The sequence below is a fragment of the Lytechinus variegatus genome, chromosome 4 (assembly GCF_018143015.1).
Source record: "Lytechinus variegatus isolate NC3 chromosome 4, Lvar_3.0, whole genome shotgun sequence".
Classification (NCBI taxonomy): Eukaryota; Metazoa; Echinodermata; class Echinoidea; order Temnopleuroida; family Toxopneustidae; genus Lytechinus; species Lytechinus variegatus.
In genome coordinates, this window is record NC_054743.1 from 8,768,400 (window position 1) to 8,829,347 (window position 60,948).

Sequence of the window (60,948 nt, forward strand, 5' to 3'; positions counted from 1 at the left end):
TATCAATAACGTTATACTTAAAACTATAATTCAATATATTGTTGATCCTCTTGCTTACATTTTCAATTTGTCTTTACTTCATGGACAAGTTCCTGACTCCATGAAAATTGCAAAAGTCATTCCCATTTATAAGAAAGGAGATAGACTGAATATTAACAATTATCGACCTATCTCCCTACTACCATGTCTTTCTAAAATTCTGGAGAAACTCATATATACTCGAACGATTAAATTTTTGAATGATAACAACGTTTTTTCAAATTTCCAGTTTGGTTTTAGAGAAAAGCACAGTACAATTCACGCCTTATTATCCTTTGTTGAAAAAGTTGCTCATGCTGTCGATAAATCTTCACACATGGTCGGTATTTTCCTGGATTTCTCCAAGGCCTTCGACACTATTAATCATGACATCCTACTTCATAAATTATGGCATTATGGCATACGTGGGAAGGCCTTGGAGTGGTTCAGGAATTACCTCTCTAACAGAAAACAATTTGTTTTTCTTAATGACCATTCCTCCAATTTGTGTAATATTAATTGTGGTGTGCCACAAGGAAGTATTCTGGGACCCCTCTTGTTCATTTTATATATAAATGATTTTTGCAGAGCATCTGATATTTTATCTTTCATTATCTTTGCTGATGACACAAATCTATTCTTCTCTCACAATGATCCGCTTACACTTGTTAACATAATAAACTCCGAATAAACTAATATTTTGAATTGGATCAGAGCTAACAAATTATCAATTAACCTTCAAAAAACTAAATATATTTTATTCAGTAATACCATAGATTCCTTACCTTTTGACATTTTTATTGAAGATTTCCGATTGGAAAGTGTTACCTCAATTAAATTTTTGGGAGTTCATGTAGATAACAAACTCTCCTGGAAATGCCATATTGATAAAATTTGCAAAACAATATCCCGAAATATAGGCATCATAAATAGGTTGAAAACGTTTATTCCTGTTACTTCTCTACTTACATTATATTCTTCTCTTATACTACCATACATCAACTATGGGATCCTTGTTTGGGGCAATACCCATCAAAGTTTACTTAACAAAATATTATTATTACAAAAAAAAGCCCTTCGTATTATTTCATTCTCGTACCCCCGTTCTCACACTGATCCGCTTTTCCTTGATTACAAAATTTTAAAGGTTCAAGACTTATACCAATTTCAGCTTGGGCAGTTTATGTTTATGTATAAAAATAGTATGGTTCCTTTAGCATTTAATCATTTGTTTTCTCAAAATAACAATTTTCATAGGTATCCTACCAGGCAAGCCGATAACTTTCATCTGCCTATCTTAAGAACTCGTTTTGCGCAAAATACTTTTATTTTCACCGCCCCCAAATTTTGGAATTCACTCCATAAAGATGTTCAACAGGCCCCCTCTATCCACTCCTTTAAGAGAAAACTAAAAATAATTCTTTTACTGTCTTATCAAAGTAATTAATTAGTTTGTATATTTTTAGTACTATCTAAGCATTGCTATTTTTGATTTTTTGATTTTATTGTTTACTTCTGCAATTACATCATTCTGCAATTACATCTATTGAGTCACACTCTCGTTGATCCACGTTTGTACTCTCGGTCTTGCCCCCCCCCCTTTTATCTCTCTCTTTTTCTGACCCTCTCTCTCCATATTATCTGTGTCTGTCTGTCTGTCTGTCTGTGTGTGTGTGTGTGCATCCATCTCTCTCCCTCCCCCTCCCTACTTATCTTTGCCCTTTCTCTCTCCCTCTCGCTCCACTTTCAGTACTTTATTCCTTCTCTCTTCCCTCTATTCTTTATCATGTCTGTTTTCTTTTTAGTTTTTAGTATCGTCCTGTATCTCTGTCATCTTTTTATCATTTCTCGCTATCACTCACCATCTTGTTATTATTTCCAATATTCTATTTTAACTTATTGTATTTAGTCCTGCGAATGAGCCCCATTTCTCAAATGTTTGATATACTTTCTTAGGGGATCCACGCTCTACAAGCAATGCTTTTTAGCGGATCCCCTCATTTCCATATCAGATTCTGTTAAAACTATTTTACAAATATTTTGTAACTTGTAATTGATTTGTAATCATTGTTATCACATTTCATTTGTTTCTGTCTATATTTATAATGTATGTTTGATTTGTATTTGCTTGTAATGTTGATAATGGAAATGGAAAATAAACTTGAACTTGAACTTGAACTTGAATGAGCCACAACCCTCCAAGCTAATAGCCACAAGTTGTTCCCTCTGCCACTACCGTCATGATTGTACGTCAACTTGATAATTCCTCGCTCGTTCCCAATGTCGTAACAGATTTTTTTTTAAATTTAAGAATACTTTACTATCAATACGATTGCCAAGATTTATCTGATATGATCTGATAAGATCACTACGATTACACCACGATTAAGTACGACGTTTACGTCGTGGTTCGTGACAGTGATGGGAACTGGGCATAAAGAATTATGGTTAACATAATGCTCGATGCGCCCGATCAGAGTAGCCGTGCTCAAGACGGGGTAATAGTACACTCTAAAAAATGAAGTGCTAATTCAGCTCTTAAAGAGCGTGTATAGTGACTGCACTTTTGAGTGATGATTTTTCTCGTACAAATTTGAACTAGACAAATCAGCACTCCGAAGTGCAGTCACTATACACGCTCTTAAAGAGCTGAATTAGCACTTCATTTTTTAGAGTGTATGCAGCGCTTAGAAACATTTGTATTAAGCGCTATATAAATGTTTTTTTTATTATTATTATTGTTATTATTATTGACATTCTGGTACACTTATACAATTTTCTTTTATTATGGGGGGGGGGGGTAATTACGTTGGCCTGAATAAAGAAAATGACATTATTTTTGAAACTGGCCAAACATGAGACGAGGATACAAATTAGCAAATGTACCTCTTAAGTAACGCCAACAAAATCAAAATAAGTTAAGATTAAGTTAGGCAAAGTAGTATAGGCGACATTAACTACATGCTCTTTCTGTCATTTTCACGCCCGATTACATCATGTTTGCAGCTCCCATATTTAGTGCTAAGGGATTTTTTGTATTCAGTATTTCGAAATGGTGCGAGATATTAATCTGAACCTTGTGATTCTTGAAAGTAGTGTATTATTATATTTACATTGATTTTATAGGAGCAATCATGGTATGGGTCATGCATAGTAGAAGAAGATAAATATTGATAATTCAATAAACATAATTTGATTGTGATTGCATATTCTATCAATGTTTAACCTCGTTCATCTGATGATAGATTAAAATCATGATAAATGTAGTTTCTGGTCAACTATCACAGCAATCAGAAGTATATTTCAAGAGTAAACTGAGCTGTTAAAGTTACATGCGAGTCGCACTCTTTTGTTGTCGTTTCTCTCTCCCTTTCCTCTCTCTATTTTTATCGCTTTCACTCACTTTCCCTCTCTTTTCCCCTCCCTCCCTTTATCTTTCCACACCACCTTTTTTGCATCCACTCATCTTTATTTCAAAAACGATCTTTTCAAAGTAGATCAGACATTCAATTCCGAATATCGGGTACAATATCCTTTTATAATGACAATCAAAGTTATCATCTCTGTCCCCCCCCCCCCCCAACTTTGCGTTATGGGCAGGAGAGTACACTGTTAGAAAATTTCTACTTAAAGGGATGGTCTGGGCTGAAAATATTTATATCTAAAAAAATACAATAAAAGTCACAAAGCAAAATGCTGAAAATTTCATCAAAATCGGATAACAAATAACGAAGTTACTGAATTTTCAAGTTTATCAGTATTTTGTGAAACAGTTATATGTACATCGTCATGAATATTCATTAGGTGGGCTGATGATGTCACATCCCCATTTTCCCTTTTCTTAAGTTTTTACATGAAAGTTTATTTTTTCATACATGTGTAAATAAGGTGTTTCATTAGGATTAAAAGAACAAGTGGGGATAAGACGTCATCTGCCCACCTAATGAATATTCATAAAGACATGCCTCGAACTGTTTCGCCGAAATAACGCAAATCATTAAAACTCCAATTTTGATCAAATTTTCAGCATTTTGCTTTGTGAATTTTACTCTATTTATTGAGATATAAATATCTCTAGACTGGACCATCCCTTCAACAGAATTAAAATTCCTGCAGCAAATCTCGAGAACACCTGTAATCTTACTGTACTGTGTAGTCTACGGCGCATTTGTGTAAGATTACAGAAAATTGGTATTTGAAGTATGTAAACTTACAAATTTTATTGTAATAAACATGTTTCCCACTGTTTTAAAACAGACCTGTTTGTACAAAAATTGTAGAAAATCGTTCCTGTTAAAACAATTTACAGATTGATTTGGTTATTTCTTTCTGTAAAATATCTGGGGTTTTTTTAAACATATTTTTCTTCTGTTAAACCTTCTGTATTCTAACAGTGTATATAGGCCTATCCTCCCTGAGAGAACCCTATCAGAATGTTGATTTGAACAAATATCATAGAAACAACCCGACAAGCATAGTGTTGAAAACGTCTTGAAATCTGGCAATAATAGGTTATTGAAGTTCTTAGAAATTTCATCTTCCAAATGTTGAACTTCACAACTTCAAAAGTGCACTTCTTCTTATGTTTTCAATTATTTGATATTTCATCTTTCCAAGATCTTAATAAGTAGATTTATTGGATCGCCGTAGAATCATAGATAACTATGATGACGATTTTACATTTTCCACGAGGAATCAACACATACTTTGGTTGGGTTGTACACTTTCGAAAGGAAATTTTGTTCTTTCTTAATGTCGTAGACCATTTATATGAGCTGAATCATAATTGTTCTAATAAAAAAGGGTCTAAAAACGACGCGACGGCAAAAATTAAATTTGCATATTCTATGCATTAAGCATGACATACATGGTAAAGGTAGAAATATCCATTTCATTTCTAAAGGCATTGTTTCAAAATAAAACTTACCTTTTACACCGTAGAGAATGCTGGTAGCTATGAGAATTGCTTAGGAATACGAACACGAACACGGCGAATCTACCAGGAGTGATTCAATAAATATAATGTCATGTATATTTGTATAACAGTTCAAAATTCAAAATCGTTGTTGGTGAGGTACGTGCGCGACGAAATAATGTATGTACGTCATTTACGACCTGGGTGGAGGGAGGGGTCGGTTACAAATTGCAATGTGTTAATATAATTTCTGACTGTATTAGTCAATCGAGAAAAGAGGGAACGTTTATCTGAGCTGCTAAAATTTATCACTTTTTCGCATTTTTTTTTTTTTGGGGGGGGGGGCATTAATATTTTCAAAAGTCTGTGTGTGAGCGAGTGGGTGACGAAAAAATGTATATATTTTTTTTGTGTGTATTTTGTACCGCTTTGTATTTGTGGTAATTTTAGATCTGTAAGTTGACTTCGTTTACATTTGTACTATTATATATAAATATTCAAAGGATCCGTTGCTGGTGTAGCGCCATGAGTGTCTCTAAACGGTGTGTGCTTTAAATAAGACACAACCATTTGTATTACTATTATCATTTCTCAGGGAACAGCTTGGCGAGAGTAATAAGCTTGGAATTTGATGCAGAGGTTTTAGGTCCTAGCCCTGGTCATGCAAATTGGATGATGGCGTTAAAGTTCGGTCCCTGACGTAAATAATCATCTGATTGGTAACGTCTGACAAAATAATACGCCTATCCACACGCGCGCACACACAGACTGTTTAAAAGGGTCATTTCACACACATCATCCCCCCCCACACACACACACACCCACACACACATCCTCACATAAAACAATCATGTTTAACACTGCTTGCGAAATGGAAGGATCAATCATAGCAAAAGGGTGTTGGATAAAAAAAATGTTTTGTTTCTTGACCCAATCACGACCTCAGTGATCATTTTTGGCCATTTATTGGCCATGTTGGCCCAAAATGACAATTTTCAATATCTTGGTATTTCACTACATGTATATTAGAAAAGTGTTGATCAAAATGATTATTACAGGCGTATTCCGAATGGTCAATAGGCCTATAGGCGTATCCTAAAATACATTTACTCCTCGGTTTCTGGGTTTTAAATCTGCTTCTACGGACATGATTAAAATTCATACTAATTTTTTGGTAGTATATAATTGATTTGTAAAAATTAATAAGTATGAAAATTGATGAAATGTCATGTGGGAGAAAATAAACGTTTACTTGAATAACGATGTGTTGATCATACCAACAGGCAGGCTTGTGAATGACGTTTTTAATAGGGGGTCCTGGATTGCACAGTTTAACAAGCCCCCAAAAGACATTCAATCCAAAATGAACCGACTTTGAGTCAGGAAAGTTTGACAAGCAAACAAAAAAGAAGGGGTTTCACTAATAAATGAAGATTATTTTGGTTAAATTACTACATTTCAGCATGGACCTGCCTGATTTCCAGGGGTTAGGGCATGCTAAGTTTGCTAACAGACCAAATAAGCCTTGCTCACAACCCATCTTAATATTCCATAATTAAAATAATGCAGTTGGTTCCTAATATTACAGTATAGTTGCCTCTAATCCTGCAAATTGGTGAGCATGTATAGTTATTTTTGTCTTTTTGAACATAAAAATGTGTAATGCCATCATTTTTTAATGTGAAAATGTTAATCGTTATCAGTATGTGCTATTTGACTTATCTCTCTCACAATCAGTGGATATCAAGTACAATGGATTTGGTCAAAACTATATTCTCCATTTCTGTTCTTTGGACCAACTTGATCACTTAGGTTCAACTTTGTATTGATCAGCATGGAAATGGTACGTATAATACTGCCGTTTTTATGGGCAAATGCTAATCTACCTGTTTACTGCAAAATTTGTGGTAATTCCTAATACTTTAGTAATAGCAGATGTTTGTAGAAACGTGTGCCATTTTGGTCACTTTGTGGCCACAGTTAACAATTATATCATTTAAAGGACAAGTCCACCTCAACAAAAATTTTATTTGAATAAAAACAGAAAAATCCAACAAACATAACACTGAAAGTTTCGCTTAATTTCACAAAATAGTTATGCATATGTACTGGTCGTTATGCAAATGAGGAGACTGATGACATCATCCACTCACTATTTCTTTTGTATTCTATTATATGAAATGTATATTCAAATTTTTCTCCTCATTGTCGATTGAAACAACTATGATTCCTCCCTGAACATGTGGAATTAGCATTGTTTAATACTATGATGGTTCAGTCAGTTGGTCCATATTGTCAAATTTGTGAAAAATGAAATATTGTATAATTCAAAAAATTAAAAGTAAAAAAATAGTGATTGAGGGACATCATCGACTGTCTCATTTGCATGTAATTGAGTTGTGCGTATCACTGTTTTTTTTTTTTAAATAAGCGAAAGTTTAAAATTTCATAACTTTCTTATTTTACATCCGATTTTGATGAAATTTTCAGCGTTATGTTGGTTTGATTTTTTTTATTTATTCAAATCAACTTTTTCCTGTGGTAGATTTGGCCTTTAACAGTTCAATGTATGCTAAGAACTATTATCAGTTTGGACAAGGCATCCAACTCGGCTCAAAGGTGCTCTATTAAAGCCGGACTAATAATAATAGCAGGGGCAGCTGGGAGAACAGTTTTTCGAACTGAATAGGCTAAACTAGGTAAATATGCCGTTATTATTATTATTTATTTTGTATTATCAATACAACATGTACAAGCAAAAGCTGTAACACTATATTTTAAAAGAATTTTGACCATTCCATTCACTTCGGCCTCCTTGGCGATTTGCACAATGTGTACACAAATTTCGAATTAGTGAGCAGTAAATTCAAATATTTTTGTAGATACAATGGATTTGAAAATAATAAAAATATGTCCTGATATTAATGTTAGTTTTAGTGACCCTTTCCATTGCTGGAAAGTATTTTTGTCAATGTGTATTATACGTGCGTGAAAAGACACTCCGAATCATTGCAAAGTGTTTGATGATTCTAATGCAATCATGAAAATCGTATATGAAAAATCTTTATAGTTTGTCTGCCTCTGTTAATTGTTCTACACACAGAGGATGGGGTTTTCAAACTTGTTAATGCTCTTAAAACCAACTTTCACCCCCCTGCTCCCTCTCTCTCTCGATCTCGCTCCCCCCCCCCCCCTCTCTCTAGCTCTTGCTCTTGCACCCCAATGTCTTCTCCCACGCACACACACATATCATCATCACACACAAATACACACACTTCTTTGTATTGTATACCTGGATGCAAATTGAGTTACAGATATCATATCAAAGGATTGTATAATGTGAAATTAAAGAGACATTGCTATATATTATATATTCAAGATGGAGACACTATAGAAAGTAAAGGAAGTAAATTCTGTATTGTATACCTGAATATAAAAAGAGTTTACAGTTCTACATCAAAGCATTGTAATAAAGTAAAATCAAAGAGATATGGCTATATTATGATAATTTATATTAAAAATGAAGACATGATAGAGGGTAAAAGAAAAAACTTTTGCACGCAGCAACGTGATATTTGAAAAGATCAATATTTGTTTGGAATAGTTGCAAATTTATCGATGACCATGATATCATGAACTGGACATATTATCAAATCACAGACTTTCTACATGCCTGACATTCTAACAAATAGAATATATGAAACTAGTAGTTTATAACAATTAATAATATACGATCATAACATGTACAGAGAACGACAACAATTTTCCTGAAGTAGCGTTTTTAATGAAAATCGAATGAATACTGTTTTAAAGCTCTTTATGAATATTATGTATCTTAATATGTAAATTGATTGAGATCAAAGGATTGAAGTATCAACATTAAGGGAACTAATATATTGGAAATAAGGACATAATAGATGGTAAAAGAAACACCATTTGTACGCAGTAACGTCGAAATACAACAGAAGAATACAACAGAAGCGGATAAAACAAATCCATGTATAGTTTTTGATTTGACATAAAGGCATCTACATGTCATCGAAAAAGATTGAATTTCTATTTTTAGAACAAAGAACTCAGAATCTGCTTCAGGAAAGGCAACACTGTTTACTTTAAAAACATATATTAATTGTGTAATTTATAAATAATATTCAATCAATAATGCCACCTTTAAATCATCTATATTAATAAACCAATCAAAAGATTTCTAGACAAAATATTAAGAACAGATATTTCAAGTACGTAAACATGATAAAGCACGGACCATATTAAAGGACAACATATCTGGGCGACTTCATGCCTTTGTTGTATTTTTTATCTCTTTTTTTATCAAAAAGATAAGAGATTGTCAGAATGTCCTGTAAGACAAGGCAAGGAATCGCCAATCAGATATGCAAAGGGACCACCTTCCTTGAAAATAAGAATAATCGTATTTTTTTTACACATGACGTTTCATGTATACACAAATACATGAATATTTTACCCCCTACACGCCACTCAGTGTACATGATTTATTCTATAATCAGGCCAGGTTGAATTATTTTCCAATGTTAAGAAATAAATATTGCATACGTCACTATTTGAAACCGTGATAATCAGATCAGTTTACATAAACCCTCAGAACAACATCGTTTTTAAGAACAAGAATGAGGGTTTTTGAACTCTCACAAAATGATTTTTGCTTCTAAATTTGATATGGTAGCAACGGAATATTGCCCTTTTAACTTGATCATATGAGACAGAAACAAGACTAATGTAGGAAATAAAACTAAACTGTTTTTCCCCTCTCTTTTCCATAAACGAATACCTAACAGAATTGACTAAAAATACCGAATTGCAAGAAAGCCTTCTACACACATGGGGCGGACCTCTGCTTCAGATAATAAATCCCCTCATCTCTTTGCACAGGTGAGGTGACATTGTTTTATACAAGCTTTGGTGGTCATGAAAAAAGATGTTATTTTACCATTCTTATTGTTGATCTATTCTTAATTTGTTATTATATTTGATTTTTATTTTAATCCAATTCATATCATATCGTATCATATTCATATCATATCGTGGAGCGTTGTGGCCCAGTGGATTAGTCTTCGGACTTTGAAACAGAGGGTCGTGGGTTCGAATCCCAGCCATGGCGTAATTTCCTTCAGCAAGAAACTGATCCACGATGTGCTGCACTCGACCCAGGTGAGGTAAATGGGTACCGGTAGGAAGTAATTCCTTAAGAAGCTGTGTGCGCTATGAACGCCTAGCTTAGCCGGGTAATATAGGAGCGCCTTGAGCACCTAACAAGGTGGAAATGTGCGCAATATAAATATCCTATATTATTATTATTATTATATCCGTGATGAAAAAGAAGTGAAATTCTTGTTAATCTCTTGAAATAAAATTTAATGTCTTACCAAGAAACTTACTTACAGTAAGTTCCTTATAGTAAGTTAATAAAGTTTACTGTATGATAAGGTAAATGATTGAAAACATTAGAGATATGATTAAAGAAGATTTGTCAACATTTCGATCACTTCCAGAAATAGATGAATTTTCAGAGGAAAGATTGTTATTTTCTTCCATATTAATAGGTTTTGTAATTGGTGCAATTTTAGTCGGTGTGTGAGGCTTAAGTGTTGTACTAATTTCTGGTTCTTGATTCGGTCCTGGGGGAAATCTGAATTGGTTACATGACTTTTGCTTAATGGTAACAATTTCTTTGACATCATGAGAACAACAATATACCGGAACATCTGTATTCAGCATCCAGAATCGTCGTCTGTAAACTATCTGCGAATCACTTTGTTCCTCCCCAACCTGAAAATAAGGTATCTTGTCTTCTTCCTGAAAGCAAGTGAGTGTCGAGTCGCCACTTCCACGCTCAGAGTGACAGTGTATCTCATGTCTATCATGAAAAATTTCACTTGGCAGTAAGAAGCAGATCGCTGGGCCCGGCGGAATTACTATCATGACAGCTCTTTTCATGACATGAGACTCCGTCGTATCCCCCTGGACAATGAGTATAGCAATGTATGTCCCCTGATCTTCAACGGAAACCTGTGCAATATTAATTTCTATTGACATTTCTTGATCATTTTCAACAAATGCCACGTCGAATCTTTCTGCCTGATCTGTTGACATCAGCCCTTCCGGGACGAAAACTCCATCAATGAAGAATGGGATGTCTTTCCCCTCCAAATGTAGACTGTAGGATTTGGCTGCAAATGGATCTGTTTTTCTGCAGGCAAAAGGAACGATCCCATTTGAACCAGCTGTAAGAGTTACCGGTGAATGCTCTGTGTTTACGGGGAGTGCTACGGCACACTTGTCAAGAAGTAACAGTACAGACAGCCAACGGATAATCGAAATGTTTGTCGAATTCCAGCCAACCAATAGCTTCTGAAGAGGTAGAAAATATAAAAATAAATTATAATGATTTAAATTATCAAAAATTATCGTTCATGATGGGGAAAATATAACGTTCTTGTATTATTCATTATCCTGCGTATACATAATTCTTGTTTTGTTGTGAGGGATACTGTGATTCCCTTTTGAACAGATGGTTGACCCACGCACATTTTTACAACTATATTTAACCCAATAATAGTGTGCAGGATATATGCGAATAGTTGAACATAAAATAATGAATAATACAGGTTGGGATTTTTTTTTAATCGGCACAGTCTCAACTGACCTGCCTTAGTACATAAGCACTTATTTTTGTGGTCGGGACTTATTTCATAGATTGTCTCTATTGAGAGAAAAATGTTTTTAATTGATAATAATATCTATGTGCATTATTAGCTGTATGCCTAATCATGCCTCAAAACTCACTTAATTCAGCAGATGTGTAGAACTAAACTTGATTCGATCAACTATTCCCATATGAATGTATTTAAACAGAAATGTTAATCACCATCAGTCATTCTTCCATAGTGTCTGTACTCCCACAAGCAGCAGCCAACTATTTACCAATAAAAAAAAATTCCAGGACAGAAAAAAAACTATTTCCAATGAGAATAAGATTGGGAGGTCTTTCTCCGACAGCTGGAGATTTTAGCATTTGGCCCATATATGGTGTGGTTATTTTGAAAGCAAAATAATACTTGATCTTAGTATGTTCACCTTGAGTACTTTGGTCAAGAAACTCCGGATATACAATAGCATACAGACCATCAAAATGTATATCGTATTCCCGCCAACTGAGCGCTTCTAGAGAGACAGAATAGATCATAAAAACAACAGAGCTGTCTTGATTATGTGTTTCAAACTATCTGTATATAATGAGGAAATTATTAACTGTCTCTAGTTATAGAGTCTACGTGCCTTATACCTAGTATAGATTAACTATTTGGTCAATTATCAATAATTATCAACCTGAATATGATATACGATTGTCATTTTATGATTTAACAAAATCGTTAAAGATTGAATTCAAAGTTTTTCAGTGCAATCTTGGATATTAATCGATCTCCTGGTATTTAATTCTTGGTGCACATCCACGAATTCACAAAGTTGATATGTTTAGAGAATTTAAGTAAACTTTTTTAACGGTTATATTATAATCTGTCATGCTTTCTTTTTAGCTTCATGTGCCCTGTTTACGTGATATTTACCCCAAAGACGTGGTGAAGCTGATTCAGTTCCACTTGTATCATCTGTTTTGAAGTGAAATCGATTTTTTTCTGTGAAGCAACAACGAATGAATATATATCAACAGTTCATGCAAATATATATATATATATATATAATTGTTGATAATTTATTGATATAAATAGTTATATCATTATCAAGTCTATGTAACTGTTTCTGACTATTGTATTACTATCATTGTTTTCACATCATTACAGATGGTTTAGTAGTTATTGTTACTAATATTGTCATCATTATCATTAGAACTGTCATTATTGTTATCGATATTATTACATTTTACTGTTCTGCTATATGATCATTAGTTTTATCAAAATCAATATAACAGTTGTACTATTATCTTCATTTTCATCATAATCGTCGTCATCATTGTTTTCAGCATCATAATCGAGTAGGCCTACACGGGTATTGTATTTTTAGGATAAATATGCCATCCATTCACTTATTGAATATTTATATTAAAGTGTTTAGATTTTTATCGGAACCTTTTGAAATTCTAGTTTTCTGTTTCATCTTAGTCTGATTATTTTTATTCGATTCATACCAATTTCAGCCCATAAGTCCCATAATATTAATTTACTAGAATGATTGCATTATGACCATGCAAATTTATCTGATTTTTTATAGGACAAGTCACCCTTTAGTTAACCAAAAGTTTACTTGAATAAGAAGAGAAAAATCTAACAAGCAAAACACTGAAAATTTCTTCAAAGTCGGATGAAAAAAAAAGAAAGTTGTGACATTTCAAAGTTTGGCTTAAATTTCACAAAATAGTATTATGCACATCTTGGTCGATATGCAATTGGGAGACTGATGACGTCATCCACTCACTAATTATCTTGTATTCCATTATAAGAAATATGAAATATTCTAATTTTCTTCTCATTGTCAAGTGAGACAACGATTGATTCCTCCATGAACATGTGGAATTAGCATTGCTTCAGACAATATGATTCAGTCAAGTTTGTCCCTATTGTCAAATTTGTAAAAAATGAAATATTGTATAATTCAGACAATAAAAAACAAAATAAATAGTAAGTGAGGGGCATCATTGACTGTCTTATTTGCATGTCACTGAGTTGTGCAGATAACTGTTTTGTGAAAAATAAGTTAAAGTTTAAAATGTCATTACTTTCTTATTTTACATCTGGTTTTGATGAAATTTTCATCGTTTTGGCTAGTTTGATTTTCTCTATTAATTCAAATCACCATTTTCCTGTGATGGAATTGACCCTTAAATAAATCTTTCGTTGTTTGCATATTACTAGACCCTAGCCTTGAAACATTTTATTCCAGGATTATAATTTTTAATCTGAAATTCTATGTTATGACTCGATAGAGTACTAAACACAGATAACGTAGGAAAATTAATGATTATGACATATACTTACATCACGGATTCTGGTCTTTTGGTAGATCAGATCTTTGGAAGTAGACCTTTGCTTGATTAGTGATGTCTGGACAGAAAAAAGGGTGTCGCTCGTTAATTACATGTACAAGAAAATGATAAAATGTGCGAAAATATCTTGACAGGATAGCCAATGAAAACCGAGATGGTTTATTTCAAAATGAGGTCATTGCCTAAGTAACTGATGACACAGTTCACTTATAACGTAACACGTACAAACTTTATACGTCAAACAAGAATCGAGTAAAAAAAAAAAGAATTAGTTTGGTGGACAATGGCCCCCAAGCCCCCTTCCATCTGTACGCCAGTGTAAAAGTCTGTTTACCTCGAGATCGTAAGGTCCATTCAACACCGGAAGTACAATACAAATATTTTCTTCCTCATTTTCTTCGTCCTTCGAGCATACCATGCGAATACAAAGGAAACAAGAGAAACGCAATTATCATTTAATTATTTTTAACATGTACAAACTACTTCAACTAGCTGTTGAGGACTAAAGATAAAAAGATAAATCGTAAAGCATGTAAAGAACTGAAAATACAAATTAAAAAAAAATAGACAGAATATTATTTACAGAAAAGGTGATAAAAAGAACAATTTTATTTACAAAGGTGATAAACATTTAATTTAAAGAATCAGTTCTCTTTAACTTCTTTCGTTAAACTTTTGATGGTTTAGTGACAGACAACATATAATTGTGATAGCCCAATATAAGGCTTTTTGTGTCCAAAATATAAGTATTTCTATCCGACCTTTTTCATGTCAATAAACATATCCAAATGGAATTATCCCTTTACAGCTATTGTTCATGAGAGTTGGGGAATGTCTAATTAATTAAACAAATAAGAACATTAAATCATATTCATTTATAATAAGGAAGTAGATATGGAATCAATAATTGCAAAAGTCTATTTACCTTGAGATCGCTAGGTTCATTCAACATCAAAAATGCATTCAGAACATTTGTGTCATTTTCTTCATCCTTTGAACATACATGCGAATAAAAATGAAACAGGAGATACATATTATTACATATATACAGTTCCTAGATTGAACAGTAGAAATTATTTTTATTTAAAGTTCAAATAAAGAAACTGACACAATGCTTTTTCAACCTTACCTGAAATCTTAATATCTCTGACAAAGCTGACATTGTCATCAAAAGTTGGTCGGATTGATTGTATTTTCCTGACTGAAATATTGAAGTGAGAGAGAAATTAACATAATAAAATTATCTGCAAAAATGTTTGATAAATAACGCTACGAAATTAAACCTGATGATTTTCGTTTAAAATCGTCAAAACGTATTGTGCCAAAGACATGAAAGAAGTATCAGAATTGTGACCCAAAAAGTGAATGAATAGGGCATATCTATCTATGGATCACTTATCTGCGTATATTTTTATTATCAATGATTATTGCATGTTTCAATTTGGGTGTTTTAGAGAGTAATAGTCTCGTTATAAAAAAATAAAAATCTTTTTATTAAAAAAAGAGAAAATGAAAAAAAGACACCTTATAACATTATAATAAATGGAATGATTTGTAATTGTTTTAAATCCAATATAAACCTTCATCTCTGTCAAGCTCAACGTCACATCAATTATATCTGTGAAAAGGAACTAAAGAATTCTACCAACCTAAATGAAATGATATGAATATCGTAGAAAATGCCGTAGTACTAATGAGGGAAATAATTCTGATTCATATTTTCTTGTTTTAACAAACTTATTTTTGAGAATCTTCTTAAAACTTTTTTTAATTATCAGAATAATTATGTTACTTAATTATTATCAATATTCATTTCTTACTAATAACAAAATATTTTCTTAGGACACACACTTACGGTGTAAAAGAAGGAAGGAGATATGAGTTCGAAAAAATAGTCATCTTCGGTCATAGATTCCTCTTCTACAGCTTTAAAACATGTTGTTAACCTTTCCACCGCCATCTAAAAGAAAGCACAGGAAACAGGACATAGTTAGACCCATCGAAAGAATATGTCCTCTCACAGTAGTGTTTATGCTTTAACTACCTTATCCTTTACAGCATTGTAATAAACCGAATTTCTCGGATTTGATGCTGTTTTAATTTATCCTTTCTTGTTTCTATTTTCATGTAATTTTGTATTGGATTTGCATATTTTGTATTGCATTTGATTCTTCATCTTTCATTCTCAACAATACACGTCGTCTACTCAGCTGTTGTTACTTTGTAACATTATAAAACCATTTACATCCCGTTAACCACAGGCGTAAATATCGAGGTATTGGTGGGATACCCCCCCCCCATCCCATTTTTCGCAGAAGGGGTGGCATGTACAATCACCCCGCACTTTTAGGGCAGAAACGATTTTTTTTTAATCATCAAATTATTAATAGTACTGTAAATGCGTGGATTGATTTATTTTAAATGCGGTAAAATTGTTTAAATTTGCCCAAGTTTGCTTTTTTTTAAATGAAAAGCTAATCTTACAAGATTTTGGTCACGACAAATCACCATTTTTAGCATTATGCAAATGTTATTTGCCGGCCGCGGCACCTATGCCTGTGAGCAAGGCATTTAATCTACAATGCTCTTTTATCCTGCTTTCAAATAAATGGAAATGCTATATGCATTATTGGTAACTAGGTGTGAAATTTTAAAAAAAAAAAAAAAAAATAAAAAATAATGAGACTATGATTAGAATATGGGATGAATGTGGGGGTCTTAATATCATCCTTTCATCTTTGTGGAAGCGGGGGGGGGGGGGTCGTTTGTAAAAAATGTAGGCATAGACTATATACTTCAAGTAAAGTTTTTTAGGAGTTACTGATGCCATTGACCAACATTGACCAAATGGAACACATAAGAGGCAAGTTATCACAGAAATATTTCCCACACACTTAACAATATCATCCGGTTATAGGAGACTTTAGATCATATTAATTCCATAAAAATCTATCAAATATTTCAAATGTGAACATTGTTCAAAATTTTGAACGTTGTATCTCCCAATATAATCTTAAGGAATCATCAATATCTTTCCTATCATGCAATATTTTCATTTTAATTTGCATTGTGTGCTATTTCGACGTTTTTCGAAGCTTATAATGTGTCCTGCGATGGCCTATAATCATTTCATATTCCTGATAATAATGATCACATTTATTTTCGTTTTTATCTCATCTTTAACAAGTGTGCAAATGAATGAGAATATGGACTGTTTGATACTTATTTGCTCTTTATTTTCGTTTTTCTACTATTCCAATGTTTTATTTATTGATAATTTGCCTTTATAATCCATTATTGTAATAAATGTATGTGCACATCATTTTATTTTAAACGACTAAATCAACTTTTATCAAGGCTCGATCTCTACGCTAACCCGCTACATTTCTCCATAACTACACACTCCTCGAATAATGATTTTTGGTCACCAATCTGTCTTCAAACTATTAAAAATTTGCTTGCTCGCATTTTGATATTAAATGTAATTCGTTACTTCATATCATGATAGATTCATTTCAATTAAATCACATCAAAAAATCATTAATAGGCCGTTAAGAAAATGGTAGTGTATACACATAATACAAAATACGTATATAAATATTCATTGCCCGTGATGAGCCACTAGTAATTACACACCACTTTGAAAAAGTTTTGAACACCATTTAGTCTTCGAAGTACTGAATATTCGCTCGCTCGCATATTGCTATTCACTGTAATTCATTACTTTATATCACAACAAATCCATTACAATATATAAAATCGGAAAAAAAGTTATAGGTCTTTAACTGAAAGATGGTAGTATTATGGCCACGGTTTCATACCCCGTATATACACTGTATATCAGCTTTAGACTGCAAGGTGCATGGTTTGTAATGAATACATTCCTAAATCTAATCAAATCAAATCACTGTGAGACATTGGGTAATAAAACTCAAAACAGTAATCAGACTATAAAACATGGATATCACTGCATAACCATTTCTTTTTTCCCTTTGCTTTTGAAAAAAAAAACAAGCGCATAGGATTAAAAAAACGAGCACTGATGATTATCTTCCTTGCTCACGGGCAAACGTTCCGTGGCCGGGGATCGAATCAAATGTCTAGTCAGGCGACCACTCGGCCAAGGCAATCCAGTCGGAGAAAATATAAGATATTGGAGTGCAGGGGCCCGTTTCCCAACACATGGTTATCCACCAACCACGGAGTTAGTTGCAATCTTACTAAACCGGTTTCTCGAAAGGCTTCCTAACGAGAATACCTTGATAGCGATACTATCGGTAAAAAGAGCAGATAAAACGTAGCCTTAGTAAAAACAATAGCATAATTTTCAAAAAGAAAAATTATGACAAAATTGCAAATATTGTGATGAATTGGGAAATACATCTTTTCAAAATAATAACACTGGTAAATTATGCATCATACATATTTAGGCCATGAAGACTGGAGTAATCAATTGCTGAGAGAATTGAATCATAAATAATTCATTTCATGACTAAAAAATCACATATGGACGTTGAGATGGGTACCCCCGGTATATTCAATTTTAATAGTTTACGAAAATAACCTAACGGTTTTCTTTGTTAAATGATGATAATTATACGGTATTTTATGATTCCAAACATCATTTAAATATAGTTTAACATAAACTTTTTAAATATTTGATACCGAAACATACGATTCGACGAATTCTATGCATAATTTAGAGATAAAAATTTATCCAAATGTTAATAGGGGTCTGAAAACGACGAATACGAGTTCAGTTATGGGTGGCCTGACGTGGTAGAATCTTTATCGATTTAATTATTTTACTATTTCAAAATGAATGGTTTTGTGGTGTTTTACCAACAGTTTTTTACATTTTTTTTGCATTACAATTATCATTGAAGGCATCATCCTACTTGTTTTGTGATGTAATTTCAACCTCTATGATTGATTACGTAAGATTATAATTTTCAAATTTCTACACACTTTTGCATGCACGGCATAGTCTACTCACGTGATGCCACTTCGTTACTAAGAAAGAAGTTGTGACAGGTTCGGATGTGTCATAAATATTTAGTGAGGTTGTTGTACCTGATCTTGGTAAAGAGGGCTTCGTGAAATGGTTAGCGGACAAGTAGCTCACTATCTCCGATTTAGTCAAGAAGTTAGACTTATGACGGTGTTGAGAAACGTGCCCCAGAAGATTACATGGGCTTGAAGTAAAGGGGGAAATATGTCTAGTTCTGTATTGCCATGATATATCGTCGAAATAAATCATTAATCAAATTGCGGATCAAGCCAGTTCCCCTATTTTTGCTCAATACTAACTAGCTCTCTCACACATTTTCTTTTCTGTGCATTTGGTTAAGATTCTTCTCCCAAATCCCCTAAATTGGGGGAACTTTTTCAAATTTTTCAAAAGTGGAGCGTTGTGGCCCAGTGGATAAGTCTTCTGACTTTGAAACAGAGGGTCGTAGGTTCGAATCCCAGCCATGGCGTTATTTCCTTCAGCAAGAAATTTATCCACGTTGTGCTGCACTCGACCCAGGTGAGGTGAATGGGTACCCGGCAGGATTAATTCCTTGAATGCATGAGCGCTGAAAGGCAGCTCGAGCTAAAGCCAGGGTAATAATAATAATAATCGCGCCTCGGAATAGAATATTTCTAGATAGATGGCGCTATATAAATGCCTATTATTATTATCATTAAATTCATTATAAAGACTTTTCGTCTCGTCGTGTAGGTTGGACTAAAGTCGATACGACATATTTGTCAAATTTGAGGGATACAGGTTTGCCATGGTAAAGGCGTACTATTTTTTCTTCGGTTCCATCCGTAAATATCTTAACATTGCCATGATTATGATGATGATAAAATCTTACCTCAATGAGATCCGGTGTCAACGTGACATCAGTCAAACACCCATACTTTATGGAAATCCATTCGAATGGTTATGAAAGGGGGAGGGGAGAGACAGAGAAAATGGGAATTCATTGATCTGGTTTTAAGAGCATTTAATGATACAACTTTCGATGTGACGATTCTTGCAAGACACCTTCCCTTTTCCACATTCCTCCAAACTTGGAGGGGCAGATAAAAGAATGTTATGTTTAAAAACATAACTATGAACATGTTATTTTTTTCATCCGGGAACATTTCCTCCACCTACATGTATCTGTTTCTGACAATTTTCTGAAAGGAATCGATTTAATCAATAACAATTAACATAAGAAAATTCCTACAAAAGAAAAATGATGGTCATCATATGTGCATATGCCACAATCTATCACTAGTCTGCAGGCACATATTTTCTTAATTCGTTTAATGCATAATGCCGAGTTTTTGTAGTAGTGAGAATAGAACTATGGTTGCCTGACACAAAAGGGTTTGGAGTCTATTTTTCACTCTATTATCATAAAATTGGCGATCCGTCAAATTTGAGTCTGTGCTTGCAGACTATCAATATCATTTTCATACTTGTCTTAATGATTCATCATAAAGTTGGCTGATGTTCGACTGTTAAGTATTAGGGATGATAACAAAAGCCATCTCATCACCTGAAATATTTGGTGATATGCCCCCCCCCCCCATGATCGACACCGGGAGAAAACTTGTATCTTCCTGAACTAGAGGATATTGCATGGAATTTAAATATGAAGAGAATTAGAAGTGGTACTTACATAAATTTAAAAAGCACATCCTTTGTGAAATAAGATGCGCTGTTCTGTATATTAACACACAGGTCAGTGACACGATAAGAATTCAGAAAAGATCCTTCTCTTTCAAAGCTACTCATTATTAAAAGGCGCACTAACCTGCTGTTCAAAACCGTAAGTCACCAACTTATAGTGGTATTCTCCTTTCGTGAGGGTTCCATCTTCTGCATTTTCCAGCGTGGATCGTAATGCAAATAGCATCATCTAGAAAATATTAGAAAATGAAGAATTCATTTATTATTTACTGGATATTCATTTTTTCCTTAGACAAGGGCACTCATATCCGCAAATCAGTTATTGTTTGTACAACAGCCGCATCTGAAATGAATCTGACAGTTGTTTTCCCAGGGTTCGTTATTCCGAACTTTTTAATAATGAGAAGATTTAATATTCCGAAAATTCAGCATTTCGAAGTTAATATAATCTGATGGTTTCTTAAAAAGAAATTAGGTTCGATAGTCCGAAAATGAAGGAAGGTGTTTTTTGGGGGTTTTTTTACTTAAATGAGTTATTTTCGCACGTATCGAACCTTCGTGAGATAAATGAACTTTCGGGATAAAAAAATCTCTTTTTCTTTTAATATGAATAAACTATCGAAACAATGAGACGTCGAAATAATGCCACAAATATTTGAAATCGCGGCCCTTTTTCATTTTGGTAATAATTAACGTGTTGGTTTGGTGTTTCAGAACATAGACCCTACAACAAATGAACTTTCAAATTACCAGCATGTTCCATTATGGTCCCATGAACTATGCTGCTTTCAAGAATTAAAGATTCTATAGATGTGGTATTACAGAAAGTTAAAGGATTAGTTTCTCTTTTAATATTTAATTAGTGGTATTGTTTTTTTAAAAGCACCGTTTGTCATATGTGAAGATTTCACAATGAGTTTGGACTATCCGATTGCAAAAGAATATTGTGTGTGCAACAATGTACTATTCTCCCCAGTGGCGGACCGTGCGTGACTCGAAGGAGACAAATGATTGGAGGGGCACTGTAAGTCTTTGTGATCAATGCTGTGCCCTCCAATGCGTTGTCTCCTCCGGGTCACGGTCCGCAACTGGTTGTCCATGATTATTTTTGAATAAATTACCAATATTATTTTTTCCATGCCAAGTCTTTATCCTAGAACCAATAATTAGCCTTGGTTCAAACGTTGTCACTTCATTTTTTTTTGGTGTGGGTGCTCACTTCAGTGAACGAAATATCGTGGATTCAAAAGCATCAGATTTGAATTATTTATTCTTGTAAAATAAATAAAGAAATTAATCGTGTCGATCACTTACCTCCTTGTCTACTTGTTCCATATTTTCTAGTTCTAGTTCTGGTCCTTCCGGCATTCTTTTTGGGGAGGCACATGAAATTGAAAAAGAAACACAAGGGGCTGTTATCAATGTTGTTTGGTTCAATGGTGCTGTCTAATTGTATAACCTTGCTTATTTCATCCTAATTTTATCATTCAGAACAATAAATTTTGATGATTTAAAAAGAGGGCGAGCAATTGCTTATTTAAACTTGTACTTTAAAATAAAACATGTACGGCACAGGAACATCAAGATTCCATCATTCTTGATCAAAAGGACTTCACAAATTGAATAGATTGTATAGGGTTGCCTAATACAGTTGAGTATGTTGAACACTGATCGCTGAGTGTCACCCTTCTCCCCCCCCCCCCCCGGCCCGGCAGATCGCCGCCCATGCATTATGTAGTGTTAAATCTAAAATACCCTTCGTGGAAAGTATTTGACCTGCTTTTGATTTTAACATCCAATATTAATTTGCTAAATACTGATAGCCGCACTAAAAGCAAAGAGTTTGCTGATACTATGTTCTCATACAGTTTATTCCCAGTAATCACCAAGCCTACACGCATATCATATTAATCTGCTACTATAATAGATAATATTTTTACAAATGCAATCCAATTTGAATATGATAGTGGGCTACTATATTCTGACATTTCAGATCATTTCCCAATATTTTATGTTGCAAAAAAGTTTAATAATAATTCAACTTCAAGGGAACCGCGCCTGAAAAGAATGATAAATGATGCTGGGATCGATTGCTTAAAAAAGAAATTGAGCTGTCTAGACTGGAAACCAATCTATGCATCCAATGATGTCAACCATGCCTATGATCTCTTTTACTCAATTTTTTATGATGCCTATAATGAATGTCTTCCTACTGTTAACAGTAAAAAAAAAAAACACGATTCCACAAACCATGGATTTCTTCTGGCATCTTGAAATCTATAAACAAAAAAAATCCTATATAAAAATTTTCACAGATACTCTGGACCAGAAAAGATTAAAAAAAGGAAAGAAGAAAAATACAAAAGCTATAAAAACTGTTTGGCAAAAGTAATTCGGTTTGCAAAAAGAGAATATTATAATAAAAAATTTAACACCTTAAGAGGTAACATGAAGAAAACATGGCAAGAAATTAATAACATATTGGGGAAAAAAAGCTCAAATTTCTCTACCAACCAAAATGTTTTACAATAATGAATCTTTTGATACCAATCAAATGAAATCTAATTATTTCAACAGATATTTTGCAAATTTGGGCAAAAATCTTGCTCAAGTCATCCCCGACTCCCACACAGATTTCATGTCTTTTTTAGGAAACAACAATATTCATTCAATGTTTTTTAAACCAACCAATATAAATGAAATACTAAAGATCTGCTCCTCCTTGAAATCAACGTTTTCCTGTGGCTCTGATGATATTATCCCATCTATTGTGAAAAAATGTATTTATCAATGTGTCCATCCACTGTGCCATATATATAATATGTCTCTTGAATATGGTGAAGTTCCTAATGCATTTAAAATAGCTAAAATTGTTCCAATTTTCAAAAAGGGTGATCGTAAAGACATTGTTAACTATAGACCAATTTCTGTTTTACCCATCTTCTCAAAGATACTAGAAAAAAATCTTTTTGAACGTTTGTACAGCTTTTAATTTATTTTTATTAATCTCACAACAATTTGGTTTTCGTAAAAGATATTCAACGTACATGCCAATATTTCACATGTATGATCGTATAATGCAAGAAGTAGATAAGGGTAATCTCACCATTGGTATATTTTTGGATCTCTCGAAAGCATTTGACACCGTTGACCATGACATACTTCTTTAAAAAAATGAAACATTATGGGATAAGAGGTCTCGCTCTTGATTGGTTTGACAATTATTTATCGAATCGCATGCAGTATGTTGTGGTCAACGGTGTCAAGTCAACTTTCAGTCATGTATCACACGGCGTTCCGCAAGGGTCCGTCCTCGGCCCCTTGCTTTTCCTTCTGTATATCAATGACCTCGTTAATTGTTCCTCAATTCTTAATTTCATACTCTTTGCTGATGATACCAGTATTACTCTTTCTCAAAAAATATTATTCCTCTCATTAAGACCATAAATATTGAACTTCGTAAAGTCGTTGTCTGGCTTCAATGCAATAAACTGTCACTGAACCTTGAAAAAACTAAATTTGTACTATTTAAAACACAAACTAAAAAAATGGTAATGACATTCCTCCAGTTATTATGGATGGCAAGATTATTTCCCAGGTATCAAATATAAATTTTTTAGGTATCAAGATCAATTAATTTCTATCCTAGAAACCTTATATTGATGAATTATGCACTCGTTTATCGTAATTTATTTTACCCAGACATGTCTTAATTTCACTTTATAATATATTGGTTTTACCACATCTCACTTATTGCTGTATGCTATGGGGGAATGGATTCAAAACACATTTACATAGATTATTTCTTATTCAAAAAAGGTTAATCAGAACAGTTTGTAATGCTCATTTCAATAGTCACACAAACAAGTTATTTCTTGATTGTAAAATATTGAAAATTTCTGACTTGGTTCTTATGTATACTTATATATTTATGTACAATTACCATTCAAATCTCTTGCCAAATATTTTTAATAATCTCTTTAACACAAATGCCTCTTTCCATTCATACTTTACGCGTCATTCAGCAGATCTTCACCAATATCTTCCAAAAACTAAAATTACCCAAAACTCTCTACGTTGTAGAGGAATTAAGCTGTGGAATGATTTAAATAATGATATTAAACAAAGTAAAACCCTAAATAAGTTTTAAAAACTCTTGAAAGTTGAATTTTTTGCTCAGTATAAAAACTCCTCCCAATAGCTCACTGTAGGTCACTATGATTTATAATTATTACTCCTAGTTTGCTTGTTTGTTTATTTCCCCTATGTTAGCCCATTGTTTTTTTTTCTTTTTTTTTATTGTATTTCAATGTTATTTGTTTTTCACTCTTTATGTATGTATTATATTAATTGTATTTGATTGTACCATGGTGGTGCCCCACCCACAAGTTTTTTTTTAACTAAAACTTCTAGGGGCTCCCAATCCCATGTTTTTACCTACTTTGTATATACCTGTATTTTTATGATTGATTGATTGAAATAAATTTTGAATTTTTGAATTGAATTCAACGCAACTCTTTCTACAAATGGCCCCTGCAGCAATTATAAACATGAACATAATTCTATTAGATATCTTGGTTAAAGCACTTACAATTTTCTGAAAGTACCATTTTCAAGTACAAAAAATTATTCTCGCTTAATTCTTTCTACGTGTCCGTGTCTACCCATTTTGTTCTTCCACAACCACCTCTGTTTCTTTTTTTTCTACCCCATTTTTCGATCTTTTAGTCATAAACCATTATTATTTGGGGGGGGGGGTAAAATGCGTTAATAGATAAAATTTGAAATAAATGAAAAAGAGCTAAAGAACGCTGGAGCAATTTCCAACACCAATGTGCCTGAGGCGTAGGTCCACCCCAACAGAAAGTTAAAAAAGAGAATCTTTAAAAATTGAAATATTTGATTTTATTTGATTTATTGTTTTTTCTGCATCCATAACATTCGTATAATATATTTTTCATATCATAATTAACATAATATGTTAGCATTTTTGGCATGAATCATAAATAAAGAGTACTAAAAAGATTATTCCAGACAAAAGTGATTGACTATATGATATTCATAATTTGCAGGAGAAGGATTATCATCATAAGCAGATTGCTTGAAAAAATGACAATCCCAAACTTATACTAATTAATTAATAAATTTATGAAGCAGAATGGGCATATATTTTCAAATACGAAACATGAATTCATGCAATATTTAGTATGAAGATGAAGATGATAAAGCTGAGGGTGACGGTGATATGATGATGATGATGATGAAGGCCATGGGGATGATGGTGGTCGTGATGAAGATATTGGTAATAACTAAATCGAAGGAGGAATAATTTCACGATAAAAAGGATACGACACGGAAATTTTACTTCAAATATTCTGATAATAACATAGATTTAACGTTTGCCTTAAATGAGTGAAGAGACGAAGATTGTTTTACAGGCTCTGGTAGAGAGTTCCACAAATCTGGACCATGGTGTCTTATGGATCTATGCGCAATAAGCAATTTGGGGTTGATTAAATGGAAATTTGAAAAAGTTACGGGTAGGGTATGAATAAATAGATGTATTCAGAGTATAAAAATTGTGGAATGAAGGTGGGAGCATGTTATTTACGTACTTAAACATAAGTAGTAAACTTTGAAGAGTATTTATGTCAAATGCTGTTAGAGTCTTTAGTTTATGGAATAATGGATATTGTACAATTCAAACAGTAAAAAAAAAATAGTCAGTAGGGGACATCATCGACTCTCTCATTTGCATGTTGCTGAGTTGTACAGAAATCTGTTTTTGTGCAAAATAAGTGAAACTTTAAAATGTCATAACTTTCCGATTTTCGGCATTATGCTCACTTAATTTGTCTATTTTGATTCAAATCATTATTTTGTCTGGGATGGACTTGACCTATGATGTGGGGGTATAATTCTTACGCTAACATTCTTCATCTGTATATCATTATTATTATCATTATCATCATCATCATCATCATGTTTTCTTTTCCAATTTTCACTTTTGTTTCCGATGAAGAAGCGTATATGTTAAACAAAAAACATGTAAGTCATGCAAAGATATCCATGTAACTACAGGAAAATCGAGAGGTTAAACCTAAAATACTCACTTCGGTTGCTAATCAAGGTGTCACTACAGAAAAATTCTTCTCCTAGATACCTCCCTCTTCGCACCACCAAATTGCGTTGAACTGAATCTTTTGTGTTTTCCCCAGTTATCCATGTTATCCATCGAGCTGAATTATGTAAATATGAAACACCCCCTTTGCCCGCCTGAAATCAACAACCTCATGATCTCATGACAAATATGATATCATGTTTTCAGCAAAGGGAGTTTCCATACACGTTTTTCACAATATTTGTTTAACAGTATTAACTGTTCAGTACATATCGTTAAAATATTTGTTCTGTCATCAGGATATCTTGGCCATCACCCAACACCAACCAAAGGGCAAGAAATATATTTTTATTGCTAAGTTGTGTTATCTTTAAAAAAAATATTTGACAAATGAAACCTAATAATATTTATATCGTAATGAATTTGATAATGATTAACTAGTGCTGTAAAGATAAGGTTGGTGTTCAGCCATCAGGACATAAGTCCATGTCACGTAAGCCAAAATCAGGGGCGCGGAACCGGGCGACTGAGGGCTACAGTCCCCCACCAATTTTTACCAAAAATTCGTGTAAAAAAACGTAAAAATTACCATCTGATTGTGATTTTCGTATGGCCAGTCACCCCCCCAACTTTTAAAACCGTTCCGCGCCCCCTGATATAACATGATTTCTGGAGGAACTGCATTCAATTGTTCTAAAGTATAAATATTGCATTATTCTAAATGTTATGAATGAAAAGGATTATTCGAAGGCGTAAGGATTGGAAAAAATGTATAGATAAACGATGGATAGGGTGGAAAATTCAATTGAACAAGTAGCAAAATTCATGTGCTATACTTGAAAAAAACAATACACTAAGTCTATTACGAGAAATAATGATATAAATGTTTTGAAGTCGAGGGCAATAATCACATGACCAAAGTCTTTTATACACCATTTCTTTTTCTTTATTTTGAGCTATATTTTAATTTTTCCTGTATACAATGGATGTGAACCATAATGGAGAAATGGGGGGGGGGTGTCGTGATCGCCCAGTTAGGTAATCTATTCTAAACTATACTCTGGAAAATTGGGGTAAACTAACTGTCTTTCAAATAAATTTGCATCTTTGTTTGATAATATATGAGAGCAAACCAAAGTTATGTAAACCTGGTAGTGTTGCATGCTATGAAATATCTCTGTGACATCATGTTTTAGAATGAATTTAACGATATTTCAAACTTAAGAGATTTGATTTAAACCAAAAAACATCATTAACAACACGAGTGAGAATAATAAGCGACCCTTAAAATGACAAGTTACAATATTCGATTTAGTTTAGGAGCATAAGCTAAAGGGGTGGAGGATAATCAAAATTTTATCTAAATCATGCCCTATACATTTAAACAAAGTCTGATAGTCAAATTACAATGATGATAAACAAATATTAGAGTAAAGTCTTCTAAAACTACAATCGAATTTCCCATTATAATTGTATGTTTCTTTCAAATCGAAGAAAAATTATTTACATTTAATTAAATTGATTAAATTGACATAATTTCAAAAATCGGATTAAGTTTATTTATAGATGATTTAAGAAAGGAAAAAAAGACAGTAACTCTTTATATAGGCAAAATAGTCAACAGGTAAGCGGTGAAATGCATACACCAGTGTCCTGAAAAGGTTTGTAGTTTCCATTTTTTTTTCGATTTTTAAAGCTTGAACATTGAATGATGAACATTATGATAAGCCTACTGGGAGGATAGGTTTATTTTTATGTATTTATAGCTCATGGAATTCTGTTCATTCTTTAGCAAGTATACGCCTACTGAATTTATTTAAGCGTATGAAACTTTTATTTTATAGTCTTCCAGTTTGCAAAATTTGAGTTATTGAAGCTTAATTACAAAAATGAGATTAATCGTATTCATTCATAATAAATTTAGATCAATTTGGATTTGATGAGTAAACTTATTGTTTTAAGAAATCAATATTACATGTACGACTTAACAGCAATCGAACTATTTATATAAATTTCTAATTTTTACATTGTAAAAGAGAACTGTTGCTCGGCTGGCGCCATGAGCGTCTACTGACGGTGTGTGTGCTCTACAAATATACATGTATTATTATTATTTATTATGGCATTGTGAGTTTCCTTGCTATATGGAGGCTTACTCATAGTATTGTGTTCATGGGAATCGGGATGGGGTGATGGTACATGATTTTGTTAACTTGAAAAAGAAATATGTACGAAATTAATACAAAAATACGTTTAAAAAGACATTCGAAACACTCGCTTGAAAATAATATTAAACATAAATAGTTGACAATTTTTCGGTGAGCTTATAGTGCGCAGAATTCTGTTCTATAATTTGGCGCGCAGAAAATTGATGACCACCCCCCCCCCCCCCCCCGAAATATGGAAGGACGTCTCTGATGGTAAGAATTTATTGAATGATCAAGGATTTTTGTAGGGATAGGATAAGGGGCAAGATAATTCTACCCCCCCCCTTTCGTCCCTCTCATTCTCTCTCTCTCCCTCTATTTTATATCGTACTCTCCCTACAATTCACCAACCTGTTTTTCTTGATATCATTTCCTTCGATGCTTACTTCATCGATCTCGCTCTCATCCCAAGAAGAAAAACAAGAACAAGAAGAACAAAACCGAGCAGGAGTTAAATGAAGATGAGAAATACAAGAGATTAAAGATTACTTCAAGTACGAAATATAAGATTTCATTTGCAAAAATAATAAACAAAACATACTACATTTTCATTCCTGATACCAATGCATTATTTTATTATTACTAATTTTAACATAGAATAGACACCATTCAACAATTCCTACCAAGCATTATATTTTCCATATAAATATATAAAAAGAAATGTATCTTAGAATTTCAAATTTCATTTTTACATGATCCTCCTTTTTCATAATGATTTGTTTAAAAAAAATGGGCATTACAATATAGTTATTTCAATCCAATTCCAAGAAAATATTTAAAATAACTAGCTGAAATACCAGCCCACCAGGAAATGATCTTATTGAAAGTTAATAAATTAGGCTATTACACGGTACACGGGCTATAATTCTTAAGTGATAATAAACTTATTACTCAACGTGAATGTAATTTTCACTGGCCTACATATCAAATCATATTTCAACCACCCCCAATTGTAGTTCAAGGAGTTCAGTTACTTTGCTGGAGCTTAATTTATTTGCTTTGCAGAGTGTGTGCAATTCAGAAGGTAAGACAGTTGAACTATAAGGAAAATGGGGGAGGGGTAATATATACCGCTCATCCTCGATAATGACTGTGTATTATGAGAAAGTGTACACACGTCACAGAACAGATCATGTTTCCTATATAAGCCTTGATCGGACAGATCCTCTAATTGGCAGAATATAAATTCGACGGATTAATTGTATCATAACTACGAATTTTCATATGACATGTGAAACCAGAAACATCGTCACATTTGGAAATCTTCTAACTATGAATATTTCACAAAATTAATACCCCGGGGTAATAAAGTATGAAGTTATATAAATCAATATGAATGTGTAGACTTTCGATAGAAGCATCGCCATCCTATTCGAGTATATAAGTTAAAATATAGAGATGTTCTTTTAGAGTCGAACATTCTATAAACAAATCACTAAAATAGGATTGGTTATTATGATCAAGTGCAACTGTTTTTCTAGTCGTATTTAACTATTTTCTAGTCGTGTTTTACTAGAACAGAGTTATTTCTGAATATATATCAAACATAAGACTATAGGCATATAAAGTCACATATAGTATAGTAATGCCAAAATGATTATATTCATTGATTAAGAACGATTTTCAAATAAGAGAGAAAAAAACGTTATCAATAACAAAGGCCATACACCAATTATCAAAAGTTAATCAAATACTTTAATCATCGTGACTTTGTCGTCATCGTGGTAAGACAGGCTATGTCAATGGCGGTGGCTTCTTGCTAGTTGTAGTAACAGAATGTTAGCTTGATGTTTTCACCGCTAGCAGTCACGCCAAGATATGGGTGTTCACCAGACTGGATATCAGCATTAGAAGAATCCTCGTTATCCCAGTAGAACCATTCTGAGACCACTGTCTTACCAGCCACCTGTGGGCAAGTATTAAAACGTAATTCCTGATATTCAATCATGGTCTGGCTTGTAATGTATACATCAAGCCCTAAGAAATTAACTAATTAAAAGAAAACATCCTGTTTAATCTTAGATGTCAATCTGATCATGGTGATGATTGGTTTCACTATTAATCCCCCATTTAACACCTGCCAAATTCTTGAATGTCACTGTAACGTCAAGGGAAGCAGTACACTTTATATTAATGTGTTATGTCTAAGAAAATAAACTAAATTAAGAAATAATATAGGGTATTTATATCGCGCACATATCCACCTTGTTAGGTGCTCAAGGCGCTCCTATATTACCCGGCTAAGCTAGGCGTTAATAGCGCACACAGCTTTTTAAGGAATTACTTCCTACCGGTACCCATTTACCTCACCTGGGTTGAGTGCAGCACATTGTGGATCAATTTCTTGCTGAATGAAATTACGCCATGGCTGGGATGTCTGTTGATTGGACCAATATTTGTTTTTACGAAGATTAAGTCAAGAATAGTATTCAGGTTAATCAAATCTTCAATTGCGTCGTGTCATGTGAGTCACGACGAGAAAATAAAATATCTTCGACAAGCGAGTTTTCAGATTTGTATGATGATCAGCACGTTGATTTGTCATTTGTATAGGTATGCAAAAGTGAATTTTCGAGTATGCGACTTATGAAATTGAATTTTTAGCAAATGTCGCGCGAGCGAAAATGTATTGGTAATGGTGGACTTATCATACATGTAGGTAGGTTTATGTAAGTCTATTTCTTAAATGTTCATGGCGAATCATTCAATAAAACTAACCTGCTGACAAGTATCTCCCACTGCAAAGAGATAAAAGTTATCTGTGGTCGGAAGGTTGATAGCCTGTGAGACAACACCGTCATCTCGGCAGCAAAACTTGTACTTTGTGTCATTGGTGTATTCCCCATCGGGCAAAGTGCCACTATGAGTATTGATATTGCTGCTATCTTCATCATCCCAGTAAATGTAACCTTCCTGGAAACCTATTACAGGATGATACATGTAAGTATGAAATTCAGATCGATTAACATGATTAAAGCATGGAGGTACCTCCATGATTACAAGGCATTTACATTCATTATGTGAAAGCATGGAGGTTCTACCTCCATGATGAAAGTTACTGCTTCATGAATACCAACCTTTTGTTATCATTCTGACGGATCATAGCCCTGGGAAGCGGGGGTGCGGGGGAACACCCCCAGGTATTTTAAAAGATATGTAAAAATGTGCAAATGTAGCCAAACCGACCTTCATTTCCTCGCGATTCTTTTTTATCTTTTCAAATTTCCAGGGATCAATTTGATATCCATTTTGTATTGAAAACCCTTTTTTTTTCTTTTTCAAATTCACTTCAGCATCCCCACTTAAAGCATCGTTCTCAGGGCCCTGTGACGGGTCGTTTCTACGTAGGGGCAGTACGTTTGCAATGGGCGGAAATCTTAACTAAGGGATCGAACAGGAATACATTAAATTTATGAAAATATAAAAGATTATCATTAAATATGTTAACACAATTTCGGGGAGGTGGGGGGATCGGGAGTTAACTCCCATTTTACTTTCTACTGCGTACGGACATCAGTAGGGCTACTAGGATCGGAAATCTAATCAAATTACGAAGATTTGCTCGCAATCATGCATTAAAGAGGAAAAATGATGACGAAACGGAAAGGAAGGAAGAAGCAAATATCCAAAGAACTAAAAAAAAGAAAATGAGCAGGGTAAAAGAAAGGAAACAGATTGATCAGAAAGTTTTTGCATCAGTGGCGTACCTAGGATTTTCCAAAGGGTAGGGGGGCAAATTCGTCCGCCAAAAGTTTTGACAAGCAAAAAAGAGGTCTTCAACCACAAATATAGGATTTTGTACCAGAAAAAATTGACAAGCAAAAAAAATCATCTATTGTTATATATAAGAAGAATTGTAAGAGCAATTACATTCATTTAGTTATCTTCTCTTTAAAGATATTCAAAGAATAGATAAAGAACTCTTATTAAGCAGGCCTCTGCCTATTTAAAGGCAAATGATGTTTTAATAGAGATTGCTTTACAATAGACTTGTATTGGTAGTGTAAATGAACAATAGGTTTAGCTTTTTTGTTGACATTGTTTATTTCAATGAGGTCATTCAAGAGCGTTTCAAATGTAAACTGCTCTAGAAATGGGCAGAATGTTCTTAATGACAAAATGTAAACAATACTAGAACCTTCCATAATAGTGAATACTAGAAGCCTCTAGAATATTGAATGCTAAAAGTTTCTAGAATAGTTGAAATGTGTATATATATATTATATTACATTGTTATTATTAAGGTCGCAGTTTCTTCAAGGATCATCATATCGTACCAGATCACTTCATCAGATCATATCAGAGCTAAGAGTTTCACGCCAGACTTTATGTCAGAGCAGACTTTATTTCCACCTGGAATATTTATCTTCAGTAGAATTATTTGCCCGCCATCAATGAACTGTTCGCAGTTATTTTTAGAGAGGAATTCTCAGTTCTCATCGAGATCATCAACCTGTTTTAATGAACGCTTTTCAACCCATGGATTGCTAAAAATTGACTGTAAATCATCATTAACATCGTCTTCACGGACATTGCAACTCATTACAGTGACTCATGTCATTCATCGTGCTTCAACATCGGTTTCATCTTTCGCCAACCAACTTTCATCGTGCTTCAACATCGGTTTCATCGTTCGCAAACCAACCAACTGTGGAGGTGCCGTGGCCGAGTGGTCTAAGGCGCCTGGCTATACATGGAAGGTCCGAAGTTCGATCCCCGGCTATGGCACCTATGCCCATGAGCAAGGCATTTAATCTGCAATGCTCTTTTATCCTGCTTTCAAATAAATGGAAATGCTGTATGCATTATTGGTAATTAGGTGTGCACTTGTTAAAAAAAAAAAATTGGAGTAAATTCTGGATTTTACTTTGGACTTTTATCTGGATACTATCATTTGGAATACCGTAATTGCCGTAATAGACGTACGCTCCATATTTATTCATGATTTATTTATGATTCTCAATGTCTAATCAATTTCATGTAATAAAAGAAAAGGAAATTCAATTTCAACCCTCAAATTTTACTTGTTATTTGTTGCAGTATAGTAACATCCAGGTGCGTACGCAAGGGGGGGGGGTAAGGGGTTCAAACCCCCCCTTTTGTTTCCTTTTTTCCTCGGGCAAGCGCCTGATAACTCCTTGGTCTGGTTACGGACAGTTCCCCTACCCAGTAATGTATATGACAGCAATAATGAACAGAATCTCATGTTTCCGACGAAAAACACAGAAAAAATTTCCGCTTGCTACGCTCGCTCCATTTTATTATATCTTTTATTTCCGCATGTCGCCGACATGATCACGGTATCGCCATTAACAAGGCCATACATGATTATCATGATGTATACTTATGAATACAAGTGAACCAAGACAAAGACATACGTTTTCTTACAAAATATGTTTTACCAATATGAAAACCAAAATGACGGAAAACGCTAAAATGTCGGTTAGCTCGCTCCGCTCACTCGTAATAATTTATGAAATTCCATAAGTATCTAGTCTCCTGTTCAAGGCCGTATTATGAGTGTTACGAATAGAAGGACATGTAGCATCGACTAATACTTGATTTACTAACAAACTGTTGACAAGAAATGTATGTTTTGACGGGAAAACGCGAAAATTTCGGCTCGCTCGTAATCATTTATGAAATTTCTTAAGTTTCTAGTCTCTTGATCAAGGCCATATCATGAGACTTACGAGCAGAAGGACATGTATCATCAACTAATATGTAATTATTACCAACAAACTATTGAGAAGAATTGTATGTTTTGACGGAAAAACGCAAACATTTCGGCTCGCTCGCTCCGCTCGCTCGTAATTATTCATGACATTTCTCAAGTTTCTAGTGTTCTGATCAAGGCCATATCATGAGTGCTACGATCCGAAGGACATGTAGCATCGACTATGATACCAACAAACTATTGACAAAAAGGTTATGTTTTCAACGCAAAAACGAGAACATTTCTGCTCGCTCGCGGGTCATGACCGCACTGTTACATACCCCATCCCCACTTAAATGTTATTGTCTTATTTGCAGCGCTGAAAAAAAAAATCATCACCTCCCCCCCCCCCCCGCTCAGCACTTTTTAGGGACTGGGCGGGAGATTTAAAAAAAAATCAGCTCAAAAACCCCCACCCCTTTCAAAATCCTGCGTACGCGCCTGGTAACATCATTTTCAATATGATTAATATTATTTCACCTCAAGATCAAGTTCATTGATTGGGAATATGGGTCTATCATCATCAGATTCAAAGAAGCTACCCATCCATTGACGGTTCGCAAATTCATATATCAATCACATGATTACCTGATGGACACGCCCATTTCTTGTAGATGCAGTAGTCTCCTGCTGGCCAGCGAGAGCTACCGGAAGTAGAGGTCTTCATGCAGAATTCATGTTCCATGCTGCTGCTTTGTTGATAACCAGCCAAGTGAAGAGGGTCACTCCACAAGTTGAGTGGATGTGTGTCCTCAGTATCATGCCTTCTACGTCCTTCAACCCAGCCAGCTGGGCACCCAGTCAGAGGTTTAGGAAGACCGTAGGTACCAGATGGCCAGGCACTTTTAAGTTGGTAGTAGCAGAAAATCAGCCTTATTCCCGAAAGTGAAACACCTTTTAATATAATAAAGAATAAAATTATGATGGAAAGTCTCAACTTTCTTTGAAAGCATCCATGTTTATGAGGATCAAAACTTAGGATCGAAACAATAGTAGTTAGTGACGATGAAGCTTTTTCTTTACCAATGCGAGTTTTCGGGTATGCTATGGTCGTCTCCTGTGCCCCGTAACCAACACAAAGCTTATCAATGATCGTAGAACATTTTTTTCTACGATTGATTGCACTGAATATAATGCACAATCAATCATGAAAATCAAGCATACGATCAATCGGTAACATTCATGTTACGGGACCCAGGTGTACATACTTGATATTACTAAATCGATTGAATAGCATTAGAAAATGCATTTATCAGATGAGTTATTCTTAAGTTACAATCTAAAAACATAGAATGAGCATCAACAGGGTGACACTCAGGTCTGGTGACACTACAAAAATATAAGAGTGTAGACATATACGTAATATATATATATCAAAGCTGGATCAAAGCAATACCTTTGATCCGGCTGAGGCATGGCGGCTGTCATTGTTCAAAACCCACCTTCACCCGACAAAGGAAATTATAATTGGCAGAGTGTCGAAAATATGTCTATCTGACGGTCAATCGGATCGGGGTCGCCCTAGCCACTAACTCGTCTTTGATGTGTAGTGGTTAAGGCACCGGCGTTTTACACTTGGTTCCCGGGTTCGATTCCTGGCAGAGGCATTTTCTCGGCATTGCCATTTTTTCAAAAGGTCAGATCTGGGGAACTTTGATTTAAGATACGCCTAACATTGTTTTCTTTATCCATTTCTTTCAAAATATACGTATATATATATATATATATATATATATATATATATATATATATACACACACACACACACACAACAAGTCCCCTCTAAATCAAATTACTGTAACTTTTGAACGGAATAATTTTGAGATATGATATTTCGTAGGTGTTCTTTTACACTCATTAAGCAACTCCTGTGGAAAAATGAGATTGATCGGTCGAGTTGTGCATGAGTAAATAAAAATTGAATTAAAAATTACTATTTTTGAAAGTCAAAAGAGTCGTTTTTCAGATTTGTGTCAATACAAAGTTGGGCAAGGGCTGTTTTGGGGTGAATTTTAAGGTGTTAATGCTGTTTTACTAGCCAATCCACACACAATTTTGATATCGTCTGTTTATGGTTGAGTGAGCACAATGTATTGTGACGTATCAACGTAGGGGTTTATGGTAGTATCCTCTACAACTTGTTAAAACATGTATAAAATTGGAAAATGTTGGTGGCTCCCCCGATTACTCGCCCCTCCCCCATTTTATAATTCTGGATCCACCAGTGATTTGTCCATAAATCCAACTAATCCTGAGAAATTGTTAGGAAAAGAATACGTTAATGGAGTATAAAGAGTATTCATTCCCAGGTTTTCGAATGTGCTCGCTGAACCGTGAAAATGTTTAGAGTTCGGAAAGTGTGTGGTGCTAGAAATGATGGATGATAAGAACAACAGCAATTACATGTAAGTCACATCTGGAACCGAATTTGCCTTCATTATTCATTTATTACCCTTCAAAATGAGTCTGTGACATTGAAATGCACGTTTTCTCACTTTGATGCGTGCTCACTCATCCATAAATTAACAAATCGATTCCATTTTTGCACAGAAATCTGCCTATAGGTTAATGATAAACATCACTGCCAAATGACATTGCTAAATAAAGTATATGTATGTACACAATTTCTATGAGAGAGGAAGTCAAGATTTCTTAACAAATGTGAAATTAGGGTTTGTTTCATCGACGTTTTTGTTACTTCTGCCAACAGTTATTTTACGAAACTTCGCACATGGCTTCAGAGTAACGCACACCAAAATAACCATTCGATACCAGATACTACACAGAGTGGGGCCAAGGCCTTAAACCTTCTTTTCATTTGCATGATTTTCGAATATTGTGTGCTCACTGATGCATAAGATATCGGGATTTTCATAAAAATCAGATCAAATGAACTAGGCAAAGAGGTTTGTGATCTAACATGAAAGCATTATGCCATATGCCAAAAATATAGTTGAAAAGGGCTCAGAAATTGAATTGTCAAACGCACCTGGATAGGGAGTGTTGGAACCGGAACTTTCACCGTCTGCATTCATGTAATCTTCATTGTCCCAATGGAACCACTCACTTGTTACATCCATGCCAATAACCTGTTTATATTTCAAATTCCGATCGTGATTCGAATATTAATGAAAGTAAACACAAAATTATTTTGAAATTGCAAGTCAAATCAGAATGAGGAGCTGAGAGGCTTTTGTTACAAGTTGGTGGACCGGGGACAGCATCGAAGTGTCGTGGCTCTGGACAACAACATTATTTGTAATTGTTTGTCAGGTGCAAATCTTCTGATGATCTGCTATCCCGATCCACCAACTTTCGACAAAAGCCTCTCAGCCTTCCATTCTGATTTCATTTGCTCTTTACACACTAAGAAACAGGGATTCGAATTTGAACCTTTGGGTTGGTACAACAGCAGCACCCAAAAGACACAAATGGGTGCCACTAGGTTTTTCTTTGGCAGTTAGATATATTAAAGCCCCAGTCACATATAGACCCCTGACCATCCCGGACGACCACGGATCTGATCCGGGATAGTCCGGGAAGAGAACCATGTTGGTGCCTTGGGCATCCTTGGTGGTCCGTGGTGGGCTGTGTTGGTCCTTGAGGCAAACACGGCAGTTTTTGACTGTCAAAAACATCCGGTGTCATGCGTGGACTGCCGGGTAGATAAGCAATCCGGGATGGTCCGTGTTGCTGACGTTTTGGTCCGGGTAGCTTGTGTGTTGGTCCGTGTTGCTAACGTGAAGATCCGTGTAGCTGACGTGTTGGTCCGTGTAGCTGACGTGTTGGTTCGTGTACACCCTTGTGAAGATGCCGTCATCAATGCTCGTCGACACTTAATCCGGGGCAAAACGATCCCGGACCTCCCCGGATCATGCCGGCTTTGCCGTGTTGATCCGTGAGGATCCGTGTCTATATGTGACGGGGGCTTAATAGGGTGTAGAGATGAACAATTTAATAAAGATTCACATTTGAACCTTTATCAAAGTCGATTATTATGAACCTTATAAAGTGAAAATTTGTCCCGTGCAAATGATAATGAACGGGCACACGTTTGGGCCCTTTTCCACTTACAGGGCAAGACTGCATCCCCAGAGGTTGATACCAGTGTTCCATTTTGGGTGCAAACATTCTTAGTGTGTAGATTACTCAATGATAACCTGGTCCTCTAAAAACATCATACGTCATATCGAGGCTAGATAACTAGAAACTGAACGATAGTGACGCGTCGGATTTTTATGCATCGATGTTGTAAACATTTAAAAAATATTAAAGAAAGAAATTTGATTAATTAAATCCGGAAGGGTAATTCAAACTGACAACCTGGTCAATTTTGTTAATCTATTCATTTCATCCAGCCCAAGAAGAAAAATAAAAGATGGAAATGGAAATGCTCAAATTCAACAGTGTGAAGATATTTCCACACTCTGGACACCAGGACAGGGTGATTGCAGCGTATTCACAATGATAGTCGGCTGTGTAAATATGTCGTTCACACATTGTTTACCACACTGTGAGCACTGAGCACAGTGTAGCCTGTTGGACGCTGTTCTTTCCAGTCGGGTTGTGTTATTCAGGTACCATATTGACACAGATATGTCAATTTTTTAAGGAATAGAGGGGGTTTATGAATACTACAATAAATGAAAATTACAAATATTTTGACTCACCCGCTGACAAGTAGACCCAGCCTTTATGGCGAAAAGATAGAAATTGTTTCCTGTTGGAAGAGAAATGGCCTGCCAAGTATCACCGTCATTTCGGCAGCAGAACTTGTACAATGAGTTATTGTCGTATATGCCATCGGGCAGAGTCCCACTCTTGGTATTCATGTTATTGGTGTCTTCATCATCCCATAAAATGAATTTTTCCTGGAATCCTAAAAAAGTCAATTTGAAAATGGGTTGATTAGTACGCTCTAAGAAAGTGTCTCTGACCAAAATAAGTGTGCATTCAAATATGCAACATTCCTCTCCGCACAATTATTCATGGCAATTTCAATTATGTGTCTAGACAACGAGGTTTATATATATACATACTATCTATAAAATACAATATAATTTATATAGCGCTCTCCACAATGATTGTATCACAGCGCTATACAAATGAGTAAATATAGAAATGTGAAAGAAGACAACAGTACATACGTAAGCAACAAGTAAATCATAAGTATTAAAAAATAATGTCTTTAATGACCGCCGAAAGGCTCCAAGAGATGAGGATTCGCGTGAAGGTTTATTTTCAAGAGATTGACTTTTTTTAAACAGCCTCCTCTGATAACATTCTGAAATTAAATGAAGTTCCAACGTGAATATCTTGATTAGGAATAGATTCATGTGTAATTGGAATTCTGCTTGCTAAATACAAATGTTCGCAAAGCATTTGTTAAAGTTTCCCTTTTTGGGAACAAAACTTTCACTTTCTGTTTGAAATGTATTTTTATTACTCTGAGTACATGGTAATAAGGATGTCAGTACCTCCTAGGTGCATTACCGGAATTTGTTTCAATTTTCAATAATTTTTCGAACAAAATTTTTCATTCCTAATCTCAAAAACTAAAATTATTTCTCAGTTTTCTATATTTTGCCATCTATGTCTCATCTTTCCCCAAAACTTTTCACGTTAATTTGTGTGATTTTCTTTTTAAAATCCAGATACCACTCTTCAAGTGACTACTTACTCAGTCATGCCTGAATATGGAATCATCTTATATAAGCTTTACAATGATTCGTCTGTTGTATTTGTGATCAATATATGATAAATCACCGATAATTCTCGGTTTCGGGTTTTTTATGTTGGGTGTACTTTTTTTTCCGTGTTTCGTTTATTTTCTGTGTGGGGGTGTGTGTCTGAGAGAGGGGTGTCGTAAATAGATACCTATCCTTAATGACTTTTTGCTTCAATCTAGACCTATGCTACCAAATTATAGGTCAAATCATAGGTTCAGAAAAACAAAATTACCTGATGGACAAGACCCATATTTGTAGATGCAGTACTCCCCTGCTGGCCAGCTGGAGCTACCAGAAGTAAAAGTCTTCATGCAGAATTGATGCTCCATGTTGCTTCTACCTTGATAACCGGCCAGATTAATCGGGACACTCCACATGTTGATTGGATTTGTGTCTTCAGTATCATGCCCTCTACGCCCATCAACCCAGCCAGATGGACACCCAGTCAGAGGTTTAGGAAGACCGTAGGTACCAGATGGCCAAGTCTGCGCATAGCAATGGCACACCATCAGCATCAAGAGGAAGTAGATACAAGCAGCCATGATCCACTTCTTTGATGTTGTGCTGTTTAAAAGATAAAAAAAATCGGACTGAAAATAATTCAACAAGATGATGATAATAATAATAATAAAAGTAATAATTGAACACCAAAGCTTATGGTGAAGCTTGACATGAAAAGAAATTTAACTCGACAGCGAAGCACCTTTGTTATACTTTGATATCTGAACACGGAGAAATGCTGATGGGAAGCTGCTGAAGACCTTTTTCGCAAGAAAGTACGATAAGTTGCAGGAAGACTCCCAGTGGTATGTTAGTGAACTGCAAATGATAGAAAGGCCTCTATTTATCTATTTTGAAAAGTGGTTCAGACATTGATTTGTACATATCGGCCATGCATTTTTAACTGACCAATAAGGAAAGCAAACGTACCACTCGTCAAAAAGGGCAGTAACCAATCTGGAAAGCGGAAATGGGCGGGAAATGAAAGTACTGGTTCTGTCCCTCCAATCAGGTGATCGAACATGAATGACGTAACCTCCTATTTCACTCAAAGGTAAGGTCATATTTTAGTATAGTGACAAAGCCTCACAAAGGGGAGGAAGGCTGGTGTTTATTATTATAATTTGTATATGTATTCAGTGAAATGCAACACTTTCCTCTATTGAAGTTAATTTTGGCAGAAATCCAGAAAGTATTGATGGCTTAGGATTTTCTTTTTGTGTTGCTATTTTCATTGAGTTTGTTTATTTTAAACGGAGAAATTTGATTAAAAGCAATGGTAGGCGTAGCTCAAATCAATATCAAAGTTCCCTTAAGCTTTATCCTTCCTTTTGAAAATGTTTGGGAGGCCGAAGCTATTTGCCAAATATGTTACACAGGTATAATTTCTCGCATTGTAATGAATTCATGCATTTGCTTTGCAGCAGCTGAGGCAAGGTGGCTTGTCACTGCTCGAAACTGATCTACACTCGGCAAAATAAATTCGTGAGGTTGAAAATCTGTTCATCTGATGGTAAATCAAAATGAGTTCGCTTTTTACATGTGCACTGTCACTAAATAAAATAAAAATAGTGGCAAGTCATGAAAATATCATTGATATCAATTAAAAACAATGAAGGCCCTAAAATTGATCCCTGGGGTACGTCAGTATCGATTGATTTAAATCAGGAAAAAAATGAATTAATAATTGAATGCATTTCTTTCTATTACGAAGACAAGGGGACAAGTCATGAAAATATCATTGATGTGAATTAAAAAAATAATGGCCCTAAAATTGATCCCTGAGCCACGTCAGTATCGATTGATTTGAAGTCAGAAAGAACGAATTTATGATAGTAAATTCCTTTCTATTACTAAGATACGATTTAAATAATTACAAACAACTACCTCTGAGACCATATTGCTGTATTTTCTTTAAAAAAATAATAATGAGATAGTGAATCAAAGGCCTTAGAAAAATCGTTAGAAATCCTATTACACTTTTGTTTTCATTTATTTCAGATATTTTTCTATCCTATATATCAACAATGACCATCTGAGTGGAAAAGCACTGCCCCTGATAGAACGATCCATTTTTAATAAAAATCGGTAATAACGATTAAAACTGTTTTTCAACACTATTGACTTTCTAAATATCAGAAATACAATGTATAATAATTTTTCGCTTCAGATCTAAAAATTCAAAAAATATTTTTGTTTTCATGAAATCATTTGTCTGTATTTCTTTCAAATGTAAAAACAAACACAAGTAGAAAAAAACAAGAACGAAAATGTTTATTATTCCATATATTACAAATACATGCTCAATACTAATAATTCAATGTCCAAATTAACTGACACCTTGACACAGAGCGATGATAGAGAGCAATGCAAAAACTAAATAAAAAAAAACACTATTCAAAACCAAACTAAACTAGAAATACAGCTCCTCAAAAATATCAAATATCTAATAATAAACATCAATCTACCCAGTTTCTTTGATCTTTTATTTAAATATCAGAGTCATATAACACACACCCTAGTTTGTATTTTTTATCAAATGAGACAAAAAAACGAAAAATGGAATCTCCAATATTTGATTACATTGGTTTGATAGCTCTGAATAAAAAACAATGGAAATAAAGAGGAGAACTTCAAAGAGTTTCCTTTTTTGGTTTTGTTTTCATTTTGTTCTTAAAAATACAAGAGTTAGGCCTTCGATATGCATACATAACTGTAGGTAGGACTCAAAGTTAAGTGTCAAATCTACAGAAGCATGAGGTTTGGTTTTTTGAGGAGAATAAATTGCAACACCATCATGACTATCATGACTATAGAAATGCTTTAATTTGGTGAAATTGGGCGTGATGAATTGAATTGTACGCTAATAAATCCCTATTTGTGTCTAAATTATAGATTTCATCCTACATTGTGCTGTGTTTCTTTTTCTTTCCCCTTTTTTTAGGGGGGGGGGGGCACTTACCCACTGGATCCAAGCCTACTCCCATTAACGGTTGAACCAAGTGGGTATTGGATCAACTTTCATTTGGATAAGACTGGCATTTGGACCAACTGGAAATGAAGGTAGACGAACTGGCTATTCTATGAAGTGACTATTAAACGAAATGGTATTTAGACGAAGTGGCTATTAGGAAATATTACTCTAAGACGGAGTGGCTTTTGGACGAAGTGGCTTGACTAACTGGCTCTTGGAAGAAACGACTATTGAACGAAAAGATATTGGGCCAAACAGCAATAGACAACATGGTCATATAGAGGAAATACCATTGGAGGAAAATCACACACACATCCTCACACACACACGCCCTCACACACAATAACACACACACCCCTACACACACACACACACCCTCACATACTACCCCTGACCAAACGAGTCTTTATTCTCACTGAGGAGAAATGCCCAGGGTGTTTTCCTTCTTTGAGAAACATAATAATAATGACATTAGACTTTTCATCTATTTTGATTTGACGTCGTTATCGTGACAACGCAGTGCCCGACACATTCGATTTTGGCGTTATGGTCTCATACCCACTACCATAATAACCAACCTTTACTCCATCCGATGTCTCCCCGCCAATATGAACCAACAAATTTTACAATTTTGCCCCCTGCCACAAGTTCCTAGATCGCACCTGTTAGTGATGACACCATATACGTGAATATCTTGAGTAGGTTCCAACCCATCTAGCAGATCGATTGATCGATTGATGTGGCGCTGCAATCTGAACCATATGGATGAAAAACAAGATACATAGAATGTTCCTTATTCTCATGATTGTGCTAAAGATATTGGACACCTTCAAGGTCGTATTTCGCTTTATCATTATTAATGTCTTGAATAATGATATATGTCTATCTTGATTTCGATTCATATAAATGCACAGAATGTTCCCTTTTCAGGTAAGAATATCTGGAACTTTTCCTTAGTTAGATATTAAATGAATGTTATATCTTGTTCATGAGTAAAGGACATACGCTTAGGATGGTTTCAGATAAGATATCGGCAACTTTCTAGCTAGAGTTACAAATTTCATTATTAATTTCCTTAATAAGATATCTTGTTTGTGACTAAAAAGAATACTTAGGATGTTCCCTTTTTAGCAGGGATGGGGAGCGAAGTTGAAAGTGAAGGGGGGGGGGTGGAGCACAGGGAAAAATGGAAGATTCTCTTTTGAAAAGCAAAGCTAAAATGACTTATTTAGTGTGGTGTAATGAGCCCCCGAAAATAAGGGGGCCTGAATATGACGTATGACGTAATATCACGTAAAGCTGCGAATGAGCCAAACAAATTTGACATTTTTAAGACGAAAAACCAATTTTGTGATAGATTTTGACATAATATTCAGAAAAAAATAAAATATCACTCTTTACCCTTTCCATTTATTCATTTTCTCTTTTTTCTTATTTCGAAAGTTTTTTTGGGCGTTTGGGCGGGGGGGGGGGGCTCCTGAGTTCCCCATCTGTACACATCTGCTTATCTACCTTACTCACAAGACTCATGAAAATTAAGGCACGTTTTTTTTTACAAATTTTCCCTCTTTATAAGTGGCAACTTTTTGCAATGAGAATATTTTTTTCAAAGGGATATTCATTAACACAAAAAACGGGTCCTTCTCAGGTAAAAAGGACACAGAACACGTTCGTGAGGAGCGCTTTTCTTGAACAATGCCTCTTGCCTATAATACACACACTGTTAAAAAAAACCCTGATTTTACAGAAAAATAAAAGAAGATTTTGCAGAAAGCAATACCAGAATCATTCTTTAAATTCATGAAACAGAAATTTTTCTGCAATTTAACAGAACAGGTCTGTTAGAAAAAGGGGAAAAGAGTGTTTTATTTAAGGAAATTTGTAAGATTACACACACCAAATACCAATTTCCTGTAAGATTACGCAATCTGGTAAGATTACAGGTGTTCTCGAGACTCTGCTGCAGGAACTTCTTTTAGTTTAAGGATAAATTTTCTAACAGTGCAGGGATTATTCAGGGATAAATGTCTTTATGTCTAGAAGGGACTTATATTGTTTATTTACTCGTTTTGCTCTTCAGTGATTGCAAACATCTGGATTAATGTTGAAAGTATGGCTCAAGTTCAATACACATGGTCCCTGACATTCGCTCTTACAGAGCGAATACAAGGAACAAGTTTTCATCAGGTGTTAATGAAAAGAGTCCTGCTGGTAACTGCCTTGTTTCACTTTGCGCACTCATGTTGCAATCTTGCACATTCGTACAATTGAATTCAACAATCGCAATAATTTGTTTTTTCTCTAACCTTCAAACAAGATAAAATAAGAATGGATAACATCTATATTATTATTATATAATGATAATAAGTAACATTGGTGCAATATGGAAATGTTGAATTAAAGAAAATAACATGCAAACAATTGTCATTATGATCCCCCAAAATCAATTCAGCATGCAAATAGTTAACCATTTGATAAAAGAATTCCTATCACATTCTATGCAAATTATTCACTGCTCTGAATATTCATTGTACAAAACTGAATCGAAAGTTTACCAAACAAGTTATTCATGTGATTATTCATAATCTAGGACAACTTCATGACAGTTTAATCAATGCTTTATCAAGGTGATGCTCACTGCTTTTGATCTGCTCTGAAGCGCCTTGAGCATCTAATCAAGATGGAAAGTGCGCTATATAAGTCTTATGTATTATTATTATGATGATGAATATCAAATTTAGTAAGCATTTTTAAAAGATGGCAACACCTTTCATCATTTTTAAATGTATCAAGTCTTTAAATGTATTATTTCATAGTTTCTGAAAAATATTTTGGTTCTCGATCGGGAACTGAGGGTAACCCATGTTACAATACATTTGGAACCCAAATCTCTGATATATTTCTTAGGAAACGTATATCTGAATTTCACTTTTATATAATAGAAGACATTCTGTACACCACATAGGCAATGTATTTTCTCAAATTACTTTTATTCAATTCAAGGTTTGGAGAATTTGTGCTTATTGAACAGGGAGGGTGCTCAGAACAACTGAAAACTGGGGTGCTGAAGTAAATTTGACAAGCAAAAAAAAAATGGTTCAACCACGGAGCCATTGACTTTTCCCGATAGTCTATTGGTTTGTTACATGTGCGAAAATATCTAAATCTCTCCTCAAACGTGGAGGGGGGGGGGCACAATTGAGTCTTCGATTGCATACTGTTTTCAATTAAGATTGTAAAAGCGTCATTAAGTAATTATATCATTGACGCTAGTTATTTTTCTGTCTTTGATAGTCAATACTTGGACAGATCCTATAACAAAACATGTACACTGTGAACAAATGAAGTGCTAATTTAGCAGTGCTTGTATAATGACGTCACTGTAAGTGCCAAATCAAATTAGCACTTCATTTTGTACAGTGTACAAATCAAATATTGAATTAAAAAAAATACATACGAGTTCAAAGAACAATAAAACACATTAGTATTAACCGCTATGTTATATTTTAGGGCCGGATAATTTTTAATAATGCTTCGAAGGTTGTCTTTATAACTGAAAAAATAAATGATATCATCATATTTCAAAATATTCATAAACTTGCATAATAAAATAATTATAAATAAATAAAGAATTTTCACTAATGATACACAATATGTATGCAGGGTTTTGCATTATCCATAATAATGAAAACGACTGTTTTAAAGAATCTTTTGTAAATAAGATCATGAAGTGGTCAATTTGGCAGCCATTTTGTCTATGCAAATTAGGTAGTCAAAACATGATAAATCAGCTTGGGGACCGGTCTGATCTAGTCTGCTGGGCAAACCCTTCACTCGAAATAAGGGTCTGAATGTGCAGCCTACTCATGCCTTGTGTACTGAAGGCTCTCTCGCTCCTGTATTGGAACAGCAAGTTTTGTATGTGCTAGTCTTTGCGTGGAGGCACACTTGTTGATCAAAGTTCCAATCAGGGTCTGTGCCTGCAGACTAGGTCTGATCAGATTCAGCACATTTTAATTATGGGCAATAGACCGATTCTCAACTTTTGCCCCAAAATGCCTTAAGAAGTTTACACAGGCCTTTTTTTCTAAAATAGGCCCAGTCTATGAGATCATTCAGAATCTCAATTCTCTTATCTGACTAGGGAAATCCCCATGATCTTACTAGCTCCATCAAATTGCAACCTTGTGCATTTTCAGAAGGTCTGATCAGATTCAGCACATTTGAATTATGGGCAATAGACCGGTTCTCAACTTTTGCCCCAAAATGCCTTAAGACGTTTACACAGGCCTCTTTTTTCTAAAATAGGCCCAGTCTATGCGATCATTCAGAATCTCAATTCTTTTATCTGACCAGGGAAATCCTCATGATCTTACTAGCCCCATCAAATCGCATCATTGAGCATGTTCGGAAGGGCTATTTCCTTCCAAGTTTGATATTCAATGATGGAGACAACAGATCGTGTTTCATGCCAAACTCCAAAAATATTGCATTCTTGGTATCAATTGATAAAGCTATTAATTAACTGTACACTGTAAAAACTGTGATGTTAACTGATACCAGTTGGTGTTAATAGAGGACCACACCCTGAGGTGTTAAAATTACACCCAAGAAATTAAACGTAACACCAATGAGTGTAAATGTAACAACAAAAGGTGCTGTAATGACACCTATAGGTGTAAAACTAACACCACCAATTTAACACCGGTGTAAAATAATGGTGTGGTCTTCTATGTACACCGGTTAACACCGCATTTTTTGCTGTGTACCCTTTTAAAATAAAAACCAAAGAAAATTTTTAATGGTAAGCGCATTAACAGATTAAATTAAATATATTAATGAATTAAATTGTACTTATCCATCCTTTATATTTCCTTTAAGTTGTTGGACTGAATCCCCTATTAATCATACAAAAGCTTCATTTATATATTTCCAACCCCTCTGAACATGCCAATGTTTTGAATTTGATGTGTCCTTATGGATCAGGAAAATGTCCTTGCTCAGACACCGGATGGTAATATGATGGTTGACATGATATAGATAATTATATGTTCCAAACTTGGAATGGACTGAAATACACCACTGGTACGTTACATGCAGAAAATGTGTATTCAAACCAGCTGATGCGAGACAAATTTTCAATTCAATTTATTTATTAAACCATCATCACATACAATTACATCAATACATACAAAAATAAATAATCATACAAATACTAAATATAACAATAACATGATGGTTTGGTGACCCCGGAGAAAGCAGAGCTTATAAAAAGGGGCCACCGAGTTAAAAAAAAATGTACACTGAAAATATATACAACGAATAATAATTAAACTAGGTACACCGATGCAACAGCCGAAAAAAAAAAGAAAAAAAAAAGAAGGTGGGGGGAGGGGGGGATTATCAATGAGATAACAACAAATTAACCGAAAGTTTTTTAAGTACGTGTTAATAATGATTTTCTGGCAAATTAAATTTTCATAAAAGTTAGAACATGAAATGAGCTTTATATTCCTGTATATTTAATTGAGAATACTACCATATTTTAAAATTAATTCAGACAAACGTCAGAGGAACATATTGCTGTTTTTTGTGGGGGGGTGGGGACGCGATATATGGAGGCTCAGTGTTGCTTTTTATGCGAGTCGGGATGGGATAATGGTTCATCATGGATCTCCATAGTATGAAGAGGCGTCGATCACGGAGGGAGGCAGGGGGCGATCTCTCCATGGAAATATTGGAGGCAAGCATATCGATTTTCCACCCATAAGACAATTTGAAATAAAATGTGATAAATCAAGGCAAAAATGTTTTTAAAAACATTGGAAAATACTAGCTTGAAAATATTATCAAACACACATTGACAATTTTTCGACGAGCTTAGCGCGCAAAATTCTGTTCTACAATTTGGCGGGCAGAGATTTGATGACCACCCCCCCCCCTCCCTGAAATATGAAAGGACGCATCTGGGACCCGTTGCATAAAACTTTTTACCTGAGAAAACTCAGGTTGTTTTTACCGGAGTTTTTGCTGTGTGTTAAAGTCAATGGCAGAAATCCAACTAACCTTAGTTTTCAGTTTTTACCAGAGTTTTCTCAGGGAAATTTTTTTTTGCAACAGGCCCCAGATGGTAAGAATTTGTTGATAGATCAAGGAATTGTGTATGGATGAAATAAGGGGCAAGATGATTTTACCTCCCCCACCCCTTCGTCCCTCTAATTTTCTTGCTCTCTCCCCTTTCTCTCGCACTCTTCCTATAACTAAATTTCAATTCATCAACCTGTTTTCCTTGATATCATTTATTTCGATGCTTACTTCATCGATCTCGCTCTCATCACATTAAGAAAAACAAGAACAAGAAGAACAAAACCGAGCAGGAGGAAAATAGATTTCAAGAAAGAAATTTAAGATTACTTCAAGTACAGATTTCATTTGCACAAACAATAAACAAAACATATTACATTTCCATTCCTGATACCAATGCATTATTTTATTATTACTAATTTTAACATAGAATAGACACCCTTCAACCATTCCTACAAAGCGTTGTATTTTTTCATTTAGTATATAAAGAAATGTATCTGAGAATTGCAAATGTCATTTTTACATGATCTTCCATTTTCATAATGATAGTTGTAAAAAAATGGGCATTACTATCTCATTATTAAATATTTAAAATCACAAGCTAAAATATTAGCCCACCAGGAAAATGATCTTATTGAACATTAACAGTGAATTAGGCTATTATACGGTACTCGGGCTATAATTCTTAAGTGATGAATAAAATTAATCAACTGCTCAACGTCAATGTAATTTTCAATGGCCTACATATCAATTCATATTTCAACCACCCCATTTGCATAAATTGTAGTTCAAGGAGTTCAGTTCAGTTACTTTGTTGGAGCTTAATTTATTTGCTTTAAAAATGAGTGTGTGCAATTCAGAAGGTAAGACAATCCAACTATAAGGAAAATGGGGAGGGGATTAATACCACTCATCCTTGATAATGACTATGTATTATGTCACAGAACAGATCATGTTTCCTATAAGAAGTGTTTTACACAATGTAAGCCTTGATCAGACAGACTCTCGAAATGGCAGATTATAAATTCGACGGCTTAATGGTATATCATAACTACGAATTTCTATATGCATGTGAAACCAGAAACATCGTCACATTTGAAAATCTTCTATGAACATTTCATAACATTAATACCCCGGGGTAATAAATTATGAAGTTATATAAATTAAGATGAATGTGTACAATTTTCGATAGAAGCATCGCCATCCTATTTGAGTATTTAAGTTAGGATATAAAGATGTACTTTTAGAGTCGGACACTCGAAAACCAAATCAGTAAAAAAGGACTAGTTAATATGATCAACTGGGTGCAACTGTTATTCTAGTCGTATTTAACTATTTTCTAGTCGTGTTTTACTAGAACAGAGTTATTTCTGACTATATATCAGAAGTGTGACCAGACATATATAGTCACATATAGTATGGCAATGCCAAAATGATTATATTCCTTGATTAAGAACGATTTTCAAATAAGAGAGAAAAAACGTTATCAATAACAAAGGCTAACACCAATTATCAAAAGTTAATCAAAAACTTTCATCATCGTCATTTTGTCGTCATCTTGGTAAAACAGACTCAGGTTCTGTGCCAATATCGGTGGCTTCTTGCTAGTTGTAGTAACAGAAGGTTAGCTTGATGTTTTCACCGCTAGCAGTCACACCAAGATATGGGTGTTCACCAGACTGGCTATCAGTATTAGCGGAATCCTCGTTATCCCAGTAGAACCATTCTGAGACCACTGTCTTACCAGCCACCTGGGAGCAAGTATTAAAACGTAATGTCATAATCTCGTGATCAACGATAATAGAATATTCAATTCGTGGTCTGGTTTGTAATGTATACATCTAGCTTTAAATCAACTAAATAAAATAAGTTTAATCTTAATGTTTATCCCCTTCCAAATTTTATCATGATGAAGATTGGTTGCCCTATTTATCCCAGAATAAAATAATACCTGCCAAATACTTGAATGCAGTACACTTTATATCAATGTCTTATGTCTAAAAAATAAACTGAATTAAGAAATGTGTGTTGATCGGGCCAATAATTTATTCCCAAGATCAAGTCAAAAGTAGTATTCAGGTTAATTAGTCTTCAATAGCGTCGCGTCACCCGATTTACAATGAGAAAGTGAAGACCTTCGACAAGCAAGTTTTCAGATTGGTGTGATGATTTGTAATTTGTATAGGTCTGCAAAATTTAGTATACTATCCTGATGAAATTTTTAATATAAAAGTCGCATGAGTTACAATGGATAGGACATGGTGGGTTGATCTGAGTTTATTTTTTTTGGTAAATGGAGAAAGTTCTCAATAACACTTACCTGCTGACAAGTATCTCCCACTGCAAAGAGATAAAAGTTATCTGTGGTAGGGAGGGTGATGGCCTGTGAGACAACACCGTCATCTCGGCAACAGAACTTGTACTTTGTGTTATTGTCGTATTCCCCATCGGGCAAAGTGCCACTCTGAGTATTGATATTGCTGCTATCTTCATCGTCCCAGTAAATGTAACCTTCCTGGAAACCTGTAGAAGAGGATGACAGGTATGATATAGAGATCGATGAAAGGCACTTACATCATAACAATTACTGTTACATGAGCACCATAATAATAAACTTTTGTTGCTGACAGACTGATATAAGCGTTATTTCTACGGAGGGGCAGTACATTTGCAAATTGACAAGGCCATGGGCTGAATTTTTTTAGGGGAACCAGAATTAATAACATTTTTGAAAGCATAAGCAAGAGAGAATGTCAAAAATTATCGTACAAATTTGTTTTTAAAAATTATGGGAGCCGGGTGGGAGGTGACAACCTTCTAAACCGTCCGCTGCGTACGGTCACCCCAGGATCAAGTTCATCGATTGGGAATACGAGTCTATAATCATCCGATTCAGAGAAGCTACCCATTGACGGTTTGCAAATTCATATATCAATCACATGATTACCTGATGGACACGCCCATTTCTTGTAGATGCAGTAGTCTCCTGCGGGCCAGTTAATACTCCCGGAAGTAGAGGTCTTCATGCAGAATTGATGCTCCATGGTGCTGCTTTGTTGAGAACCAGCCAAGTGAAGAGGGTCACTCCACAAGTTGAGTGGATGTGTGTCCTCAGTATCATGCCTTCTACGTCCTTCAACCCAGCCAGCTGGGCACCCAGTCAGAGGTTTAGGAAGTCCGTAGGTACCAGATGGCCAGGTCTGGGTACTTGCAGGTTGGTAGTAGCAGAAATTCAGCTTTATTCCCCCAAATACAACACCTTTCAAATTAAAGAATATTTATGATAATCACAACTTTCTTTGAGAGCACCAATCTTTTAGATGATGATATTTACCAATAACATTTTTTTTAAATCGTTTTGGTATAATGGCTCTTTACATTTTGAAAAGGTGTTTTCAGGTGCAGGTACTCGTTGTAGTTATGTTCTTGGAAGACGCGTGATGATAAATAATAATAATAATATAGGGTATTTATATTGCGCACATATCCACCTTCTTAGGTGCTCAATGCGCTTCTATATTACCCGGCTAAGCTAGGCGTTCACAGCGCACACAGCTTTCTAAGGAATTCCTTCCTACCGGTACCCATTTACCTCACCTGGGTAAATAAGACTAATGTAGATGGTTATTTTATTTATTTTTTGTTTTTGACCTTTCGGTCATGCTATATCTACTGGAAAGAACACAGTGTCTCGCAACGAGTGCCATAATATATTCAGAGTGTGAACAATGTGAAATCAATTCACATTACTAAATTTGAGCATTTCAACAGTGTGAATAATATGTTCACATAAATAAATGTGTGAACACACTGTGATCACACTATGTGACACTGTTTTCTTTCCAGCAGCGGATGCCCCCTGGTCAACAAACTTGATATAACTAAATTATATGAATATTAAAAGAAAACGAATTTATCACATGAGTTTTTTTTAAGCTACGATCTAAAACGTAGAATGAACATCAACAGTTGTGCAACCACAAAATATAAGAGTGTGTACTGTACATATTCCCACCTTGCAGCGAATTTCAAACATATATGTTTCGACGATTGATCACCATGATTATGACCGAGGTAGATGATTGAAGGACTCTACCGATTGAAAAAAATAATTTAGACTCTTATTGCATTTGGTATAATACGAAAAATTATTCAAATTATAAAAAGATGAGCTTAATTGTGTTGAATAACATTTTTTACATATAAATAAATCGTGTTGATCCTTTCTCCTCTCTAATCCTATAGACTTGAGCCCTCCGCCCAACTTTCACCAAAGTGATGAACTTTTAAAGAAGAAAAAATAGAAAAAAAAAGACATAAAAAGCGTGACGAACATACAATAATATTTTTTTCTCCAATTTTGACCTTCTATAACAAACATTCATCAGTCTATGAATGTAAATATTTCCGAAAACAAAATACTTGGAAAAGAAATTCAATTGTCAAACATACCTGGATAGGGAGTGTTGGTACCAGAACTTTCATCGTCTGCATTACTGGAATCCTCATTATCCCAATAAAAATACTCCAGAGTAACAGCCATACCATTAACCTGTATTTCAAAATCAAATTGTGATATGAATGATAACTGAAAAAAAATCTAGTCAAAAGGGGTTCGTGGTACAGCTATGAAACATGAAACAAATGTATAACTAGATGTCTGATTCGTCATGAAGACGATATTAAGTATTCTATCAGGAGTAATGAGTTCTTGTATTTCGATGTGATCATGATGACCATATAACTTAGAACAGAGTTAGAGTAGTCTCCAGTCTTCGCTAAAACATATCGAAAGCTTTGTAATAAGATATATAAGATGTAAAGATGTAAAAGATATATCCCATAGAGAGTACACGTTAAATTATTTCAAACATGAAAAATCTCCATAAATTGCTAATGTGCACTGATGGCATCTAAAAAAAAGAAGCATCGTATCGAATGGAATGGCATAAAAAGACATCCTGCGCTCACCCATACCTTTGAAATGCTTTAAATAACCTGAATAAAAACCATGACCTGTCAATTTATGACCTAGATTTGATATGACATTTTGTGTAAATGATATCAATATGATTATTTATATTTCTTTATGATGATATGACCAACAATTAATGAGGTACTTTTACAAAATGGCGCCTAGACCACTCAATGATATTTTGATCCTCTAAAACATCGTACGTCATATCGAGGCTAGATTGTATAGTGACATGAAATTGAAGATTAACACATTCGATTTTGAATTATCAACGTTAACCCGATCATAAAAATAATAAAGAAAGGAATTTGACAAAATCAACAGGTGATATGCCGATTCCAACAGACAACCTAGTAAAAAAAATAAAGAATTCCACTTTTGAAAGGATACAAATTACTCATCCATTTGCAGCAACATATAAAAGATAGAAGATTGTCTAATACAGATATACGTTAGTTAAAGAGATCATGTTCATGTCGGTTTTTAATCTCCATTCCACAGACAGCAAGACCTCTGAAAAACCGCTGTAAGAAGACCATAAAACTTGCTTGCACTTTCAAGGGTTCATCAATGAACTTTCAAAGATCTCTGAGGTCTTTCATGGTTCCTGATTGATCTTTCAGTGGTCTTCATGGTCTCCAAAATATTTGAAACGGTTCAAAACAGTCTTTCAAAAGATTGGTCTTTTGATTGCCTTTCAGCAGTCTCTTGAACTTTCAAAGATCTTATCAGTCTTTCCATGATCTCTTGATAGTCTCTCAAAATTTTTGCGGAAATCTCTGAAAGACTCATGAGAGATCATTAAAAGATCATTGAAAGAACCACCCCCCCCCAAAAAAAAAAAGTCCATGGAAAGAATTCTGAAGGATCGCGGAAGACCATTGAAAGATCACGAGAGGACTAGTCTAAACCCAGTAAGACAAAAAGAATCAATCAGTCTTTCTGAGTTATTTGAGGGGTCTTTCAGAGCCATTCCACGTAGATGACAAATTTCAGTGATCTTGGAGACTGCTTAACACATTGCCATTTTTTTTTTAGTCTTTCAAAGGTCCCTCAAAGGTCTCCCTTCTTTGGAATGGGGGCCTTATTGAATAGAGGGGGGTTAATGAATACTGCAATGATTAGCCATTATAAATATTTGGACTCACTTGCTGACACGTAGCCTTTATGGCGAAAAGATAGAAATTGTTTCCCGTTGGAAGAGAGATGGCCTGCGAGGTATCACCGTCATTTCGGCAGCAGAACCTGTACTTTGTGTTATTGTCGTAGACGCCATCAGGTAGAGTCCCACTCCTACTATTCAAATTACTGCTGTCTTCATCATCCCAATAAATGAATTTTTCCTGGAATCCTAAAAAGTCGATTGGAATATGGGTTGACTGGTACGCTCTTAAAAAAGGATCTCCGACCAAAAATAATGTGAAAATCAACCAAACGTTTAGTATTATAAAATTATTTCTTTATTTTGTTGACCTGCTCAATTCACACTCATATTGAAAGAGATACATGTAAGATAGACTATAACTCTCAGGTACCATGGTTGCTCAGACGACAATCCGATGGAAAATGTGTGTATCAAACCAAACATAAAACCGAACCTCCGAAACTAAATAAACCATAATCGTAATCATTACATTATTCTGAACCAAAGCCCATATTAAAATCGTAACTCTAATTCTATGCCGCCTGGGGTGTTTCACAAAGATTTAAGTATGACTTAAGTAGCACTTAAATGCCGACGCGTATATGATATGCAACGCGCGATCTTATTGATAGATACGCATTAGTGCGCGTCCTCACGACACGATCTGACCAATGCGGTCAAGTCTTTCAAACCGTACGCAACTCGGTATTTATGTGCGACCCATGCATGGTGCGACCCTAAAGGCGACCGCACACCTTACGACTGGCCAGCGACCCGATTTCAGAATAAGATATAGTAGAATTTGATGCTAATATTGAGACTTGGAATATCTTACTGTGTAATGTTCTAAATCATCGTACAAATACCTATGAACAAATCTGTGACTATGTTATCATCCTTTAAAAGCGAATTTAATATCTAGTCGTAATGACGTCATAGCAGTCATACGATTTGAAACTAATTTGGCCTTTACTCCTAAATAGAGGCTTGCAATCTTTCAAAGTCGGTTATAATATTATTATTTGAATTAATTTAAACCTCAAATAAAGTGATATGTTCCATTCACATCTTCAGAAAATCAGCAAAATGCGATTTGTTCCAAAATCGGATCGCGAACAGTCGTAAGGTGTGCGATGGCCTTAAGTCATTCTTAAATCTTTGTGAAACACCCCCCCCCCCCCGGGATATCAAGACCGAAGCAATTGTCGCAGAAGCAAATGTCTTGTCACCACCTCGGTTCAATTTCCTCGATTAAAACTGTTCAACTCTTGATGAGTCATGACGGCAGTGCACCACCCTTTTCTTGCTTGGTAGATTTGTTGCTTTAAAAATTTAACGAACACACGATTCATGTCAATTTCAAGTATGTGTCTAGACAAGGAGGCTTTACATAAAAACATGTAATAATAATAATAATGATAAACAGTTCTTGTATAGCGCATATCACAATTATGAATAATGTCTCTATGCGCTTCCAAATAACTTGGGTGTTATTACCCCAGCTGTAGCTTGGCAGCCGTAATTACTAAAATTACAGCGCACACGCATTAATTTCAAGGAATAAATTTCTGCCAGGTAACCATGCATCTCACCTGGGTTGAGTGCAGCACAATGTGGATAAATTTCTTGACGAAGGAAATCACGCCATGGCTAGGATTCGAACCCACGACCCTCTGTAACATCATTGATAGTACCCGAATTAATCCGAATTAGCGAAAAAGTAATGCCGATGATGTCAGAACATTTTTTTATCTTGAATTGTGTTATACAGGTGAGTTAACTTTAATATAAAACAATAAATGTCGTTGATTATTCGCAATAGCCGTTCCAGCGTTCATTATTTCAGCTCTACATATAGGGTCCCCATCCTGCAGGCGCATTTAACAAAATAAATATTTTATCTTTTGGCGTCAAATTAATAAGAGCTGTCATCTGATCAATATAGAAATGATAAAAGAACAAAAATCTATGCGTAAAGAGGGTAGAACCTATGACTTGCGTGTGCAGTCCACATCCCCTGAGACCACTCGACCACGTCCTCTTCACTAGTACTACAAGCCCGGGGGGGGGGGCACTCGACCAAAAAAGTGGTGGGGGTGTGCCGCGGGCGAGACAAAAAACGGGGGCCTTGGAGCGGTCTTATTGTAAAAAGGAGGGTCCTCGGAACGGGCTTCGGAACGACAAATGATTGTGAAAACGGGGGTCCTTGGAACGGATCCCCAGCGTGTGAGTGCATATGCATCCCTATGGAACGGTCATGCGTGCATGATGCAGCTAGCGCGGCCTGCGCCGGGGAGCTCTGCGGCCGCTTTTCACCATAATTGCAGCTCATTCTATGCGATCGGAGCGGCGTAACGACAAAAATGCGAAGCTTTGGAGCGGATTTCTCTCTTCTTTTTTTCTCGATAAGAAGAAAATTCTATGCCTTGGAGCGACTTTCTTTGTTCTTTTTCTCAACAAGGCAAAAATGCTATGCCTTGGAACGGAAATTTGAGTGTAAAAATGGGGGTCCCCTCCGCGGCACATACCCACTATGCATTATATACTGAGTGCCCCCCCCCCGGGACTACAAGTGACGTAACTTTCAATATCCAACCAGCGGTTACACTTCGTAATTTCGAAAGCTCGGCATAATTCCGAAGGTTCGTAATTCCGAAACACGTAAATTGCCTATACCTCGATGTTCGTTAATCCGAAAAAGTAAAAGGGTGCGTTAATCCGAATATTTGTGGCGTTATTCCGAAGGTTCGTTATTCCGACGGTTCGATAATGCGAAAACAGAATAAGGTTCGATGTTCCGAAGGCTCGTTAATCCGAAAACAAAATAAGGTTCGTTGTTCCGAAGATTCGTTAATCCGAAAACGAAATAAGGTTCGTTAATCATTTCGTTTTCGGACTAACGACCCTTCGGAATTACGAACCTCATTTCGTTTTGGGATTAACGAACCTTCGAAATTACGAACCTCACTTCTTTTTCGAACTTACGAACCTTCGGAATTACGAACCTCATTTCGTTTTCGGACTAACGAACCTTCGGAATTATGAATCTTCGGAAATACGAACCTTCGGAATAACGAACCTTCGGAATATCCGAACCTTCGAAATAACGAAGCTTCGGAATTACGAATGTATGCGCTAACGAGCAATCCTCTAATAGCTGTTTTGAATTGTTACCTATTTACAGTGGTCCCAGAAAAAGAGAATTATTGATGATTTATCAATAGACAAATGACCTAATATTATAAATTTTACAACTTCCCCTTTCTTTAGTTGCTACAATTTAAAAGATTCTTCAGTCACGCATGAGTGAACAAAACAATTTGAAGAAAGGATACGTTGACGGACGGTATCTGAATTTCAAATAAGAAGTCACATGTCCAAAAATTTCAACATCTGCTTTTTCATTTAATAACTTCGATCACATGCAGAAAATGGTCTAGACAAAAAAAAAGTTTGTTTCTGAAATAATTCCTAAGACCGAATTTGATAAAATAAATACGTTGTACAGGCTTGCTTCTGTCTTGAGTTTATTACTACGGTAGAAAATCTGTGAACACACATCTGTTTAATTGAATTATGGAAATACATATTTTATTTTAAAGTGACAGATCATTTTTACCTAACTTCTTGACAATCCTCTGTGATTGAGGTATCAAATTAAAGAACAGATTTTGATATTTTTAAACAAGTGATTTTCTTTTTGAAATCCAGAATTCGCGCGCCAAGTGATTTTTGTATCCTCTAACGTCGGCACTTGAAATAACGTATACTCACTCGTGTGAATGAGGAATGATCTTCTTGAAATGAAATTGGTTTTTTTGTGGGGGCGCACTGTATCGTTTCAGTCATTGTATGTGTGTGGGGGGGGGTAGAAATACATACCTATTCATGATGGCTTTTATTTTATTTTTAGTTTTTGCTTACATCTGAAGGTTTCCATGGTGAAGAAGAAGAGTGTAGCAGGTTTCCCGGTACATCATGTATCGTTCTTGGGCAATTGTTGGTCCTGAATAGGACCAATCAAACTCGACGTTCTTGTCTTCAGGAGAATTAGCAAAAGTTTGTATTTATTGGTCCTTTTCAGGACCACCACTTGCCCACCAAAAATACACGGTGTACCAAGAAACCCACTACACAATGTTTCCTTGTCTTTAACATAATTATTTAAGACATGCAGGCGTGAATTGGCGCCGCATTTTTCTAGATACATGTGCTGAAAGTCTTACCTGATGGACAAGATCCATATTTATAGATGCAGTACTCTCCTGCTGGCCAACCAGAGCTACCAGAAGTAGAGGTCTTGATGCAGAATTCATGTTCCATGCTGCTGCGATATTGATAACCAGCCAGATTAAGAGGGTCACTCCAGTTGTTAGTTGGATGTGTGTCTTCTGTATCATGCTTTCTACGTCCATCAACCCAGCCAGATGGACACCCAGTCAAAGGTTTAGGAAGACCGTAGGTACCAGATGGCCAGGTCTGTGCATAGGAGTGGCACACCATCAGCATCAGGAGGAAGAAGATACAAGCAGCCATGATCCACTTCTTTGATAGTGTACTGTTTAAAAGATAAAAGAAAATGTATTCGGATTGAATAATAATTGAACAAATTATTTGAACAATAATGCTTCTGGTGAAGCTTGATGTGAAAAAAGCTTTAAACTCGTCAGCGAAGTACCTTAGTTTCTTATTACTTTGATATGTGAACACGGACAAAGGCCACGAAGCTATTGAAGACCGTTTTCGCAAGAAAGTAAGATAAGTTGCAGGAAGACTCCCAGTGGTATGTTGATCTGCAAATGATGTACAGAGAGTAGAAAGGCTTCTATTTATCTATTTTGAAAAGAGATTGATGACATTGATTTCTTACAGATCGGGCCCATATTTTTAACTGACCAATAGGGAAAGCAAACATAAACGCGTAACGCGTCATGAAGACTAGTAACCAATTGAAGCAATCAGGAAAGCGAAAATGGGCGGGAAATGAAAGTATTGGTTCTGCCCCTCCAATCACGTGGTCCAATATCAATGACGTAAACCCCTGTTTCACTCAAAGGTTAAGTCATCCTTTGGTCAGGGTCCTGGGAACGATTTTTCTTACTGGGGTGCTGGATGGAAGAGCTTTGATGTAGTGGTTCTAGCTCTCGCCTTGTAAACAAAGGATCGTGTGTCCGAATCCCACCGCGGTCTAGCATCCATTGGCAAGGCGTTAATCCACACATTGCCATTCTCGACCCAGGTGCTAAATGAGTACCTGGTAGGATGCAAAAGTTATGGTATGTTTGATTTTGCCAGCGCCATAGTGAGGCTGCGATGAATGCAAGGAATGCTTCCCAGGGAGTGGAAATTGTGCAC

General features: G+C 35.1%; 3 protein-coding genes across 3 annotated transcripts; all 3 read right to left on the reverse strand.

Moving 5' to 3' along the window:
* Positions 1 to 10,381: 10,381 nt before the first annotated feature.
* On the reverse strand, positions 10,382 to 22,011 carry LOC121412467. Its single transcript, XM_041605280.1, has 4 exons — positions 21,958 to 22,011; positions 20,768 to 20,872; positions 15,826 to 15,930; positions 10,382 to 11,320 (listed from the first exon to the last, which is right to left on the reverse strand). The coding sequence occupies exons 1-4, from the start codon at positions 22,009 to 22,011 to the stop codon at positions 10,382 to 10,384; spliced, it is 1,203 nt and encodes a 400-aa protein (XP_041461214.1).
* An 8,719-nt stretch (positions 22,012 to 30,730) lies between these two features.
* On the reverse strand, positions 30,731 to 41,279 carry LOC121413306. The gene is made up of 7 exons (XM_041606083.1): positions 41,120 to 41,279; positions 40,649 to 40,980; positions 39,358 to 39,566; positions 37,677 to 37,776; positions 35,276 to 35,581; positions 31,690 to 31,892; positions 30,731 to 30,877 (listed from the first exon to the last, which is right to left on the reverse strand). The coding sequence occupies exons 2-7, from the start codon at positions 40,956 to 40,958 to the stop codon at positions 30,731 to 30,733; spliced, it is 1,275 nt and encodes a 424-aa protein (XP_041462017.1). The 5' UTR covers positions 40,959 to 40,980; positions 41,120 to 41,279.
* Positions 41,280 to 50,279: 9,000 nt separating this feature from the next.
* On the reverse strand, positions 50,280 to 60,128 carry LOC121412468. The gene is made up of 6 exons (XM_041605281.1): positions 59,820 to 60,128; positions 55,598 to 55,800; positions 53,927 to 54,026; positions 52,422 to 52,733; positions 51,795 to 51,997; positions 50,280 to 51,225 (listed from the first exon to the last, which is right to left on the reverse strand). Exons 1-6 carry the CDS (start codon positions 60,100 to 60,102, stop codon positions 51,079 to 51,081), a joined length of 1,248 nt encoding a protein of 415 aa, XP_041461215.1. The 5' UTR covers positions 60,103 to 60,128; the 3' UTR covers positions 50,280 to 51,078.
* Positions 60,129 to 60,948: the final 820 nt, after the last annotated feature.

Coding starts and splice junctions, on each gene's coding strand:
- LOC121412467 (XM_041605280.1), bottom strand. CDS start 22,011: ATGCCGGAAGGACCAGAACTAGAACTAGAAAATATGGAACAAGTAGAC. Junction 20,873..21,957: donor TGGAACAAGTAGACAAGGAG/GTAAGTGATCGA, acceptor AATATTTTCTAG/ATGATGCTATTTGCATTACG. Junction 11,321..15,825: donor CTCCTTCCTTCTTTTACACC/GTAAGTGTGTGT, acceptor CTACCTCTTCAG/AAGCTATTGGTTGGCTGGAA.
- LOC121413306 (XM_041606083.1), bottom strand. CDS start 40,958: ATGGCTGCTTGTATCTACTTCCTCTTGATGCTGATGGTGTGCCATTGC. Junction 35,582..37,676: donor TTCCAACACTCCCTATCCAG/GTGCGTTTGACA, acceptor TTATATTAAAAG/GTGTTTCACTTTCGGGAATA. Junction 31,893..35,275: donor GAAATGGGCGTGTCCATCAG/GTAATCATGTGA, acceptor ATCCTGTAATAG/GTTTCCAGGAAGGTTACATT.
- LOC121412468 (XM_041605281.1), bottom strand. CDS start 60,102: ATGCTGATGGTGTGCCACTCCTATGCACAGACCTGGCCATCTGGTACC. Junction 54,027..55,597: donor TAAAGGCTACGTGTCAGCAA/GTGAGTCCAAAT, acceptor TTTGAAATACAG/GTTAATGGTATGGCTGTTAC. Junction 52,734..53,926: donor TACCAACACTCCCTATCCAG/GTATGTTTGACA, acceptor TTAATTTGAAAG/GTGTTGTATTTGGGGGAATA.